Source organism: Lupinus angustifolius, chromosome LG12 (assembly GCF_001865875.1).
Source record: "Lupinus angustifolius cultivar Tanjil chromosome LG12, LupAngTanjil_v1.0, whole genome shotgun sequence".
Lineage (NCBI taxonomy): Eukaryota > Viridiplantae > Streptophyta > Magnoliopsida > Fabales > Fabaceae > Lupinus > Lupinus angustifolius.
Window position 1 is genome coordinate 8827822 of NC_032020.1, and position 72089 is coordinate 8899910.

Genomic DNA, 72089 nt, shown 5'->3' on the forward strand with positions numbered 1-72089 from the left:
AATACTACTCTTAAAATGATATATACTCAATATTTATCTTTTACCACAAAAGAGTTTGTTATTTATCTCACCCTCAGCACTTTTATTGAAATCTTATATCACACCATATTTTTATTGGTATCCATACTGATAACAACAAATCACAATGTCACTTCATTTGTGATATGTATCAATACATCATTGTTACCAAATTAATGTGAATGTTGTGATTTGACATAGGCTTACAACAAACAATGGATATCTCATATTTATATAGGGAATCGTAGTCTCAAACAATATATCACTTCATGTGCTATTATTTGTTATTGATCATGATTACTACATATTGAATGACACATATTATAGTATAACTGATGTATTCCTTTCATATACTTTGCATGGTCATTCATTGTATTTCACAATCTTACTCAATAAAAGGATCCATTGATATATTTCATGTTTTATAGGAGTAAGAAATATCATCTACACAGCTTACATTTTTCTACATGGCTCATCACATGTTCAAGGATAATCATTACCAGAAATGGAAACTGCAATTCTTTTTTGTCTTACACTTCCATGTTTAGAAATTATTTTAAACTCAATATACTACTCCAAGTTGAATTAGAAAGGTTTGCATTTAAGGAGATAATACTTTATTGTTTTCATTTACCATCATTCTGTCTTTTATTGCTAAACTTAATTGAATTAGCTAGTAGTTATGGAAGTGAAGAGTGACTTTCATCATTGAATAATTAAGCTCCATATTGGGAACTAGCCTACATAACTTAATTATATTTATAATTTTTGTTTGTGAAAAATAGTTTTAAATTTTTATACTGAGAAGAATTTGAGGGGAAAGAAGGAAAAGAAAATGCTTGAATCTAAGTCTTCCCCTTCTCTTTTTTCCTTCCAAAACCCAACTCTCATCCTAACCTTAAAAGGCCCATTTACAAGCCACGTGCAATTGCCAATCCAGTGTGCCAAATGAACCCTCAAGTAAATTTGGCATAAATCCAAATGCATACTTAGGAAATGCTACTAGTTTGAAAAACTTGACGTTAATTCTTTTTGTTGTATAACCAATTATATCACTCAAAACTAATCTCTTTTGAAATATGTGATTATCTCTCCAAATAAATGTCACTATCACAAATCAAATTATTGGCTCTTTGGTCTACCTCGAGATCTAGTAGGGCTTTAATCCACTAGACCAATGTTTAGTTGGTAATTCTGCTACTGAATTACATCATACACACAGCAAATAAGTACCAAAGCTAGATGAAAGGGGGCACCAAATGTTTTAAAGTATGGTCTGTCCCATTCTGTGAAGGCTAGGTTACAAGGTTGTAGCTGTTATGAGCATCAAATGTCAAGCTATATAAATTTATGGGACCTTATACATATTGGGAAATTGTAAATGTCATAAGTTATTTACTTATGACACTGCTTACTGGGTAAAGAAGTTCACCAAAATATTTGTTTTTCTTAACTCAATGCTAACTCTTACCATTTGGATAGCCAGATACTGTAATACATAAAACTGAAGATAAGTTCACAGCATAAATATAAAATACTGATGTGTAAACACTAACAAGCAATTGCAAGATACAATGTAAGATTTCATGTTAGATTGCACAGTATCATTGCCTTTCTCTACTGGAGTTATATGTGACGCTTGGTCGGCTTTTTTCCCTTACCACGGCGCTTGCCTTTACCCAACTTAAATTTCTTCTTCAATTTTTTCCCTATTCCACCAACAGGCTTCAAGGAAGCAGCACTTTGGCCGTCATCAGGCATCTCCACATCTGGATAATTTATAAGCAAACAATGGAAATTAATTATGATTGCAACGCAAGGCAAATGTCAACACATAATTGAAGATTACTATGAACTTGGAATTTTTCTTTTAACATGACATTATTCCCAAAGGCTAGAAGCCTCTTGCACTGGTCACCCTTTACAACAATATTATTATGCAACACGGTCTTCAAAATAGCTTAAAGTTGCGGGCTAGCAAGATCACAAATGATAAGCCAGGATAAAGCATTAAAGCAACAGCACCATATGAGTGACAATCCCCCTATTAGCTAAGCTATGTGGCTATGTTAAGAGGTTGGAAGACCATACTCTACATCCACGAATCGAGGCTTATTCGTATATTGTATACTGGAATGAAAGCCATAAATAGTAATAAGACTAATCCCGGGATCACCAATTTCACTCCACTGAATTGAATGCATTTTAAATTTTAAACTTAGAACATGCTTTGACAAAATCCATTGAAATACAAGAACATCTCATCAAAATTCACATTAGCACATAAGACTCCATGCAAACTAAGCAACTGTGGAAAGAAATTAAGTAAACATGATGATATCATACCCATGATTGTGTAGTTAGATGGGGTGGAGGCATCCATAGCAGTTTTCGATGGGACGCGGACTGGCAGCTTAGGTGCGGCAAGGGCAGCTTCTTGGGCGGCCAGCTTAGCAGCATCTTTCTTTTCATATAAAGGTTCAACAATCTCCCTCCGAATTGCCCTCAGCCTCTTCTCCCTCTTTGATCTCAAAGACTTTGCCATTCTATTGGACTCCTGTTCAACTTGCTATTCTCTTGGGTTTCAAGGTATTGCAATTACTTAGGCCCTGCTTGGATTCAAAACCATTAGGAATTCAGAAAATTATAATATTTAATAAACTCTAATGTTTGGAACAAGAACAAGTCTTCAAATTTAATTGAATAGCATTAAATTGTTTGATTTGTTTCAAATGTATCTTAAAAACTTAAAACAGAGGGGTTCATTTTAACTTCTAATTTTACGAAAAGATATTACTTGACCAGAAAGCAATTGAATTCCATGCAGGAAAAAACATCATCAATCAAGCACATAAAAAACAACAGTAGGTAGCACACACAAAATTTCAGTTTTTTATTATCAAATTTCTCAACACTGAATTAATTTCTGCATTTAAACTTTCAAAAAATGCCAGCATATCCTTATTCGAACTAAATACATCGAATAACCTAACATAAGACTTCAGTAGCACAGCTAGCATGTTGGTCAAATTCAAAATAAGACACTTACATTCAGAATAACAATGCTCCATAATTCAAGTCCCCATTTGTACCATAAATTTGAAACATCTCGTTGTCAGAGTAAATTTCAATAGGAATATATGTAAACCAGCAGAAGACATGAATAAGGTATAAACAAACTATTTATGTTTAAAACAAAAAACAAAAATAAATTATGATGAGAACAGAATGCATCAGAGCTAGAACCAACAGAGGAAAACCCATATAACCAAAAGAGAAAAGAATCAAACTTTACACAAACAAACCTTAAACCCGCATAAAAACAACCACCGTGAAGTCGAAAAAATAAATAGCGAAGTAATGGCTGAAACATAGTTGAAAGACGAAGAACATAAGATTAATATGAATCATTACCTGGTTTGTGGTTTGAAGATGTAACAAAAGAAAATCCCTCAAATGATTACAAATATAGCGGCTATGGACTGCTCCGTTCTATGAAGGCGGTGTTAGGCTAGGTTACAAATAAAAATATCAGGAAGGGTTAGTTTGTAAAGATATGATTGAAGTAAAGGGTTTAATAGTCTTTTCGAGTTAATAATTTCTCTGGGCCTAAGCCTAACAGGCATGTGAAATTGGATCAAAGATTCAATGGATTTCTGGTGTTTTAATTTATTAAATGGAAAATAATAATGCAATGCACTATGATATTATTTATATCAACTTATTGCACATTATGTTATCTTTTAAAGTTAGTATCGTTTAAATTTTAATTATACTTTTTATTGATTTATAAAAGAGGAAGAAAAAAGATATATGAATTAATAGTATATAAGAGTTTTTACACTGCATCATCCACTATTAATTTTTAATTATTATTGACTTTTAAATAAAAGTATTATAACTAAATAATGAATAATATGTTAACTGCGTATAAATTTTTACACTATCAATATACAAATATTATACTTTTTAATAAAATATTTGTGCATTCATGGTAAAATAGCTACTTAACTTGGTTTAGATAGGCTGTTTTATATGCCATAAATGGTCGTCCCAAATCTTTATGTGTTCGAGCCTTCAAAGGGCCCCAAATGAGTCATGCTCTATTTAATAGTATTTTTAAGAATTAAAACACGTCAATTTATCATGTGAGCTCAAACAAGCCCAATTTACAAGAGGTGAAGCAAAAGATACTAAGAAAAGTTTAAAATCAATCTTAACAAATTCTTTGACATTAGCAGTATATTAAAACTCCCCTTCTTATATTTTACACACCACAATAGTTTAGATCAATCAAACTCTTAATGTTCCATCATTTCATTCAAAACATTCCTATTCTTAATCCAACCAATATACTCTTAAATTTTATATATTATTAATTTAGATTTATTATACTTTTCACACTTTTATTATAGTAAATACATATTTTAATCCATTATGTTTTTCAAACTTATTAGTGATCTCTTAAAAATTAAATAATTTCCAAAATTTCAAATATAAATTAAATTAGTCCATTTTAACATATTTTATAACATTTTGTATTTATTTATTTTATAAATATTTTGAAAGGTTGAAATAACATGGTGGTTGATATTATTGAAATCTTTAGTTCCACTCATATCTCTAGAGCCACATCCTAGATTTAGTGGAGATGAGTTCACTAGCACCATATTCACTTTGGACTTCCCTGCAACCCAAAAAAGCTACCAACTATTCATCACCAAAATCATCAAATCTTATATCATGTAATTATCATCATCATCATCACAAGACATTATCAACTTCTCACTCACTAGTACTCCTACAAAATGATGAGACCAACCCAATGAGCCAGTTCAAGAGAAGAGATGCATTAGCATTTTCTTTGAGTTTTGGCCTTCTTCATGCTTTCTTCTATCCACAACAAACATTAGCAGCAGTTGAAGCAGTTCCATGTGAGTTAACTGTTGCTCCTTCAGGCCTTGCCTTTTGTGATAAACTTGTAGGTACTGGTTCTCAGGCTGTTAAGGGTCAGCTTATTAAGGTAACCATTTTTATCATACATCCCACTTAGTTTAGTTTAGTTTAGTTAAGTTCAGTTATGTTTTATGGTGCCAAATTTTAGAAAGTGGATGAGTGTTATGCATTAGTTGTGTAGTTCAGACTCAACCAGTCTTGGATTTCGGCATTTGATTTTCACTTTCCCCTTAGGGCCAACTGTTCTTCTATGTAGGTTGTGGGTGCCTGGGTTGCCTGGCTTGAACGGGGCAATTGAGGGTTGTCAGAGCTTGGGCTCTGGGCTAAACCGGGCAGTTGCCGACCTTGGACTGCCTTGGGTAAGTACCTGAAAATGAGACCGGCCTTGGACCAAACAGAGAGAATACATTATGGTTTATTTATAGGTGACTTCACCTATCTATACTGACGTGGAGTGGCTTGCTTTCCTTAGACTGACACTGCTATGAACTTGAATTACCTTTGTCGTGTGGGTGTGTCTTTGCTTTTCGTGTGAAGGAAGGTTCTTTGGCATAGCAGGTGCTGACATGTCCAGTCGATGTTGTCCTTTCCCTTAGCTAGGTTGGGTGTGATTGACAATTGTGAAGGTTGGATCTTGTCTGCCAAGGCATGATCGATAGTCGTGTAGACTAAATCTTATATGCCCGGCCGTTGGCCTCTGATTGGTCCTGTTACTGGGATGGAACAATTGCCCCAGTCTGGTAGTATGGCCATTGTCGGGGGTGCGTCACCAGACATAAAGCTATTCTGGCAGGGCATGGTAGACAGTCGTGGGAATTGGTTTTGTCTGCTCAATAGTTGGCCTTACACTTGGAATAGAACACCAACTAAAGCTAAAAAATTAGAGTTATGATGATAAACTTTTGCTATAAACCTGTATGTAGCACGATGTATTGGTACAGTGTAATACAAACCTTAAAGGTGTCGCCAAAAGTGTTGCCTCTAGATGTATAGAACTGTAAATAACAGTGCTCTATTTGAATATCATGAACACCTCATTTATATTTGCTAATACAAGATACTGTCACTAGGGTGTTGTATTTGAAGTGTAAAACAAGACACATTTTTATAGAGTATTGATTAGTGACTGCACACTCTGTTCAATGTTAAGCATGTTTAAGGTTATGCGGCCATGTTAAGAATGCACCTTAAAAATGTTTATCATTCATGACATAAATTGAATGGACCTAAGAACTAACACCAAACTTCACCTTGATCCTATGCTTGACCTTAACGCCCTTCCAGGCACATTATGTAGGGAGATTGGAGAATGGGAAAGTATTTGACAGCAGCTACAATCGTGGCCAGCCACTTACATTTCGTGTGGGTATCGGAGAGGTATGATATGATAAATGTGTTCTACTTTCATACAATGCCAGCAACAATATATGAACACAAACTGTATTAGTATTTTTTCCTTCAACTTGTGCATTATTATTTAGAAACACAAGTCTGAGATAAGATACATAATGCCAATGAGTCTGAGAACTAGCATCTTGTTGAAGAGTGGCATTATAAGCAGTCTCCTCTCTTTTAAAAAGAATCAGTAAAGAAAACTCTTTCGGAATCATAATTGGTGAAAACCCAAAGACACTACTACTTCTGAATAACTGATAATATAAACCATATAGTAAATTTTCATGCTTACTTAATGAGATCTTCAGTTTATGCCACCTATCATAAGTAACTATATGATAGAGTAACTTCTATGCTGACATGCTCATGATTAAACATTATTCATGAATATGATAGGTCATCAAAGGATGGGATGAAGGAATTTTAGGAGGTGATGGAGTTCCTCCAATGCTTGCAGGTACCTTTTCATTTTTAATAAATTATAAGTTCATAATTTTATAACATGGCAAGCTAAAATTAATTTTACTTTCTAATATAGGAGGAAAACGTACGTTGAAGCTTCCTCCGGAACTTGCATATGGCTCTAGAGGGGCTGGTTGTAAAGGAGGCAAGTACTTTTTTTGATAATGTTGCTAAATAATACTATTTCTTTGACATTATTATGACAAATTAACCCATTTGTGTGGCAAGTAAAGATGAAATTTGTTTTGATTTTGGTTGTTTTGTGCTCGTGTGCAACAATGCAAGTAGGCCTTATCAAGATTGTGTTAGTGTTCTATCTTTAATTGATACTAACAGTGTCACTATAGAGAGAAGGGAGGGTTACTGTTGTGCAGGATCTCTGTATTTTCAATGTATAAAAGTTAAGCATGATGGTTGTGCCACTAATCAAATTTGCTGCAATTGAAAATTGACATGACAAGGCAGAATAGGAAAGAGAATGGACTCTATTTCTCTGCTTTTCTCCTGTTCCCTTGAAATGTAGGGAAATAAACAATAACTTTTCACACTTAGGAAAAGGATAATTTGTTAGGAAGTACTTAAAGTTGTTCTTCCATGAATAACTTTGCTTAATATTACTAGCTAGTAAAAACTAACATATCTCCTTTGAACTTGTATGAACATGTTAAAATAAAAATGTACAGTTTCTGTTTCTAAATTATATAGAGAATTTGGAACCCTTAACCTAAGTTATTAAAAAAGAACATTTTTGTGAAAGTCATGCCAAAATATAGTCATCCTTTGATCATAAAGAAGATAAAGACTGTAGAAAGATTACTAAATAGTGAAACATGTAGCAAATTCTGTAGAGAAGAACCAACCAAGGAAAGCATCTCAAGCTGTCATAGGCTAGGAAGATTTTGTTTATTAATGAATCTAAGTTAATGTTGTTCCCTTAGATGTCTAGGATTTAAATAGAAAAGAACTAATATAATGAATTATGATTTGCCTTATAAATATGGAGTGCTTTTCACACACACAAAAAATACTAATTTCTGCATAAGTTTCTCTTACCATTTTGCTTAGCCAAGCAGAAATTTACACCTAGTTTGCTGCAGGTTCATGTGTCATTCCTCCTGATTCGGTTCTTTTATTCGATGTGGAATTCGTGAGCAAGGCATGATTACAAAGCTTGTGCAGCCAAATCACCTTCCTTTTTCTTTCAGATTGGTGCTTGGTTTTATATTTTCCTAACTTGCTTATGTTGTGTTTTCAGTCATAAATCATTTCTTTACTCTAATTTTGTTCATGGTTGTTATATTACATCCAATTGATGGATAAGCAATTCTAAAGTTAATAAAGTAAAACTTGACTCATAAATTCATGACTGAGTAAATAGCATGATATGTATGTTTACCAAGTTTTGAAATCATAAATAGAGAAATTGTAACCCAAAGTTGAATAGTGATACACAGTTACACACATCAGTACTGAAAAACCACTCCTCCAAAGTTCAAACAAAGACAAGAAATAATAATAAAGAAAATGGAAATAACCAAATAAAGAAAGAAAGAGCATTCAGTAAAAGGAAAGCTGTCAAAGCACTTTGGTCGCTTTTGGCAAAGCAAGAAAACTAGTCCCTTTCATCCCTTTTTTGTTTGACAAACATTTTCAAGAGCCATAGTATTAAAAAGCAGTGAAGTTAAAATTCCTCATAGTAAATTAAAGTAACATATTAAAGCAACAAGACCCCTTAACTTGAACCTATATTTTGGGTTAAATGTTTTCAAGGGATGCAATGTGGTCCAAAATATTCTTTCATATAGTCCAACATTACATTTAACATTGAGAAGGACAATTTATGATGATTAGCACTTTGGAAACTTAGTAGTTTTAACCCAAAATTTGAAATCATTATCAAAGAGTGTACAAATGAAGCTAAGTTTGTCATTTTCTAATAATCATTCAAGTTAAGTTTGTCACATTCTAATTATAAATGATAATGCAAGTACAATAACTATCTAACAAGTGGAAAGAGACACTGAATGGAGATAAGTCCTCAATGGTTTTGCATCAGTATTAAAGGAAAGGGAAAAAGGGTACTGTAGGAGTTACAGAAAAAGTTATGAGGATATTTTAGGATATTGAGGAAGAAGTTTATTGAGTATTGACCCTTCAAACACACTACTTTGGATGCCAAATACTTGTGAACTTTTTCACGCAAAACAATGGTAAATAAGGGAGATTTTTGGCTTCTTTTCTCCCACTCCATATCTCCTTCATTATTGTATGTTGTCCAAATGGTATCATAATTTATGTCCTGAACCACTTGTATTGAACCCAAAATATATTCTTATCTGTTTCTCATTTTAACTGACATGATATGTTTTTTTTGATCCGGGACATTATTTGAGACACCGTTTAGGACAATAAATTTTTGTGGGGGAGCAACCTTTAGTCTTAAACAAAAGGAATATGTTCTATGTACATCAAAATTTTGACACCATTTGATGCCCCTTTGATTTATCTTATGGTATTTTTGAAATATGGGTAGATAAAGAAGATAAGTAAGTGAAAGATAGAGATAAATGTATACTATGTCATTTACTATATTCAAAAAGTTAACATGAAACTCTAAACAAAAGCACTGTCACCAAAACCTTCACCGCAAATTTGAATCATCATGTCTCTTTCCTCATCTTTTTTTATCCAATAGCACATAAGTGAAAAACATAACATGGACATAATGATGACTAGAACTAGAATCTCATATACAGCATATTTTAATGTTTGAATGATTGGTACATGATCATAGCTTCAATTTCACAACAATAATAAGATACTGAGACTGCACTCATATCAAACCGTTTTGAGAGCATAGAAATCCGAATTAATCTTTTGCAAATGGGCAGAAAAAATACAAGAAAAAAGAGAGAAGAAAACCTCATCAAAACCATGAGAAAATTTATCATCCCACCACTTTTTACAGTAGTATTCACATCCCGATAATGATGTCACATGTATAAGAGGGTTAACGATATGAGTCGCAAAACCGATATTCAACCGAAAATTGGGGTGCGACAATACGTATTCATTAAACAAGCAGTCATGAATTTATACATCATTAACTAGGTGCAAAAATAATGTAAAAAGTGGTTTAGAAATAGAGGTTGGAACCATAAAACTCTGCAGGATCTTCTTTCTCATATTGCTGAATTTACCTGTTTGCAATGGGGTTTGGACCACTAGGTACTTCATGTTCACTAGCATTGAAGATCTTGTTTTGCCATTGCAATGGTGGCCTTGGAGCTCGAGCATGTCCTCTCTTTGAACCATGCACTTGTACAGAAACATTATGTGTACTTCCTTCTCTTGCTGAAGCATCTACCATGGTGTTCCTCTTCTGAGTACCCTCTTTTATAGAAGTTAAAGGAGAGAGGTTTTGTTCTATGACAGCAAAAGTGAAGTGAGAAACTAAGAGCAAAGTGAAGAAGAAAAACAAGAAGGCCATGCTAGTGTAGTGAAAGTGTGATGCTGCTTCACGAGCCATGCAAAACAAAGTGCCTTATAAATTTCATCCAACAAGTGTAGCTACTAGCTAGTTTATTAGGTACAGAAATAGTTTTGTATGTGAATATAAATGGTGAAACTTTTTGGAACTAAGATGACAAAAATATGAAGGTAAAGAGAGTAGGGTTTATATAATGAAGGAGTTAAACTATGTGTCCAAGAGAGAAAGAGAAAGTGTATTGAATATATGAAAAGGGAAAGTGGGGATTGATGAAAACTTATGCATGGGTATAGATTCAACTTCAATGGCAATGAAATTCCAAGAATGGCATTGGCATCTAAATCTAAAGTTAGGAAGACACACACACAGGTAAGTGTTGTGAGACACAACAGCAAATAGCATCTAAATCTAAAGTACTTGTCTACCCAACCACTAGTGATCTTGTGTGAGGAATCTACATAAAAATTGTTTGTAAAAGTAACATAAGTAACATTCCTGTTATCCCAACCTTTCAATATTGTATTTTTTTAATCTTTGTTGGCGTATGGGATGGGTCAAGATCCTAGAAAAATACATAAAGAATGGGAAAATAGAGGTAACACTTTTATTCTTAAATGCATAATACAAAACAAAATATATTTTAAAGGGTACACTTCACATACCAATTTATTACACTATTGTCTCCTAATCTTTCAGGAGGAAAGTATTCTCAATAACTAATAACGTGTTCCTAAGATCGAATAACGATTCTTATGAACAATATTTATTGGAATGGACAGTCACAAACTCCGGAAGTTAATTTCTTACCTAAGAACATACTCTTATAATACAAAAAAAAAATATTGTCAAGGGTCAAATTTAGATATAAATAATTAACACTTAAATTAATATCATGAAAAGGAGGCAAAATTGTAACAGTTTGATTTGATAGTTTTAAAGATTTTTTGGGTGAAATTTCAAGTATTGTACAGCTTTGATAACTTTTTTTTTTACAAAATTAACTTTGATTTTAAGTGTTTTTGGATACAAAATAATTTAATTCAAACCCGTAAAAATAGGAATTAGAATAACAAGAGCCAAATAGATATTAAAAGTTGTTGGAAGCAAAATAGAGAAACATATGAGCCAATAAACATTGATAATCAACGGGCGTTGGTTCAAGTGGTACATGTTTGATTCCCCTTAAGCATGAACCCGGGTTCGAGTTTTATGGATGGAAAAAATGTCCGTTGGGAGAGTTAGCCCCACTTACCTGTAGATGTGTCCGGCTCGGACAGGATTGCCTCTAGTGCGAGGATACATGTGGGAAACCAAAAAAAAAATAAACATTAATAAAATTGCTTTTGGTTTCTCTTCATCTTGGCTCCTGAGAACTTCAAGGTTCTAAGATAATACAGACTGGTGCTTGGAAATGTATTTGGCATTTTTTATTTTCACATCCCCTCTTTGATATTATGTTTTTGGAAGTGTACTAAAATAATTTTGGAATACATGTTTCAGAGAAGGTAAAGAAAACAATTTTGATGGAGAAAAAGATAAATTATCTTAGTATAAGAGTTTTTTACTTTATTACATACTATTATAATTATCATTGATTATTAAATATATAGAAGTGAATAAAAATAATATATATCTATATATAATTTATTACATTAAGATTGCATAAATATTAGTTTATTTTTAAAACATGTTTCCCAAAATATGGACTCAGTGAGGTGTGAAAAGATGAAGGAAAAAGAGAGCTATAAAGGCAACACAAGGATATGTGAATAACAACCCATTTTGTTCTTTAATCTATTATATAGTAGAAAGTATCAAAGGCCCGTGGTGTTGTAGGAGCAAGATCCACATGCTTTGAGGCCCACAAAGACCTTCCAATAAATTCAAAGACAAAGGCAAGGGAAAAACGTGATTAAAGGTTACCCTTTGGACCATGGGCTTGTATCTTCTAAAGGGCCCATTAATTTGTTGGAATTGTTTCTACTCAACAAAATATTTTTACTTCTCTTGAGGAGCACGTGAGTTGTGAAGGTAAAGAGGATGACGTGCAGATCATGGAATCAATGGGCCTCCCATCTTTAGCCCATCATTCCGATTTAGTGGACAATGGAAAGCTCATGAAGATTAATAATATATCCTTAATTTGGCCCATGTGGGAAAAAATCGAAAAAAGGAGTTAATGTCTTTTGCTCTCAATCAAAAATGCCCCCTTCAAAGAAAAAACCTGTAAAAATTACAAGTCTTCCAAAATGCTCCAATTTTCTTGCCTCTTTTCGCAAAGTTCATGCAGGAAAAAAGTCGGTATTTCCATACTGAAAAGCGTTGGCAGAAGCGTTTCCAAGAAGGTGGAAGCTAACTTTGAGTGTGCAATTTCTTTTGATCAGACATTGGGAATAAATTTGGATGGGAAGTTGGACTCTTCAATTAACAATTCTATTTCAGATTCTAATATTTGATCAGTTAACTGTCTTCTGTTAAAAAGTTGTGAGGATTCAGCTGGAAAGATTTGGGAAGTGAGTAAGCGCATAGGGGTCTCCTTCGCTGGACCGGGTGATGAAATAATTCCTAAGATTGTTAATCCGGAGGAAATAGATAGATCTAGGTTTGTGGAGACAAACCAAAGGGATGTCAACGGTTATCAATGATTTGTTTGACTTTTAATGTGAGGGGCTAGGGAGTAGGATGAAGAGGATGGGTATCATGAGCTTAATTTTGAAGAATGAAGTTAATTTTATTGGAATTCAATAAACAAATTTGGAAGTGTGCGATGATGCTTTGTGTTGTGGGTTGTGGGGAAACAATAATTTTGATTGGGATTTTATTCCTGCTATTGGCAATTCAAAAGGTATTCTTAGCATTTGGGATAAATTTAAATTCCAAAAAAGTAGCGTGTCAAAAGGCGTTGGGTTCTTGGTTGTTCATGGTACTTGGCTACCATCTCAACATAATTGCTACTTTGTGAATATCTATTCTCCTTGTCAAATGTCTTTGAAGGAGCAGTCATGGAGTTGTTTTGCTTGAAACAAAATGTGGGTGAGGTCTTATGGTGTTTTCTGGGTGTTTTTAATGCGGTTAGAAGTAGTTCTGAAAGAAGTAGGGAAGCAGGGCATAACTGTAGAAGAGAAGCCAATCTCTTTAATTCTTGGATTAGAGATATGGAGCTAATTGATCTTCTCTTAATTGGAAGAAGCTTTACTTGGTTCCATCATGGGAATAGTTCGATGAGCAGGTTGGATAGATTTCTCCTTTCTCCAGAGTGGCTGAATTCTTGGCCTCATTTATCTCAGTGGGCTCTTAATAGAGATATTTCATATCATTGTCCTGTGATTTTAAGATACAAGAAGCTGGAGAAAGGTCTTATCCCTTTTAAATTTAATAACTATTGGTTACAATATCATGCTTTTGTAGTTGTTGTCTCCAATTATTGGTCTAATTCGGTCATGGTTGGGAAGAGGGCTTTCATCATAAAAGAAAAATTGAAGCGGTTAAAGAATGATATGAAGGTGTGGAACAAAGAAAGCTTCGATTACCTTGACTCAAAATTGGCGAATTGGGCTAGAGATGTTCAAGCAATTGATTTAATTGGTGAGTCTACCATCTTGGATTTTAATCTCATTGCAAATAGAAAAGCTCTTCTAGCGGAGTGGTGGAAGACAACAAGTTTGAAGGATAATTTGTTGAGACAAAAATCTAGATGCAAATGGATTAAGGAGGGTGATGCTAATACGAGTTATTTTCATGCTTGTATTTATAACAAAAGGCGGAGAAACAATATTATGGGGTTGTGGATTGATGGAAATTGGTGTGAAGATGACAAGCTCATTAGAAGTGGAGTTTCAAATTATTTCAAATCCTTATTCTCTCATTTGTCTTCGTCAAACCCAACGCTCGATGAGGTTGAGTTCAGGACCCTATCGGAAAATCAGAGATCTATGTTGGATGTTGGTTTTCTAGAGGAAGAAATCAAATTGACAGTTTGGAGTTGTGCAAGAGATAAAAGTCCTGGACCTGACGGTTTTAACTTCGAATTTTTTCAAACTTTTTGGGATATTGTGAAGAATGAAATCATCCTTTATTTCAGGAGTTTTACACTTCAGTGAGGCTTCCAAAGAGGTCTTAACTCATCCTTTATTGCGTTGGTTCCAAAAATCAATAATCCTACAAAGATTCAGGATTTCAGACTAATATCACTTATGGGGTCTCTTTATAAGATTTTGGCTGGGAGACTAAAAGGTGTTATGGGTTCCATTATAAACTCCTCTCAATCAGCTTTTATTCACAATAGAAATATCATGGATGCCACAGTGGTTATTTATGAAACTATCCATTCCGCAAGGAAGGCTAAAGATGGGTGTCTGATGCTTAAGGTTGATTTTGAGAAAGTGTATGACTGTGTGGGTTGGAAGTTTCTTGACTATATGCTTTCCAGACTCGGTTTTTCTGATAAATGGAGGAATTGGATAAATGCTTGTCTTTCATCTACTTCTATGTCTGTCTTGGTTAATGGCACCCCCTCATATCAATTCTCGGTTTCAAAAGGTTTAAGACAAGGTGATCTTATGGCCCCTTTCCTCTTCCTTGTGGTAGCTGAAGGTTTTGTAGGTTTAGTGAGGCAAGCTAAAGCTTCAGGGTTGTTTGATGGCTATAGAATTGTAGGAAAGGGGTGGAGGTGAATGTTCTCCAGTTTGTCGATGACACGATTTTAGTGTACAAGCCTTCCATTGCAAATTTATGGACTATCAAGAGTATTATGAGATGTTTTGAACTAGTATTTAGTTTAAGAATAAATGCTCAGAAAAGCTCATTATTTGCCATTGCAGTTTCGGACGACTTTACCTCAGCGACTGTGACTTTCTTAGCTTGTAAAATCAGATCCACTCCTTTTCTCTATTTGGGGATCCCGGTGGGGGCAAACCCGAGAAGAATGTAAACTTGGCAGAGTATTATGGAGATGGTTTCAAAGAGACTTGCAGCCTGGAAGTGTAAGCACCTATCTTTTGGAGGTAGGTTAGTCCTTCTTAACTCTGTTCTTTATAGCATTCCCACATATCTTCTATCTTTATACAAAGCTCTGAAGAAGGTTATATCAAAATTTGCTAGCTTGCAAAGGAATTTCCTTTGGGAAAACAAGACATAGGGTAAAGGTATTGCTTGGGTGTCCTGGTCGGAGGTTTGTAAACCCAAATCTTTTTGGGGTTTGGGAGTTACAGAGTTATCAAGGTTTAATAATGCTTTGCTTGGAAAGTGGAGGTGGCAAAGGATGATCGAGAAAGATGCTTTTTGGGTTTCAGTGATTAATTCTAAGTATAGGGATGGGGTCTTTGCTTATGCTAATAATTCAGCTTCTACTTGGTGGAAAGACTTGTGTAAAACTGGGTCTCTGCTTGGGAACAATGGTGGTTGGTTCGATGAAAACACTTGGAAGGAAATAGGGGATGGTTCTTAAACTCTCTTTTGCACTGATATTTGGGTGGGTCAACAAAGTTTCAAAGTGTTTTTTCCTAGATTATTTGGTTTAGCCTTAAACAAGAGGTCTAAAGTGGTAGAGTGTGGTATGTGGATTGATGAGGAGTGGATTTGGGAGATAAAGTGGCGTCGACAATTGTTTGATAGAGAAGAGAGCTTGACAAGTAACTTGTATGATTTGATCCGCCATCCTTATTGTAAGCAGGATAGTGTTAACAAGTGGAAATGAGGTCTTCGTGTATCTGGGACCTACAAGTTAAATTCAGCTTATCTCTTTCAACTTCAGCCAACTTCTCTTCCTATAAGTAACATTCTTCTAAAGTCTTGGATTAATTGTGTTTCTTCAAAGATTTGCTGATTTGTTTAGAAACTGCTTAGACATAGAATTCCTACAAGAATAGAGTTGTTCAAAAGGAAAGTTATCCTCAATAATGAAGATTTGAAGTGTGTTTTTTGCAATATCTGTGACGAGTCAATCGACCATCTCTTTTTATCTTGTGAGTTTGCCTCTTCTGTTTGGAAAAGAGTTTATTTGTGGCTGCAAGTTAATAAGTCGAGCCCTACAGTTGTTGAAGCCTTGACTCTGCATGACGCTCTTAGACTTAGTTCTAAAGGTGTCGAGTTCTAGAGGATGATTTGATTTCCTGTGGTATAGTCTATCTGGATCATGAGAAATGGTGCAATATTCTCAAATAAACTAGTGAGTTTTATGCATTTAATGGACTTGATTTAAGTCAGATCTTGGTTATGATTTCAATCAAAAGTTGCTTCAACCTCTCTTGTTTTTGCTAATTGGTGTAATGACCCAATAGCTTGTATTTCTTTGTTTTCTAATTAGTTCTTCTTTGTTCTTCCTTCTTGTATAGGGTTAGCACCTCTTGTGCTTCTTTAATATAAATTTGCTTATAAAAAATAATTCAAACTACAACAAATAGGTTTTAAATCTCATGACATTGCTTACACATGTTAAATTCTTAGCACATAAGTTATTTTGAACAACACAAGTCACCAACATGCTAAAAAACATGTAAACATGGCATCATTACCACACTATAATCATCATTCTAGTTAGAGGGGGTAAAGCTCTTACATTAGTTATTTTTTCATTGGTATAACTCAAACTCAATCTTTTTTTAGGGAGAACCAAACTTCTTGACAATGGGACAAATGAGCATTAATAGATGATATTATTGTTTTTGGATGGAATAAAAAAATATTGCTTCTTGGATAGATGAGTCTTTTCCACCACTTCACTTATCCTAACAAATTTCCATTAAAATCCTACTCTACTATGCAAATGGCGAGTTGTTTGTAGTGATAGTGAAACAGGTTGTGTCAATCCATTTAGCTCGTGTCTACGTATGCGTGTAAATCAAAATAGATATATGTATATTCGTTTGTGAATCTTAAACAAATTATTATACAATATCTGTTTTAAAACCAACTAAATAGGCTAACTGCGTGAATTGGTAATAATAATAAAAAAATTAAATATTATATGAATTTGAACGAATCACATTTTATCATAAACTTTTGAAAATATTAAATCATATTACATGTTTATTTGAACGATAACACTTTTTAATCATTAAACAAACTAAAATTGAATGTCCTCCTCATAGAAAATTGTGGGCTAAGGAGGTTGCCGACATTGTCCATTTTCCATTAGTAGTTGTTTGAGTGGAGTTTTATGATTAGTTGATCACATGAGAAATGTACATATCCTCATATCAAAAGTTGTGACCATAGTTTTGAGGAAGAAAAAAAGAAGAAAGGACATAAGGGAAGGGAAATAAGGATACCCCTGTGGCGATGATGAGTGCTTATTGTGTTTTTTATTTATTTGCATGACTTCAATATGGATGAGGCCTTCTTTTCTTAGTTTTCAGATGATATTATTCAGCACTATTTTAAAGTATTGTAAATATATTACTAGTGAATTTTGCATTAGGAATGGCCAAATTAAAATATTACTAAGTGAATTTAATTAAGACTCTATTTCAAATTCAGTGTTTTGCATCTATCATATCCTGTTCTCTTTTTCCTTATAAAGGATGATGCCTTCTTATGTCCTAAGAATATCTATTATCAATACTAGTGGGATGGAGGGATTTTAATTTTAACCATTTTGGAAGGGATTTTGATTCTAGCTCTTGATGATGGACATTTTTTGATATTATTCTTTGTTAGGTGTTTGACATGTATTCTTAATACATTGTTTACATGAAAACTTAGTATTAGACGAGATTATAATATGTGGTCTTAAAAAAATTAACAACACAAATTTTAAATTATATTCAAATTAAAAAATATATAAATATGAAAACTAGTATCGGACCCCTTTACATGATGTTCTATTAAATCACATTAATAACACTTTACAATGCTCCTTCAATGTTGGGAACTAAAATCAATATTGTACTTATTTTAGAAGATCAGACATTTTAGTTGTCTGTCATAGAAGAAATGTCTTGGGGATTGATATCATAAACCAAAATATTATTTTTGCAATCCATAAACCAAGCCAAAATCCACTCACCCATATCATTGCTTGTGAAATGTTTGAATAACATTATGGAACTTGATTGGTGAACCATACTTGAGAAATACTAATTATATATCTAGATAATTAATCACTTTACAATTAAGATATAGAAGGGTCTTGGAAGGTTCACATGCAATAAGTAGATATATACTCATACAAAGAAGCTAGCTTGGCGTTTTCATATATCCAAGTTTAGATGATAAATATGAACAAAAAGCTAAGGTCATAGATGCTATGAAACAAAACAAAAACAAAAGGATGAAATAATAACAAGTAAAAGAACAAGGTAATTAATTTATGTATTTATTTATGATAGATATACATGCCCGTGACTATAGGATATGTTTCGAAAAATACTTTGTATTTTGGAAATTTTTGTTTGACCAATTTAGTTTTAGAAGGATATAATGATAGCAATTTTTTCCACATAAGACAATTTGGTTCTTGAAGAAGATGTCATTAAGAAAATGTCTCACACTCAAATAACAAAGTTTAAATTCAATAGGCAAAAACATAATATTCCAAGAGATAGCATTAAGAAATCAAAATGATTGACTTATGCATTCAATCCAGATTAAAATTTCTGGTTAACTTTGGAATTGGATTGAGACATGGACATAAACAAAGCAAAAGAGTATTACTCTGTATAAGAAACATTAATTAACAACTTTAAACCATTAATTAGGACAAGAGTAACATTATTGAGTGGGCAAAGCAGAAAAAACCAAAGCTTTTGGAGTAGGCAAAAGGGTTATATGCAACCAATGAATAAGATGAAAGGCCACAAAAAGACATCAATATTTGGTAGCTAAAACCAAAAGGATTGAGAAGAAAACAATACTACATACCAATATATATTTCAATTCTTCTTTTTTTTTTCTCAACTTCTTTTTGATACTACCAAAAGTATATTCCCACTCTATAAATAAAGAACTAATTTTATTTGGGGTGTAAGACTGTTCCCTAAAATAAGTATTCACTAACATGAATCGAACATTTAATATTTTAATTTTTCTAATGATCTAATGAGACCTTACACCACTATATAAATGTTTTGTTGGTAGCATAAACTAAACATTGTTGTTATCAATTTGTAATTTTTTTTTGCATATAACGTTTACATAACGAGTGTTAGTTGGAGCTTAATTTACTTGCTTGCGTGGGAATGATAATGCTATGTGGGGACTCCATTGACTTTGTAAAGCAATTCAAAGGTACAAATAGAAATAGCTTAGATCAAATCAACAACTTACGTATTTTAAAAGGGAATTGAACTACTCACTTTCTCAATAGGGTCTACTCATGTTCAGCTAAGACACTATATGAAGCAAACCAACTACAATTCTACAACTATTCCTCTGTGTCACTGTGTGGCTCACCCAACTACTGTATCCTTCTCCTCTAACCCCATATCTTGTGACTTCAACATATTTTCAATTCAATACCCTTTCTTTTCTAGTCTATTAATTAATTAATCTCTCATATGAGTCTTTTGAAACAACTTTGTTTTTCAAAATGAGAAAGTAAGAGAAGGAACATGTCTCACAATATGATTTAGTAAGAGGATTTGATATCTATACTAATTTCTTCTAGAGAATACATCTATTATCGCACAAGTTATGTTACTATACGTATCATTAATCTGCAATTGATTGAAAAAAAATATTTAAATTAAAAAATTAATAATTAACTCTTCTAACCACTATTCCATTGCATTGCTTACTCTCCTCCCAAATATTTTTTTGGCCCTTTTCTTGTCCCTTATATTCACATGATGCTTCTCTTGATCCCATGTTGACTTTCTTAATATCAGTAATCTCTTCTTCATTTAAGGCTCTCTATCTCTCCTTTTATTTCTGAATGACTGAATCACATTAATGGAAATTGTGGTGCTTAACTGCATGCTTTTGTTCTTAATTACAATCTCTCCTCTCTATTTCATCACCCATTTTGATGCTTTCTAGTTTCTACCAATTCACATCATAATCCAATGCATGCTTTTGCCATGCAACCATCAATATACACACTCCAAGAAAACCATAAAAGCATAGCTCCCCCATGCAAAATATCCCAAACACAACCATAACCAACCCCATCTTCCAACTACAACATCATAATTCATCTTCATCATTAAGAACAACTATTATCACAAAAGCCAAACAATCCTCACTTTGGTCAACTTTGTAAGTGTTTTCAATATCTTGAACCTTCACCAAAATGGTATCAACAATGAGGATTTCAAGCTCAAAACTTGCTATACTTATGCTCCTCTTGTGCTATTTTTCTTCTTTACTACAACAAGTCATTGGTCAAAGAAAAGTATTAGACAATGAAGCAACTTTAAGGGTACTATTGGAAGTTAAAAGCTCTTTTGTGGAAGACCCAGAAAATGTTCTAAGTGATTGGTCAGAGAACAACACAGACTATTGTAGTTGGAGAGGGGTCACATGTGGATTCAACTCAAACTCATTGAATCATAATGACTCTGTTCAAGTAGTGAGTCTTAACCTTTCTGACTCGTCACTCGCTGGGTCAATATCACCCTCACTCGGTCTCTTACAAAACCTGCTCCAACTAGACCTTTCATCCAACACACTTGTGGGTCCCATACCACCAAACCTCTCAAACCTCACTTCATTGGAAACTCTACTCCTCTTCTCTAACCAACTCACTGGTTATGTCCCCACCGAGTTAGGCTCACTCACGAGTCTCCGAGTCATGCGACTCGGTGACAATGAACTCACTGGCAACATTCCAGAATCACTCGGGAACCTTGTTAACCTGGTCAACCTTGGTTTGGCCTCATGCAAACTCACTGGGTCAATTCCACCCCAACTCGGTCAACTCAGTCAGTTGGAGAATCTTATTGTACAAGATAACGAGTTGATGGGTCCGATTCCAGTCGAGTTAGGGAACTGTACCAGCCTCACTGTCTTCACTGCTGCTAACAACAAACTCAACGGCTCAATCCCGAGCCAACTGAGTCAACTCACGAATCTAGAGCTTCTCAACCTTGCAAGTAACAAACTTTCCGGGGAGATACCGAGTCAACTCCGTGGGATGAGTGGACTCGTTTACTTGAACTTTATGCAGAACCAACTTGAAGGTGCTATTCCAAGGTCCTTAGCTCAAATGGGTAGCCTTCAAAATTTGGACTTGTCAATGAACAATCTCAGTGGAGGAATACCTAAGGAGTTAGGGAACATGTTTCAGTTACAATACATGGTTCTGTCTGGTAATAACCTCAGTGGTGTGATACCAAGAACTCTATGTTCCAATGCAACAAATTTGGAGCATATGATGTTGTCAGATAGTGGAATCTATGGTGAGATTCCAGCTGAATTGAATCAATGTCAATCACTGAAGCAACTTGATTTGTCAAACAATTCACTCAATGGGTCAATACCTCTTGAACTTTATGAGCTGTTTGGGTTAACTGATCTATTGCTTAATAACAACACTTTGGTTGGTACAATCTCTCCCTTCATAGGGAACCTTAGTAATTTGGAAACACTTGCTTTGTTTCACAACAATTTGCAGGGTTCTCTGCCTAGGGAGATTGGTATGCTTGGAAAGTTGGAAATTTTGTATCTTTATGATAATCAATTATCTGGGGCTATACCTGTGGAGATTGGTAATTGTTCTAGCTTGGAAATGATTGATTTCTATGGAAACCATTTCAGTGGTGAAATTCCAATCACTATTGGAAGGTTGAAAGAGTTGAATTTCCTTCACCTTAGACAGAATGAGCTTGTTGGTGAAATTCCTGCTACATTGGGCAACTGTCATCAAATGAATATCTTGGATTTGGCAGATAATCAGCTCTCAGGTGGCATCCCTGCAACATTTGGATACTTCAAGGTCTTGCAGCAGCTCATGCTTTACAACAATTCTCTTGAAGGTAACCTCCCTCACCAGCTGATAAATGTAGCAAACTTGACCAGAGTGAATCTTTCGAAGAACAGATTGAATGGTAGTGTATTTGCATTTTGTAGCTCTCGGTCGTTTCTTTCTTTCGATGTCACCGACAATGCTTTCGATGGAGAAATTCCACAGCAACTGGGAAATTCACCTTCCATAGAAAGGCTAAGATTAGGTAACAATAAATTTTCTGGTGAAATTCCAAGGACATTGGGGAAAATCCATGAGCTGACTTTGTTAGACCTCTCAGGAAATTCGCTCACAGGACCAATACCTGCCGACCTTTCTCTGTGCAATAAACTCGCGTACATTGATTTGAACAATAATAGTCTTTCTGGACAAATACCACCATGGCTAGGAAGCTTGCCTCAGTTAGGAGAACTTAAACTCTCCTTCAATAATTTTTCTGGAACTCTTCCATTAGGTCTGTTCAAATGTTCCAAATTGCTAGTTCTCTCCCTAAATGACAATTCTCTCAACGGAAGTCTCCCAGCTGATATTGGTGATCTTGCATCCCTAAATGTCCTCAGACTTGGCAACAATAAGTTATCTGGACCGATCCCATCGGAAATAGGTAAGCTGAGCACGCTTTATGAGCTTCAGATGTCTAGAAATAGCTTAAACGGTGAGATGCCAAATGAGATCGGAAAACTCCAAAATCTTCAAATCATTTTAGACCTTAGTTACAATAATCTCTCAGGTCACATCCCATCTTCTCTTGGGACTCTTTCAAAGTTAGAAGCACTTGATCTTTCTCACAATCAACTCACCGGAGAAGTCCCTCCACAACTTGGTGAAATGGGCAGTTTGGGAAAGCTTGATCTGTCTTACAACAACCTTCAAGGAAAATTGGACAAGCAGTTCTCCCATTGGCCACAAGAGGCATTTGAAGGGAACCAACATCTGTGTGGAAGCTCCATTGGGCATTGTGACGATGTTCATCATAAGGAGCAGACAGGCCTAAGTGAGTCATCGGTAGTGATAATCTCAGCGATTTCAACTTCAGCTGCAATTGCACTGTTGATACTTGCACTGAAAATCTTCTTCAAAACCAAGCAAGAATTTTTCAGGAAAGACAGTGACGTGAACTATATTTACTCTTCCTCATCATCACAAGCACAGAGAAGACCGCTGTTCCAACTAAATGCTGCTGGAAAGAGAGATCTCAGGTGGGAAGATATCATGCATGCCACCAACAACCTATGCGATGACTTCGTGATTGGCTCAGGAGGTTCGGGGACAATCTACAAAGCTGAGTTGGCCACCGGAGAGACAGTAGCCGTGAAGAAGATTTCATCAAAAGATGAATTTCTTTTAAACAAAAGCTTCATCAGAGAAGTTAAGACACTAGGAAGGATTAGGCATAGGCATCTGGTGAAGCTGATAGGTTATTGTAGCAGTAGAAACGAACATGCAGCATGGAATCTGCTGATATACGAGTACATGGAAAATGGGAGTGTATGGGATTGGCTCCATGGGAAACCAGTCAATGCAAGCAAAACGAAGAGCCTTGATTGGATGACAAGGTTCAAAATTGCGGTGGGACTAGCTCAGGGAGTAGAGTATCTCCATCATGATTGTGTACCAAAGATCATTCACAGAGACATCAAATCCAGCAACATATTGTTAGATTCCAAAATGGAGGCACATTTGGGAGATTTTGGACTAGCAAAAGCAGTGGTTGAGAATTATGACTCGAATACCGAGTCTAATTCTTTGTTTGCTGGATCTTATGGCTACATAGCTCCAGGTAATGATCAAACACTGTGCATTTGAATTGGCCTTGATCTTACACTATTTTTATTCTAACTTCTACCACTTGAGAAACTTGGCTAATGATTACCATGGGCTAATTTTGCAGAATATGCATATTCCCTACATGCAACAGAGAAAAGTGATGTCTACAGCATGGGAATAGTGCTTATGGAACTTGTTAGTGGTAAAATGCCAACAGATGAATTTTTCGGAGCGGAGATGGATATGGTGAGATGGGTGGAGATGCACACTGAAACACATGGCTCTGCCTGTGAGGAATTGATAGATCCTGTGCTGAAACCACTTTTACCTGGTGAAGAGTTTGCTGCATTCCAAGTGCTTGAGATAGCCCTGCAGTGCACGAAAACTACACCACAGGAGAGGCCATCTTCAAGGAAAGTATGTGATCTTCTCCTCCATGTATTCAACAACAGAATGGTGGACTTTGAGAAGATGAATTTGGATCATTACAAGTGAATTTATTTCCAAAGGATTGAAGCAAATCCTAACATTATGGCAAGCTTATGTTGATGATCCTTATTTGCTTCATCTTTTTTCTTCATATAATTAAATATTTAGATTTTGTGCATAGAAACGTGGCATAATTGCTGTTAGTTGGATCAACGTGATGGTAGTCAATGCCATGCCACTTCTGATCAACTTTGTGCCACTTCAGAGTAGGGAGTGGGATTGAGTGGTGTTAAGGCTAAGATAAAGGATGAGTGTAAATTGGTAGATAAACTTGCTAAAATTACTTGATGCATCACAATGGAAGAGGCTGCCCACAAATATAAGCAAAATGAAATTGATATATCCTCCTAGACCATAGAAAAGTAGTATGGGTCCATATGAGAATTTGCAAGAGAATATAACATTTCTCAGTATGTTAATATTTTACCCAAGTCTGGTTCAAAAACCTATTTTGTTCTTCAATAAATCACCAAACCCATGGCATTCATTCATACAGACAAAGGAGTAATGATTTATTCTTCAACAAATCACCAAAGTCATGGCAATCATTCAATGAAGAGATAAAGGACTCAGACTCAGTTACTGTGAATATGTGACCTTACGGCTAAGAAAGTTAATCAAATTGAATCTTATTATTAAAAAACCATGGCATTACCATCTTACAGTTTGACTGCTTCCAGTATCTTGTACTCAAAACAGGCTGTTCAGCACAGAAAATCCATAACAGCCTTACAAATACATAGCAACATGAAATCACGAAGAAAAACGGAAACAAGTTTAACACATTTCATGATTATTTAAATAAATGCTGCAATCCTTGAAGACATGCACTAATCGTCATCTGCATCTGCAATGCAGAGAATAAATAAAGTCAGTGACTACGCAAAACACCAAAGTGAATTACTATCCAAAAACACAACATATTCAAAGCATTCAGCAAAAGTAGCAACAAGCAAACCAAAAATGAATAAGTACTTGAATTGCTTATAAAGAACATATTTCAGAAATTAGCATAAAATTCTAAAATACAGGTGAAAATTATATTTCTAGACTTGAACAAGTATAATAATTACTGACAAGTCAAATAAGAGCAAAGAGAGAAAGTGACCACAGAACTCGTCACACAGAAAAATTAGCATATGCTACCTCAGACTTGAAAATTTCTTGCTTGGCTATGGGGTATAAACATCGTTACTAAGCTATTAATGCACATGAGGGGATCAGATTCTTCTGAGCAGAGAACTATGGTTTCATATGGAACTACATGACTTGAAAAACAAATTATTTATGCGCATTTTAGAATTCAATTGGTGGCATTGTCCTCATCAAAATCTATCTACTGTTCTCAAACATCGGAGAAATTGAAGAGTATCTAAATCAGTAATCCCTTGATAACAGAATAACAGACGCTTCACTAGCCTTTGAACTGAGGAAAAGAGATAGTGCACAAAAAATATTTCTCCAACATTAGGCAAAAGATAAATGTATTATCACATTTTGAGTTAAATACAGCATCAATGTATACTTCTGTTTAGTTCACCAACTCAGACCCAACACCAAACACCAAAAAGAATGTGCAGGGGAACAGATTCTCTTCTTCAGCTATGTTCGGAAGTTTTGGAGTGGTTATAATACATTTGACTACAACACTAACAACAGGATTTACAGTAATCCTGTTCGGGGATGGTGATAGGAATTAGTATTTTATTTTGGTAATGTATACAAAAACTCAAGGAACACGGCTCTAGTTACAAGGAAGGTATCAGAAAGTGTCTAAATTCAGAAGCAGGTAGATGAGAAATGAAAGAAAATATCAGACAGGGTAGATATAACTCTGCCCTTAAGCCACCCCAAAACACTCCAAAGTTCTCTCACTTTCTCACACACATCTTCTCATCCATGTATCTGAGCATCCACCTCAACCACACGGACTGATAATATCAACTGCACCTGCAGAAGAACCACCTTCTGCTGCGCCACCAAATGTCACCACCCACAAGATAACAATTATCACCACTGTAAATCCCAAAAGAGTCCAGTGCTGTTTGTAAAGTTTCATGCAGCCCGACATAATATTCTTCAGTGACCTCAGGTTCCACAAATTGATTGAGCCACAGCCAACCACAATTAAATGAAGTAGTACTAAATCCTTTTAAACCATCCTCCTAACAACTTAAGTCACAACAGTACTATTAAATGAAAAAAAACAGGAAAAAGTAATATCTTTCTTTATGTAAATAGTTACAATGATTATTAGGAAGGTTCAAAGGTTTCAAAAGAGTTTGGTATGTGAACAAAACAAAATGGAACGGAATGTTAAAAAATAATGCTTTTTTCTTCCACCCTTGTTAGTGAAACCTAAAAGTCTCCACTCTTAATCTCACATCCTGTTCTATTTACAAAATAAACCAAACATAGAATAGAAACGTATATGTTCTGTTCAACAATCCCATTCTGCCAAATATCACAAACACAAGCTTAGAATTATCCCAAACCCTAAGATTCAATAAGATGGGGAATTCGATTATGGTGTCTAAGAAGGAGTTTTGATTCCACTCCAAAACCATTTCAATCCCCTTTCCGATCAAACCAAACACAGAAATAGCAACAATGTTATCACTACAATTCACAATAACCTGTGATTCTCTCACAACAACACATCAAAATCAAATCATGAAATCAAACCCTAAAACCAACAATTCAATAAAAAATAAAATCGGAAGGAAAATAAACGAAACCTATGTAGCGTCTTTCATTAGCAGCCTTAGCTTTTTCAAGCATCTTGTCAAGGTCTTTTTCAACCTGAGCCTCCCATTTCAGAAGCTGATTCACAAAAATAGCGCCTAATCCCATTCCTACTACATGCTCCCATGGATCTACAACGTGATAAGAAAAAAGAGAGAATGGGAAATGAAATTCCCGAGAAAGAAAACGGAAGGAAAAGAGAGGGAAGGAAAATTACGGCGCATGTATGGGAGTTTGCGGAGGGCGTTGGAATACATCTGAGTACTTAGACCTAGTAAGGCTCCGAGGGCGGTTGCGCTTAGTGGCATTTTGGTTCTTCTGAATCTTCAATCTCACTTTCTTCTTCTTCAACTCTTCTAATGTTTTTGCCCTTTCCTATGATGTTGTGTGACTAGTGCTTTTAATAGAGAGTGATGGTAATTTTGGGCCAACAATATTCTACTTCATGTTTTCTTAAAGCCTAACATATAAAATAAGGATTCTCTATCTCTAATGAGTACATCTTGATCTGAGGTCAATTAGGTTTATCTATTTAATATAAGAATGTTAATTTACATTTTTATAATTTACTTTTCTCATTGGATCGGCGTAGAAAAGTGGGATAGAAACTGAGATAGGTGATCTATGTCCAACCATATATCATCAGCTAAAAATTGTATAGATTGATGAACATAGATCAATTGTTCTAGACGCTATCTTACTCTATATCCTAAGCTAATTAGAGTGTTATTTTTATTACTTTTTGTTTTTAAAAGAATTCTTTTATTTGCGTGTTAATATGTGATTGACTTGAGGCAATGAATGATACACTGTTGGGACAGATGATCCCTATCTTATAGTGATAGTGAACGAAATTTTTACACTGTCATTGCATCATCCAACATTCATATTTTAATAACATTGACTCTAAAATAAAAAGTAACATAAATGAATGGTGATAATACATTGATTGTGTATAAATCTTTATACTGTCGGTGCATAAATATTACACTCTATTTTTATTTATTAAAAAAAGTTGGGAAAGATAGAAGGAGAATATAAAAAATAAGGAAGGATTTATAGTTCAACATTTTATAGATATATTCGATTGGGATCATGGGAGTGTGGTGGAGATCACAACTGTATTGAATCTAGAATCATAGAAGTCTATGCATTATATTGAGACCAAGATATAGATAATGACTAGAGTGGAGCAATATGAGACAAGTTTAAATATATATCTAGGTGTTGAAGATGATGATTATTTTAAGAAGAGAAGTGACGAATCCTTAAGGTGTTTCTATGACATCACGAGAAAGAATGTTAATTGTTAATAGATCCACAAAAAACATATAGGCATTAGCATAGGTGCATTGTGTAACACGAATTGCATTGATATGGATGCATGGTGTAGTATTGATTGCATTGGGCTTGAATGTAGGGTGTATAACACTTGCACTAATTGATATAAATATAAAGTGTAGTACAAGTATTGACTTGGATGCAAGATGTATAATACGTACATTAACTTGAATGTACGATATGGCACGAACATTATTTCACATTGATAAAATATGGTAGTTATAATGACTATTATTGTAATTGTAGACAATGAATATAATCATTGAGGCTTTTTAAGGTATTTTCATGGTTCAACTAGGTTGAGTATTGAAAAGGGTGGTTCTTGATGAACTTAGTGTAAAAGTTTCGTATCAAAAGACCCCTAACAAGAGAAAGTTAGGTGGTGTGTCCCATTAGACAATCATATCAGTTTTGAGATGCTACACATAAGTTTGAAAGAGAGTTTGACTTTTAATAATATTGTCTATGATACTCAAAAAGACTTATGTTGAAGGAGAAACACACTCTTATGTGGAGGAGTTATTAAAGAGAGTTAGACATCAGACATATAAAAAAAAGATAGTCGTTAAGGTAGAGATTATTGCTCAACTTTTATAAGGAACAAAATATTCATCAAGATGTAAATGGATATATTTGATTGAAATATATTATAAGAAGAAAAAAAACCAAATATGTACGTATATTTTAAGTTGCATTAAGTAATTGTAATTGTCATCCCAACATTGTAGTTTGAGAAATTTTGACAATGACATCACAAACACAATCGTGACTATTGATAACATTTTCTCATAATTTTATTTAAAGACAATAGATTATTCCACCAATATACAATCAAAAAATAATAGAACACATGTCTCTCAAAACATGTTGCATCCACGTTAAGTTTTAGAATAGGGAATAAAGTATGTTATGGGGTGAGGAGAAAAATTATCTCTTCACACTCATTCATTAATAGATATTTGTTTTACTTTACTTTTTGTTTTCTTATTTATTTTAAAAATATGTAAAAAGTAGTCATGTGTTATTGTCTAACCAGTAAAGAGAAAAATTATCTTCTCACACCAGAAAATACTTTATCTTCTTTTGGAATATTTGTATGTAGTGGAACTATCCCTTCACTTCTGTTTTAGGGTTTTCAGCGCGTCCACTTCTTAAAACCACATACCTTACATGCATGCTCCCCTTCTATTTCTTATATTATAAAAATCCATCTTTGTCTACACCTTCAACCTCAACAAAGTGAGACATGAATAAGAACAAAATTAAGGAAGACGATGTTATCAGGGGAGGATCTTCTCTAGGACAGGTGGGGGCAGTTGCCCCCTCTCAAATATTTCACAAAAATATTATAGAGATATTGTTTTTGGTATATTTTAAAATTTAACAACAAAACTTAAGGATAAAAGTGTAATATTTATGTATTATTAATGTAAAAATTTATACACATTCACTACATCGTCCATCATTCATTTAGATTAATTTTTTAAAGAGTTAATAAAGATTGAATATGAATGATAGGTGATGAAGTGAAAAAGTATAAAATTCATACATTGTTAGTGCATATATTCTTCTCTCAAAGAATAATACTTCTACATGACTCATTGGACAATAAAAAATTTAATATTCTCTTCAAAACTCTCACCATTTATGAAGTTTCACTCTCTTTAGTATCATATGACATATTTCCCCCTAATATTGCTTTAGATAACTCTCCAACCCAAACCCATTTATTTTTTCACCTTAAAAATGTCATATTTGCTCTTTATAGATCAAATTTCTTCAATTGCTTTTTTGATGGCATATTATCATATGCCTATGAAGTCATGACATGATTACTTATGGTTTGTTTGTTTCTTGCATCAAATTTTATTCATGGAGGTTGTTATTCTTTGTTAGTGAACTATTTTTTTATTTATTAATTTTAGTTGGGTTATTCCATTGCGTAGTTAATTTCGTTATTTCTATCTTTATATATTTTTCTCTTAAAAAATATTTATATTAATCTCAAGCATATATTATTTTGATTCTCTATTTGAAAGGATTGAAAAACTAACTTTATGCTCGATTCTTCTGAATTTAAAATACATATAATGTTTATAAGACTTCTGAATTTAAAACACATATAATGTTTATAAGAGATAATAAACTTATGTGTGCTTATGAATATTTGGAATTTCTTCATAGATTTGTTATGTTATATTTTTATCATGTTTCTTGAGAATTTAAATATGAAAGAATAACTCATTTTTACATTAAAAATTTATATATATTCTAATGATTTCATATGTTATTTATGTATAAATCTTAATGTTGCCCCCTCTAAAATCATGGTCAAGATCCGCCACTGGATGTTGTGATCTGTAAATATATGATGAGTACCAGATTAAGATCCGGTCATGCACCTTGTAAGTGCATGGTTCTGATAAAACACGCTCAGGTTGTTGTATGTGGATGTGGTTTTGGTTTTGATTTGAGGTGTTGGTTCAGTTTTGTACGAGGAAGTTGGTGGTTTGAGCTACACTATTTGTGGTTGGTTGTTTAACAAGTTGGCTGGTTGGTTATGGTGTTGACTTGAAGGTGCAATAGTGAAAGGGTTTGGCTGAGAAGATCAGGGGTAAAATTGTCATTGTCTATTTTTTGTCTTTTAATCTTATAATATTTTTATTAATAAATTAATGGAACAAAAATATCTCTATGTGAGAAGAGAACAAAGGATAAAAAACCCTAATTTTATTTATAATAATATTACATTTTTATCCTTACAAGTAAAAGGGAAAAGAAACAACTATTAGATCTATACTCAACACCAAAAATATCACCAGGCAATAAAAAAACTGATATAACATACCATATATCCTAGGATTAAGAAAAGTAATGGCTACACTAATTTCTACAGATTCAAGGACAAGAAGATGAAAAAAAATACTTATGTTTACTATACAATTCACATATCATTTTAAATTTATTGTATTAAATTCAGTGTAATGACTAAATTATCAAACTTCATACACAAAAACAAAGAATCATAACAAAACCAATAACAAATATGAAGAGGGAAATATAGACACTAAATAAACTCAAACATTTGTAACTAAAACATGACATATAGATCAAAAAATTTAGAGGATTGTAACCTATGTAACGGTTTTCATTTGCAGTCTTAGCCTTCTGAAGCATTATTTCAAGATCTTTTTCAACTTGTTCACTCCATTTCATATATTGGTTAGCAAAAATTGCTCCCAATCCCATTCCAACAACATGTTCCCATGGATCTACAATTAACATAGAAATTGAATTAATCAAGGAATATGAAAATAAAACATTAAAATATTTCATTAGAAATCAACAAAACTTTAGAGATAAGAATATTTACGTCTCATAGGAGGAAGTTTGCGTAGACGATTGGACCATATTTGAATAACAAGACCCCAAACGGCACCTACTCCTGTTGCAGTTATTGGCATTTTTTCTTATTCTCTCCTTGTGTATAATCTTTGGTGGTGGTAGAAGATGGACACTGAAATTTTGATAGGTTCTTCAAAATATATTATCTAGAGTGAAATTATTCATAAAATAAAAAATTATAATGTGTTTATGAAATTGTGATATATTGTTTCAACTTTCAAATTGAATGTAATTAATGCTAGTTATTTTCTTACTTTGGAATTAAACTTTTTACTTAAATCAATGCAACAGATACAGATGTATCGTTTGATACGACGGATATTCTTTATAAAAAATATATAAAAATAATCAAAAGTTTAATATTTGTCCTTTTTTGTTGAAAAGATTTTATATATAATAAGTGTATAGTTGAAAGAATAATATAGATTAACACTAAATGATAAGTTGACAATGTAAAAAAAAATCTTACATAATTCATAAACTATCTTTTATAAAATTAATATAATTAGAGGTAAAGAAATTTGAGAATATATGTTAGTCCTTATTATACCACACATTCTAAAATATTTTCATTATCATTTTTTGAAAGATATTTTATAATCTAGATGTAGTAGTTATTATTTTTTCTCCACTTCTTATTTATTAAAAGGGTTGATTATCTTTATTTTATTATTGTTGAGACTACTAAGTAATAAGCAAAATAAACTGAGATAAAATTGTAATCTTATAATATTTTTAAATAATAAAGAAAAATAATTGTCTTTATTGGCATGTACAATTTAATTGCTAGTGTTTCTAACAAATACAAATAAGCTAAACATTTACATGTTATTCCTCTTATTAGACAACAATGTAAATGTAATTTATAAATGCACTAAATCTGAAAACTCATAAATAAAAATTGGTTGAAAATTATCTATGGTAAAAAAAACAGCTACAATATGCGGAGAGAACAGGCCAACGAGATCACTCAACAAACATCCTCAAAATTATTATAAAATAATAACAATTTTGTTATGTCTATAATAATTAAAACTATTTTAGGAAACAATGATACTTTTATAGTTTGATTCTAATATTTTATTTGTGTTTTTATGTTATTACTCTTGTACTAATCTATACTAATTTATATGCCACATCTTTCTCATAGTTGTTTTATAAATTTAAAGTTTACCATATTTGCGTATGGTATGTATGACTTGGTGTGTTTATAAAATAATTAGGATCATGAGTATTCATATCTAAATTGGTCCGAAACAAAATCTAAATTTGTAGAAAAAATCAATTAAAACCAAATGGGTTTTAGATCGTTTTCGATCCTTTTTTGTACAAGATTGCTTAGTTCCAGACATATTTGAAAATTAATTGTAATACTAGACCAAATATATGTGTTTTATATGTTTAAGAGCAAGTTACTAGTGCATTTGCACGAGACGGTATTTTTTGCCGTATGATTAAGAACACATATTACATGTGCATTTATTATTAAGAATATGTATGTTGCTCGTGCATTCGCATGGTTAAAACCATATATGTTACCAGTGCATTCATATTGTTAAAAATTATTAATTATATATAAAATCATACGGTCACACCATACGGTTTAACTATTTAAATCAGATAAACTTAATATGAGACCTATTCTGGTTTAACATATTGTTCGACTTTCCCAACATTGTTTTTTACACATACATAATATGATATAGTTAGTAGTATCCTATTAATCAAAAAAATCATCAATAAATTTATAATTTCATTATTATTTGATTCTAAAATAAGATTAGTATAAAAATAAACTCTAAAATAACTACAAACAATATATATGTTATGATTCATATTATTATTATTTTAATATTGCTATAGCAACATTATATTTTAATATTGCATAGGTAATCATATTCCTTTTATTTTTAAATAAATCACATACATTATAGGGTTAATTTATTGTATCATCATCTTATTATATTTGATCATTTAACTTAGTTGATTAATTGTATATAATGTCATTTTTATAATTGATCCATAAAATTTGAGTTTTTATATTTATTTATGACATTAAAAATATAATTATTTATTTATCAATATAATTATAATTGTGCATTAAGTTTCTAATGTTAAATAATTGTGTAATATGCTCAATTAATCATGCTAATTCAATAAATCAGAATAAATTATAATAATGAATCCAAATATAAACAAATTGTCGGAAATAATGTAAAACATTAATGAGTAGATATTACTCAATTAATATTCCATAAATTCATTAAATATAATATTGCAAATTTATATTTCATTTTTGTAACTGATCCATTAATTCAAACAACAAATTGAATATAAATTGAATTAAATATTAATATTCTGAAATTTATTATTTACGACAACTTTATATCAATAATAAACATTGCTTAAAATTGGGAAAATATAAATAATTTAATCAAAAATAAGTCAAACAAATTAATTATCACAATCAAATCAAATTGCTTTAATATTTTGATTGTCTTATCCTATTAAAGATTAAATAGAAATTAATCAAATATCGCAAGGAAAAATCAAATCACAAAACTAATTTTGAGAACAATTATTTAATTTTTAGATAACGGAATAAAAGATATTCAGAGACAATCATGCCTAATAATTTTGGCTTCTAAAATGTAACTAAAAATTGATTAATTGTGTGCAATATCATTTTTGTAACTGACTGAAAAATGTGGAACTTTTATGTTTCTTGATGATATTATTATTTAATTATTTCTTTATGAATATAATTATAAATATGCATTAAATTTCAATGTTAAACTAATCATGTAATATGCTCAATTAATCACGCTTGTCATGGTGCTGAATGAATCATGATAAATTACATATAAATATAAATTGATCCATAAATTCAAATTTTGTAATTGATCCATAAATTCAAACAAAATAGAATATGAATGGAATTGAATATAAATATATTTCACAAATTTATTATTTACAATTATGAAAATTTATATTTATAATGAACATTGCTTAAAATTAGCGAATCATAAATAATTTAGTCAAAATATAAATCAAATCAATTAATTATCATAATGAAATGAAAAACACAAAAAAACACAAAAAAAAATCAAATAACACAAATAATCGTGGAGGACAATTATTTAGTTTTTAGATAATAGAGCAAAATACATTCAAAGACATCATGCCTAATAACTTCAGTTTCTAAAGTGTAACTACCAATTAATATTACTCAATTAATACATTCAAAGACATTAATGAGTATTATTACTCAATTAACATTCCACAAATATATTACCTATAATTATGCAAATTTATATTATATTTTTGTAACTCATCCATAAATTCAAACAAAACATAATATAAATGGAATTAAATATTAATATTCCATAAATTTATTACTTATATAGTATAATATAAATAAAATTAAATTGTCTTTGGTGGTTATGATTGATATGATGATCACGTTTACTATAATTAATTAGATAAAATATACATATTCAACAATTAAATATGCCAAATTATTTATATGAGAATATAAAAAATTAAAGATTATTCTTACTAATATAAGGTTGACACATTCAGATAGTGAAAAAAATAATTTCGAATGTAAAAGAACAAACACATAATAACATTAAAGAACTATTATTCTACACTCAGATAATGAATATAACCTCTAATTGTTGTATTATAGGATGTGAGGTTTCTTTTCTGCAAATGTCAAAACAAAGAATATGACCAATTTGTATTTTTTGCTTTAGAAAAATAACCACACAGGAAAAAATATTTTAACAAATATCATGTGAGAAAAAATAACCAAATTCATTTATCGTACAAAGGAGAATAAAATTGAAGATTTTAGTAAGATAGTGACACATAGACATAACATTAACCCGTAGATATGCTTTAAGTGAGAGTCAAACTGCAAATTAAGAGATAAGATGATAAAAGCGAGATAAGATGAGAAGATAAATAAATTCATAACAATAAACAAATAAATACAATATTGTAACTAAATGTGTGTATATATATAAATGGAGATCGGGTACATAACATAGTTATTGAGGGTTTGATCATTGTTAAGGATGAAATCCTTGTAAATCATACACTAGGGAAGATGATTATTGAAAGAACAAATCTACAAAATAATGAAATCAATCGTACCAAATATACAATATAAACAAATCAAATAAAAAATAAGAATACGCATACATAATAAACAAAAAATCAATTAAAATATCTAGAAAATAAGAACATATCTAAAAGTAAACAAATGAATGAAAAAATCAATAAAAATGCACTTTAAACAACATATTTACAAAAGAAGAACAAATCTACAATGATGAAGATTGAGTAACGGGATATAGAAGCCATCATATTAGGTTAATGAATGAAAAAATCAATAAAAATACACTTTAAACAACATATTTATAAAATAAGAACAAATCTACAATGATGAAGATCTAGTATCGGGATACAGAAGTCATCATATTAAGTTTAACGAAATGAAGATTGACGAATGAAATATTGGATTGTAGACATGTGAGAGAAGAAGAGAGAAATATGAAATGAAAGGGGAGAAGAATATGGAGATATGAAATGATAATGGTGGAGAAGTAATTCACATGTGAAAAATGATTCAATCCCCTTTATTGTGAGATGTAATTTATTTATAGAATAAAAAACAAATGAGTCTATTAATCATTAGAATTAAATTGTACAATGAACAAAAATGGAAGGTTGACATGTTTTGGAGGGAACATTTTGATTGAGAGATTGACACATGTCATGAGGGACCTTTAATTTTGATGAGAGGTTAACACATGTCATGAGGGCTTGAGAGATTGACACATGTCATGAGGGAGCTTTTTTTGTTACTTGTTATATAGGTAAATAGATAGATTATATTTTATCATCAATATTTGATATATCATATATATTCTTTTTATAAAGAAGGGATTAGATATGACAACGGGTACCTGAATCTGTGAGTACCCTAAAAAATACCCACAATGAGTCAGATTTGGGTCCTTGTTTTGGACTCGTGGGTAATGAGACCCAAGATATTAAGGTCCATTGTTGGATGGGTCTGAGTCCGACCAATGAGGTATTCGGACCCGCTATTCCTTCCCATATATATATGGGTGGGGATCCACTTACTCTAATAGTAGGTTTAAACAACTTACTACAAATCTTAGCCGTTATTCTAGGGAAATCCAATGGTTTGAATTAGTGAGTAAATCTATATGATCAAATTTCTCTAGAATTGATGACTAAGATATGGAATATGTGGATCATTATATATATTGTCAATCCATAAGTTATATTATTAATTCGTAAATATATTTGATATGTTGTTATATAGTGATGTTACATTATTAAGTAGTGATGTAATGTTATGTTATTAATTGATATATGTAATATAATATTATGTTGATTGAACAATTCTTATTAAATTAATTTTACATTATAATGTTGAAATAGTCAATTTAAAATGTGTTTAAAACTTTAAATTATTTTTTATAATTTTTTCTGTTGTTGATTACCTAAATAACATACAAGATTATAGGAAACAAATGCGTAATTACATAAATTATTGGAAATTATTTCTAATGTTTTTTTAATTTGTGGGTACTCGCGGATCCGCTGGGTACCCAAAGACCTGTGGGTAGCAGACCTGTGGGTAGCAGACCCAACAAGTATAGGCATGGGTCTGGGGCAGATCTGGGTCCAAAAATAAAGCAACAAGGCGATTTGGGTAATGCACTACCTGGACCCGACCAGACATATTGTCATCCCTAGAGGGGATTCACTTACAGTCTAAGAGTACATTTAAAAAAAAACTTATTCCACGACATCAATTATAGGAAAATCCAATAATTTAAATTAATGGGTATATCTAAATAATTAGTTCCCCCTAAAATTAATGTCTAAAATGTGAAGTAAGTGAATCCCCTCTTTTTTTTATATATTATATATTAACTTTTTGTATTCATTCTATTTTGAGGTGATCTCTATAATAAAAACAATTGTCTATATTTTTTTTTGTTAATGTTATGCAAATTATAATTTCAATATATCAAAAACAGTAGTCGAATAAATAACCAAAAATTAAAAGGTGAATCAAATTGAGTTCTAAAAAGATGTTCATTTTCGAGTGAAACTTTTACTACTTTTGTTTTTTTATGTCTCTTAACCAATCAAAACGGCACTAGATACACTTTTACATTGGGTTGATATATGTTATTTCTCATAGTAGTAAATTATTAGAAAACATATAACTTATATATATTGTTATTGTATTACTCACTATTCATATTTAATCATCATTTATTCTTAAAAAAAGTAATTCAAATGAATAATGAATAATATAATGAATGTGTATGATAGATATGTAATTGAAATATAGTTAGTTTGCATATATACAATAAATAGTATAGTGTTATAATTATTAGTTGTGAGATTGGCTATAAATAGAAGTTGGTTACTCACCGTTGTATATGCACAACATATTATGCAATTCACCTCAACATTCAATTCCTTCTTTCTCTTTACTTTCTTCTAACAATTTGGTATCAAGAGCAAGATTCGATCTACGGAAAAGATGATGAACCTCGGTCAAAACTCTACCACTTTCCCTGCTCACCTTCCTATACTCGATGGCAAGAATTGGAATCGCTGGAGCGCCCAAATGAGAGTTATCTTTGGATATCAATAAGTTATGGAGATAGTAGAGAGTGGATTTGCAATGATAAGCAATGAATCCACTAATGAAGAAAAGGCATAATTCAAGGTGAATAAGAATATGGATTGCAAAGCACTGTTTCTGATACAATAGTGTGTAGATAATGCATACTTTGAGAAGATTGCAGGTGCTGCAAATTCTCATGAGGCGCGGAGGATATTGGAGAGGTGTAATGAGGCATCATAGCAACTAAAGAAAGCAAATTTGTAGACGATGAGGCGTCAATACGAGTTGAAGCAGATGGAGAATTCGGAGAAAATTGGAGAATAATTCAATCGTGTGGTTAGCTTGACAAATGCAATGAAAACAATTGGGGAAACGATGACTGATCAAACCATTCTTGAGAAAATTCTCTGCACCTTGACACCTACGTTTGATCACATTGTGGTTGCCATTGAAGAATCAAAGAAGATGGAAGATTTGAAGATTGATCAACTTCAGGGCTCGTTGGAAGCTCATGAATAAAGAATATTGGAAAGATCCAATGAAAAACCTGTAGATTAGGCCTTACAAGCTCAAACATCAAGAAGATGAGGTTTTCATTGGAGAGGTGGTCAAAGAACTCAAAGCAAGAACAAAGATAATGGAAAAGGGCATGTAATCTATAAGCGTGCACCTGATCCATATGAACATGGAATGAGTAAGATCAATCACTCAGAAGCACATATCACAAGGGGAAACTCAAACTGGAGAGGAAGCAAGAAAAGAGTAGACATAAAGAGAGTTAAATGTTTCAACTCTAAAAAAATAGGCCATTTTTCAGCAGAATGTCAAGCACCATGTTAAGGAAATTCAAGAGAAAGGCCTCAGGTTGAAGTTAACCTAGTAACGGAAAGTAGTGAATCTGAAGAGGATACTCTTCTTCTTATGATGACAACCAATACTAAGGCTAACATTGCAGAGACTTGGTATTTGGACTCATGATGCTCAAACCACATGACTGGCCACAAAGAGTGGCTAATCAATCTTGATGAATCAAAGAAGAGCATCATTTGGTTTGTTGATGACAGAACAATTAAGGCTGAAGGTGTTGGTGATGTGGTGATTAAAGGAAAACATGACAAATTTGCTAAGATCACATAAGTGTTATATGTGTCTGGTATAAGGAGTAACCTAATCAGCATGAGACGGATATTGGAAAAGGGGTTCACAATGTAGATGAGCATAGGTCATGTTGAAGTCTTTGATGCTGAAAGCAAGAAAATATTGAAAACACCTCTTGCTGACAAAAGAACTTTTCAATTCAATGTTTCAACACTAGAATCTCAATGCATGGCTGTTGAGGTAAGTCATAACAATTCGTGGCTTTGACATTTAAGATTTGGACACATAAACTTTAGGGATCTAAGTCTGCTACATGCTAAGGAATTAGTCTCAGGATTGCCAAAAATAAGGATCCCTAAGCAATTATATGAGAATTGCCTGATTAGTAAACAACCAAGAATATCTTTCACTACATATAATCATAACAGATCAGTGAATTTACTGCATATAGTCTACTCATATGTGTGTGGTCCATTTGAAACATGTTCTTTAGGTGAAAACAAATATTTTGTGTCCTTTGTTGATGAGTATAGCAAGAAGATTTGGATATACTTAATTAAACACAAGAATGAAGTTTTCACAATGTTCCAAGCCTTCAAGAATCTGGTAGAAAAACAATCAGGAAAGTGTATTATAGTCCATAGAACTGATGGAGGTGGAAAATTCTACTCAACTGAAATGGAAACATTTTGTAGAAACCAAAGGATTGTACATGAAATTACAACACCCTATACTCCTCAACATAATGGCATTACTAAGAGAAGAAATAGGACAATTCTGAATATGGTAAGGAGCATGGTCAAAACTAATAAAACATAGCTCACAACGTTTAGGGATACTGAGAGTCTGCTACAACTGATGCTTATGTTCTAAATAGAAGCCCAACCCAAAAGCTGGAGATGCAAGTCCCTAAGGAGGTCTGGAGTGGAAGGAAACCTTCTGTTAAATACTTCAGGGTTTTTGGATCACTCTGTTATGCACATGTCCCAGATCAAAGGAGGAAGAAACTGGACAATAAAAGTGAAGCTTTGGTCTTTGTTGGTTACACTTCAACTGGAGCCTATAGACTCTATAGTCCAATAACAAAAAATATCACCTATAGTAAAGATGTGATATTTGATGAACTCAAGGAATGACATGACACTAAACCATACATAAATTCACAGAGCATGACAAGACTTGATTTGGAATTGAGAGATTCAGATGGCCAAACAAGTGATCACATCAATCAAGCAAATGAGAACTATACTAGAAATGAAAAAACAATCAATAGAGACAGACCACCTAGACATAGAAGTGTGCCATCTAAACTGAGAGACTATGAGATGATACTAGATGATGCAGTAAATGATGATGGCAATTTGGTACAACATATGGTACTTTTTGCAGACACTGAACAAATTCACTTCTTAGAAGCTATTGATAACTCAATATGAAAAAAAAACAATGATAGAAGAATTGCAGGCCATTGAAAGAAACAACATTTGGGAACTTATGATTCTACTATTAAACATGACAACCATACTTGTAAAATGGGTGTTCAAAGTGAAATTAAAGCTTGATGGTTCAATCTCTAAACACAAAGCTAAGCTTGTTGCCAAAGGCTTTATGCAAAAGTTTGGATTGGATTACTCAGATGTGTATGCTCCAGTTGCAAGAATTGAGACAATAAGAATGATTGTAGCAACTGCAAACAATAAACAATGACATTTGTGGCAATTAGATATGAAATCTACATTTTTAATGGCCTCTATAATAGGAAATATATGTCAAACAACCAGCAAGATTTGAAATCAAAGGCAGAGTGAATGAAGTCTTCAAACTGAAAAATGCACTATATGGTTTGAAGCAAGCTCCTAGAGCTTGGAATAGGAGGATAGATTCATTCATTCTACAACTTGGCTTCAACAAGTGTACAATGGAGCATGAAGTCTATATGAAATCTTTCACAAATAATAGTGTTGTGTTGCTATGTTTATATGTGGATGATTTACTCATAACTAGAAATAATAACACTAAAATTGAGACAGTGAAGCAAAACTTGAAATGACAGACCTTGGCAAACTTGCATTCTTCCTTGGAATGGTATTTATAGAGACTAAATATGAAATTGTGATGCATCATAAGGAGTACATCACTGAGTTGTTGGAAAGATTTCAGATGCAAACTTGCAACACATCAGACACTCTAGTTGAAAGTAATATGAAGTTAGACTATTGTGAACAATAAGCAAGGGTTGATGGAACACAATTCAGGAAATTGGTTGGAAGTCTTAGGTTTGTGTGCAATAGCAGACCTGGGATTAGCCATGGTGTTGGCCTGGTTAGTCGATTTATGAGTGATCCAAGACAAACACATATGACTATAGCTAAATGTGTGCTGAGATATCTAAAGAAAACTATAGAGTATGGATTGTTGTTTCCAATTCAAGAAGAACAAAATGATCTACATCTTGTAGTATATTCTGATTCAGATTGGTGCGAGGACAAAGTTGAAAAGAAGAGCACAATGGGTTACATTTTCTTATTAAAGGGTGCCCCAATTTCTTGGTGTTCAATGAGGCAAAATGTAGTAGCTTTGTCAACATGTGAGGTTGAGTATATATCTACTTGTCACGGAGCTTGCCAAGCAACCTGGGTTTCAGCTTTACTAGAATAGTGGAAGGTGTTTGATAAGGTTTCAGTCACGCTGCTATTAGATAACAAATCTGCAATAGATCTTGCTAAGAATTAGGTGTCGTGTAGGAGGAGCAAACATATAGAGACAAAATTTCATTTCATTCGTGATCAAGTGAATAAAAGGAAGCTAGATATGAGGTATTGTTCAACCGAAGAATACTTGCGGATATCTTTACAAAACCATTGAAGACTGATAAATTCAATAAACTAAAGGGAGAAATTGGTGTTGTAGATTTGAAAGATATTTTGAATTAAGGGGATAATAGAAATGTAATTCAAATATAGTTAGTTTGCATATATACTATAAATAGTATAATGTTATAACTGTTAGTTGTGATATTGGCTATAAATAGAAGTTGGTTACTAACTATTCTATATGCACAACAGATTATGTAATTCACCTCAACATTCAATTCCTTCTTTCTCTTTACTTTCTTCTAACAATGTATACATCTCTACACTCACACTGCAAAATTATTAAACTCTTAAAGTATTTAACTTTTACTTACTACATGTGTATATTTTTTATTTATTGCTTAACATTGGCACAAAACTACTCATGACAAATTATAAATTTGGATCAATAAGGCGTTAGTCTAGTACATAAAGTTCCGCTAGATTCTCAAGATGGTCAAAAGATCAATGATTCAATATCTATGAACGACATCCATGGACTTTGAAAAGGAGAAGTTCCTTACCCAAAAAGTAAGAAAATATATTTGGTAGTATAAAAAAATTGTTAATTTGGAGGTACGTGATCGAGGTTAAATTGACTAGGTTTTGGCTTGGCTCCGCATGTTTTGGGATTATTTGGGTCAAGAAAATGATTGGCTAAAGCTTTGATAGTACACCTGTTTTAAATATGACAAAGCATGATTTTTAACCCTGAGTGAGTTAAACCATTACCAGCTACATTCAAATCATTTCTTCAAGACCATATGCAGCAACTTTTGCAAGTTTAAATTAAAAAAAAAGTTTTAACCCTTTAGAAAGACACACATATATTTATGTGTGTGTAAGTTTTATGGTTGGTGCGTTAAGGGCATGGCCCAAGGCTCATGAAGTTCCAACTTTATTCTAAGATCTAATTTTGTTGGATGCCTAATTTTATCATGCTACTAATTGATGTGATTGTTTTGAAGATTTGATGTAAATACATTTTTAGGGTGATGGTATGTAATATTTTTTACAAATTAGGGACCTCCAATTTTTCCAGCCTCCACCTAGAAAATGTCATGGGGCAATATTCACTATTAATATTTTATAATAATATTTATCATGAGAGACCGTTACACATCTCGAAAGTGTTTAATTTCTTATATAAATGGTGATGAGATATTTCATACCTTAGTACCCAAAAAATAAAGAATACCCGGTAAATATAGATGGTAAAACGGGCTAAACCCACAAATTTTTACGGGCAAAGTATACAAATTTTGCCTTTTTGCCTAGTTTGTTTGTCCGCAATGCCCGTTGACATTTCTATTGGGCAATGTGGGCGGCCCGCGGGCTTGATGTAATAAAAAAAGAAAATTTCAAATAAATTACAATGTAATGTCTTAAAAAGTTGTAATATGATATATTTTGTTCAACTTCATATAAAAAATCAAAATTTTCATTAAAATGGACAGAACATTACATTTTGTCTTAAAAAAAGTACTTTATTTATTTTTTTCTATTTTATTATATTAGCCTTTTCTTTTTATATTTATTTCAATATATGTGGGCTGTTCGCATGCCCGTTAGTCCATTTTAAAATGGACAGGACATTACATTTTGTCTTTTAAAGTAATGCAGAGATATACACGTGTCCGCTTAAAATATTGCAGACATTTACAGGCATGAGCAAAATAGGCTGCCATTTCCCCATCTCTACCGTTACGGGGGAACTATAAAAGAGTGTTGTTTTATCCTTTTGCTTCATATAGTCCAAAGACCATAGACTAAGTCACTAACCCCATTGGTTTTGATTTTCTCTGCTTACATTTATTCCATAATTTTGTGTGCTTTAAATTCTCGAATGTCTCAATGCCACTTCCATTCCACCACAATCTATTTCCTTCCTTAACCTTTCATTAGTATCACAAAATCCGCACGGTACACGATACCAAAAATTATGGGTGAAGAATAACCAACTTTTTCTAAGGGAAGGGAGAATAATCAATATAGGTGAACATTTTTATCTATAAAAAGTGAAAAACTTTAAATGTTCTAAAAACATTTATGCTAACCAACATCCTTAGATTAATTATTAGTTTCTCAAGGCATTTCTTTACTTGATCAGTGGCGAATACATTTCTTAACAAGACCTATAAGGTAATAGTTTTTCTTTGTTTTTTTGCTTAAAGTTTAAAGTAATAGCTTTTTTTAACACTTTTTTAAATAAGAAAAAGATGAGAAGACATGACAATTGACAAGCAACATAGAAAGACAACGACTTTGTATGAGTCAGAACAACAATAGTGCAGAGAAAAAATTATATGCTATTGAAACACCCATATAATAATTATTAATTATAATTTTATAAATTAAAAAAATAAAAAGTATAATTAATTAGTAAGGAATATGAACAAATATTTTGATGTGTCAATAGTTCTACCTTGTTTTTAGTACACATGCAGATAGAGGTGAAAGACAAATGGAAATGATGCTGGCATAAATCTAAGCGTTACTCAAATCCCTTATTATTTACTAAATGCGGGTGACTTTTTGGCTTATTTAAAATTATTTCTCATCATAACCATTAATTTTATGATCATCTAATGATGTAGATCTACTCACTAATTGAAACCATTAGATTTTCCTAGAATTGATGACTAGGATAACGAATAAGTTTAAAAAACTTACTTTTTGAATGAGTGAATCTCTCCTCATTAATATATATATATATATATTTTTTTTGATAACTGACAATGTAAATACTTTTTACACTGTTAACAATTCATTCACTATTTATATGTTAACCAAGATTTACTCTCAAACAAAAATAATATAAATCAATGGTGAATAATATGTTGTGTAAAAAGCTTTAGATAGTTCATAGATTTTAGAGTAAATTACACTGACATTCACTGAGTTTTAGTGAAATTACACAAACCACCCCTCACTTTTTTACATTTACACAAACCTCTCCTAATTTTTATACTTTATTACACTGACCACCCCTGCATAAGAAATAAGTGTAATATTTTAAACAAAAAATTTGATAAATGCAATTAAGTTAAACAAAACATGATATATTATGGAGACAAATCCAAATAATATATGAGTCAATATTTCTTTATTATTTTTGATTCGTTACACTATATTATAAGAGCGATTTAAATAATATTTCTTTAGAATTGTTGATGCATTTTATAACCAAAAATAATAAAGATACATTGATTTGTATATTATTTAGACTTGTCTACACAATATATCATGTTTTGTTTAACTTAATTGCATTTATCACATCTTTTGTTTAAAAGATTACGCTTATTTCTTATGCAGGGGTAGTCAGTGTAATGAAAATATAAAACTAGGAGATGTTTGTGTAGTTGTAGAAAAGTGAGGGGTGATTTGTGTAATTTTACTAAAACTCAGGGGTTGTCAGTGTAATTTACTCTATATTTTAACTATTAGCGAGATAGTTTGAAGTTGACCATGCATATTCTTGTACAACCCAAGAAGCTAGAACCAATAAGACATTGGTCTAGTGGTGTAAGACTATACTAGATTCTTAGGATGACTAAAATGTTAATGATTTAATTTTTATGAGTGATACTTATTGGGAAGGATAATTACACATTCTAAAATTGGTTAATTCCTTACCTAAAACTAATGGGATACTATCGGTAGTAAAAAAAACGAAGAAGCTCGGGAAACCCAAATTCCAAACACCATCTCTTTATATAAGCAATCCACCAAAGTCAGCTAATATACACACCTAAGTGGATTTCTTTTTTTGAGAGTTGATTCAAAGTGAATCAATAAATCTTTAGAAATGAGTTTTCAATATTGCCCACTTTTATAGCAAAAAAAACACTGGGAGCGTAAAATTTATGTATTGTCCATATAAATATTTATGCATATTTGATATATTATCCATTATTTATTTATATTATTTTTTAAAAAGTCAATTATAATTAAATATAAATAATAAATGATACAATAACGATATATAAATTTATAAACTTTTCCTGCATACAATTTTTCTCATCCTACTTTTTTTGTATCGTGTCCATTGCAGTAGGATATGGTAATTATTATGATTTTAAAGAATAAAGAGGTTTGTGGAAAGCTTTTTTTGGGGTGGGATAAGAATATTTTCATTCTGATTCATTTTGTTTTATTAAAATAATTTTTTTGGGCAAACTAGAAGACCGCAAGTATCATATAACTTTAAGATTGAGGTTCAATCTCGTTCTTGCTACAGCATAAAAACAATCATTGTGTAGCATTACTAATAACCAAACGAATAAAAGTGTGAAGAATAAAGAGGAAGAGAAGGAAATAAAAATAAGGATTGGTTAATAAGTTTTAACCAATTATGTATATGTCCCTAAATACATTAAGCACAAATATTTGAATTATCAACTATTGCCCCTGCCTCAAGCACCCTTATGGTATACAAGATACATGTATGTATAAAAAGTCTTAACAACTATCATCATTGTTTATACCAATAATCATCATAGATCTTACTACTTTTCATCTTAGAGAAGACCCTTCTCTTCAACATCGAACGAGACATTGCTATCACTTGTTAGAGAGTTCTATGCTTCACTTGGTTCCAATTCCAACTCAAAACATTATCTTGTTTGTGTGCCTAGGATTTTGATTGTTTCCTTTATGTATAATTCGCTTTGCCACCTTTCCTTCCACGTCCTTGACCCATTTCCACAAACAGACCATTGATCCTGAGGTATTCTAGTGCATTATGTTTCATTTGATTGTAAGATAAAAGTGCAACCGTGATCTCATATAGTTTAATAAAGTAATAGAGTCTTCCCCCTACATCAAGGTTGTCACCAAATATTCGTAGAAACTAGGCTGAGAGCACAACAAAATTATTGTTTTATCTTCATCTTTATTCTTTACATCAAGTTTGTGTAAATATATAATTATTTGATTGAAGATGTTTATATCATTTTCCAAATGAGAACCCTTCTACATCCTCATCCCACAATGTCTCTTCGAACATAACTTGTTCGTCAAAGATTTTGATATAAATTGTTTATCTATTATGTGACATACCTCTATTGTTTGAGCTATATCTATTAGGAGATACATCAAATTGCCTAACAACCACAATCATATGGCTTTCACATTTTTCTTCTCAAACTCATCCTAATGTAATTGATTCATGTAATATAATTTATTATCAACCCTTTTTCATTATAGTCCAATATACAAAGTTTCATCAAACTTTTCCATTACGAATGTGACAAACGAGTTAAAAGTCATCATGTACTATTGTCTCTTATACTAATGTTGTTGTAGGTGAAATAAATGAATATGGAACAAAGATGAAGAAAAGAAGGAAAACATAAAAACTTTTATTAACGAGATTATACCAATCATGTCTATGTTCTCAAAGTGTTAAATATTTACCGATATATTATTAGAGATTATAATTAAAAACTATTGCACCTTGCCTTAAACACACTCAAGGTATACACAAGTCATATATCTATTGATTCTACTTGAATGTGATATATGACATTAAAGCTCATAAATTAGTTGTAGAAATCTTTTAACATCATCCTTGATCCATGATTGTGGTGCATGTCACCATTAAACCATGGATCTTCGCTAGAGCCTAAGTCACAAGGTCTAGATTCATTATATCCTATGAGCAATTTGGAGAACAATCTCTAAACAATTTTGTTACATCGAATAATTGCAAATATTTTAACAAGATTAATTTCTTATCCAAATACGAAAAGTAAAAAGTGATGTTTTATCTTGTGGAAAGATCCTAGCATAAGTCACAAACCCACTTATTTTCTCCACTTTACATTTATTTCCTCCATGATTTTATGTGCAATATAGTCTCGAATGTCCCAGTACCACTCCTTTCCACCACAATCTACTTTCCCTTCAGCATTTCATTAGGACCAAAAGTATTGAACAATAACTCATCACAGTACACAAAAACAAAAATTCCGGGGAACAATCATTCTTTTTTCTTGAAGGGAAGGGGGAATAGTTATTAGAGGCCATGATTTTTATCTATATAAAAAAAAGTGAACAACTTTAAATGTTTAAAATAAATTCATTTAATGATATATTCTTATACTAAATTATCATTCTCACCAAAAAGTGACGTATGTTACTTGTAATCTAATCATTGATAATAAAGAAAAATATATATACAACTATGTAAGATTTTTTACACTGCATCATCTACCATTCATTTTCAATTATCGTTAATTCGTAAATAAAAGTAATACAAATAAATAATAAATATTGTACTAACTTAATCTTTATACTATTATTATTATATAGATATTACATTCTTAATAATAAAATATTATTTTGGGACACATGTTATTTTTTGTTTAAGATAATTGGAAGAAATCATTTTCTTTTTGCAATAGTTTAGTTTGTTTTAGTAATAAAATAAAAGGTTAGGTGAATCAATCCCTTACATTCGCTAGAGTTAAGACAAACCTCATTTATATGAGCATTAACTCACTATTTTATGAGCTTTAAGCTGATTTCCTACTAAATAGATCATCTTTCAAATTGACTTTATAATTTTTTTATTCCTTGACTTAGTCTGTCAAAGCAAAATAATTTTTTTGGGACTTAATTCCTTAACTCAATTTCTCTAAGGCAATTTTTTTTTACTTAACTAGTGCCAAATGATATTTCTTAACCAGACCTAAAAGGTATAGTTTTGTTTCTTAAAGTAATGGTTTTTTTTATAAACCTTTTTATGAGAAAAAGACTAGTAGACATGACAATTGACAATCCAAGTACATAGTCGTCTGAGCAAAAAAAGAAAACAAGAGTGCAGAGGAAGGAAACGAAACGACATCGGTTAATACACCTGGACCGGGAGGTGAAAAGTGTATGTACGAAAAAATATGGTGATTTTTTATGCATGCTAATTGATGATTATACTTAAATAAAAGTTATTCATATCAATAACAGATAATACGTGTGAAAAAAAGTATACATTATTATGTATCATTCATGTTTTATTATGATTAACTCTTTAACAAAAATAATATAAATAAACAATGGATAATGTAGTGATTATGTATGAATCTTTACCATGAGAGTGAATAGATATTATACTCAAACTTAAACTTTGTTATATTAATTAAGTATGTCTACGATGACTAAGCGTTTTTTATACTGTCAGTAAATCATTCATCACTCATACGTTAATCATCATTTACTCTCAAACAAAAGTAATACAAATCAATGATGATATACTTTAATCTAAAAAACTTTATAGTGACTGTGCTTACATTTTAAATTCTTATTATATTATTACTAAAACATTAATCAATTTTGTTAGTTTTGTAAAGAGATGAAAAGTTTACAGTTTTTGTATAAATAGTTCCTACTATTGTTGAGGGATCAATTTATTGCCACTAATTTCTTACAGCTCTTGGATTCCAAAAGTTGCTTTCTTTTTGAATATTGCATGCACAGCACACACTGTGAGCATTCTTCACTCTTAAGTTTATGCAATCCACTTCAAGCTTCTATTTTTATTCTTAATCAAACATTCAAACCAAACCACACTGAGATTCTTGTCTGAAAAGGAAACATAATGATGAATAGTAGTTCCAGCAACACCAAAAAGGCCACTTATAATGATCATGGCTTCCTTGACATTATATTTTCTTGGTCCCTTCAAGACATTTTCAATGAAGATCTTTACAAGTATAAGGTTAGGACTTGATCACTACAACATAATTTTTGTAGCGTGTTTGCGAGTTTGTTTTTAGAGGGAAATGGAAAAAAGGGAGGGAACTGTGAAATACGCTTCTACACAATAGTGTTAACAGGAAAGTTAGCCCCCTTATTACTAGTGCTGCTTTGTATTTTTAAGGTTTTTGGAGTTTCTGCAACCACATTGTTTTTTTTAGGAAAAAATGTATGCACGGTCAGCCTAGGATTTTTATATACTGTGAGTCCATATTTAAAAAAGTAATATAAATGATTGATGAATGATATACTAACTGTATAAATCTTTATACTGACAGTGCCTAAATATTACATTTTTTTGTTGATGCATTTTCCAGCAGTAGTTTGCAAAATATTAGTTTTTGGAGTCTCCAAAACCATGACGATTGCTTTATATTAGACATGTCAAAATGTGACACAATAGAATGGGTTTTGTACTATGTTTTGTCATTCACTCATTCTTATACATAGAGTTGAACTAGAGATGGAAAAAAAGAATGTTAGAACCTTTATTTCAAAATATTCTTATTGTTTTTGCAGGTAAAAAATATTGAACTATCATTCAATTCTGTTGATCACTATTTCGGGTCATATGTGTATCCCTTGTTGGAAGAAACTCGTGCACAGTTATGCTCAAGTATGGAAATCTTATCTAGTGCACCTTTTGCTGAAGTGGTTTCTCTTTGTACGGTAAAATCAGATGAGAAGAATTTCTATGAAGTTAGTACTGACAGCTGGAAAAATAGGTCCTCTGGTAATGGAAAAGAGCTATACAAGATATTGAGTGGAGATGTTTTCATTTTGGCAGATTTTAAACCCGAAACTGCAGCGGATTTGCTAAGGGTAGGAAAAATGTGGTGTTTGGCATCATTAGTCGGGATTGCAGAGGAGCAGATTGTAGAGGATAGAGATATTATATCTACTTTCAAAGTTATTGCCTCTGAATACATTGACCCTGCTGAATTACGGAAGAAATCTGTCTTTTTGGTATTCTTGACAAACATAATTCCCAGCAGAAGAATATGGAAAGCACTGCACATGTCCGAAGATGGTGGAAAATCAAAACTCATAGAGAAAATATTATGTGCTGGAGATTTGGTAAGAAAGTTAATTTATGTCATGGCTTTGTCAGTTTGAACTCATGTTTACTGGTTTAGTAATATATTGTAATAAACTGTATGATTTTGCCATTAAATGTTAATATTGTAAAAGTGTTCCGGCAATATTAGTGCTCACTTCTGATTGTCTCTAATACTCACTTGGATCATTTATTTAGGATTATATTGTCGGAAACAGTATCGCCATTCATGCATAAATAGATTCAGACCAACTTAACTTAATTGTTTATAAAATTGAAAATGACATTTTGTTGTTAATTGTTATGAAGACTATGGCATTTCTAAAAAGAATTCATTCTAAAATTTGACTATTGCAACAACTGATGCATGTAAGGTGGATGTGGCACAGGTTAAGGAAACTTGTGATTACTGTCCTGAGCAGATTGATGCTCTAAGTGATGTCAGAACACTTGAAGGGTTATCATCTGAGTTGAATCAGTCTCAATATAATGCAATTTGTGCATGCCTTTCTTCTGTTCACTGCGATCATAAACCGACTGTTGATCTCATTTGGGGTCCTCCAGGAACTGGAAAAACCAAAACTTTGGGCACATTGCTTTTTGCTCTGCTGAAAATGAACGGTAGGACTCTTGTGTGTGCCCCAACAAATGTTGCTATTAAAGAAGTGGCATCACGTGTCGTGAGCATGGTGAAAGAATCATTTAGAAAATCTGATGATTTGTTCTGTGCATTGGGAGACATGCTCTTATTTGGGAATAATGAGCGGCTCAAAGTTGGTGCAGACATTGTTGACATATATTTGGATGATCGTGTCAAGCAGCTGACATTGTGCTTTGCACCACAAAGTGGTTGGCTATCATGTGTTTTTTCAATGATTGATCTTCTAGAAAATTGTGTTTCAGATTATCATATATTTGTTGAAAATAAGTTGATAAAGGAGCAAGAACACATTGATGATGATGATAATACGAACATGACAAAAGACGAAGACTCTTCAGATTGTAGTGAGGGGATGTGCAGTTCTTTTCTTGACTTTGTGAGAGAAAGGTTTCTTTCTAAAGCATCATCACTCAAAGATTGTGTTTCTATCCTATGTACTCATGTACCTAGAAGTTACATTTTAGAAGATAACTTTGAAAATTTGGTCTGCCTTTTTCACTTGCTTGATTCCTTTCAAGCTTTACTGTTCCAGAGTAATATCGTTTCTGAAGTACTAGAAGAGCTTTTTTCTCCTCCAGAAGAGCAACATAGTTCTTCTGAGTCATTTATGGGTGCTGAGTACTTATTGTACAAGAGCAGAAGTGAATGCTTATCATTATTAAGATCCCTTAAAGATTCACTCGGTGAACTCAATTTGCCACATTTTTTGAACCAAGAATCAATTAGAGAGTTCTGTTTACAAAAATCCTCATTGATATTTTGCACTGCTTCAAGTTCCTTTAAGCTGCATTCTGTTGTCATGGTGCCTCTTAGCATTTTGGTGATTGATGAAGCTGCACAATTAAAGGAATCTGAATCAACCATACCTTTGCTGCTTCCAATGATAAATCATGCCATTCTTGTTGGAGATGAACGCCAGCTACCAGCAATGGTTTTAAGTAATGTACGCATAATCTACTTTATTTTCATGCAGAATTGAAAATGTTTCTTTTATCAAGTTTGGTATCCCTGAATCTTTTATCGTCACTTTCTCAAATTACTTTTCTATGTTTCCCTCTGAAAACTAATATTTTTCTTGTCCTTGCTCTGTGTAAGGTTTCTTATGAAGCTGGTTTTGGGAGAAGCTTATTTGGGAGACTTAGTTCGTTGGATCATCCAAATCACCTTCTTGATATACAGTACAGGATGCATCCAGCTATAAGTTCCTTTCCAAATTCACACTTCTATTTAAACCAAATTCTTGATGCTCCAAATGTAGATAGAAAGTACTATTCCAAGAAATATTTTCTGGGGCCAATGTTTGGTCCCTATTCCTTTATAGAAATAGTTGGTGGCAGAGAGGAGTCAGACGAAGATGGACGAAGCAGGAAAAATATGGTTGAGGTGGCTGTTGTGATGCAAATTCTGAAAAAATGTTTCAAAGGTCTGTATTTTTCCTTCTAAAAAATATGGCTGAGGTGGCAGTTTTATTTGTTAATTCATTTTTTATTTCCCTCCACAAAAATATTAGTCAGGACAGGTAATTTTCATTGATTTTAAAACAATTTAATTGACTTGGCTTAATGCTTGTCGTTCAACCAACAAGGCGTTGGTGTAGTTGTGTAAAGCCACACTAGATCCCCAAGGTCGGGGGTTTGATTCTCGGGGCGACACTTGTTGGGAGGGGCAACCACAAACCCCAAAAGGGATTAGTCTTTACCCAAAAAGGTGAGGTATCCCCTTGGTAGAACAAAGAAAGTGCTTGTCGTTCTGTAGAATTTCTCTTTTTAGTTTTTGAGTATCAGGACTATTAACAATCATGTGTTTAATACTTGATTAACTTTGGAAAACCAATATCTGTGTATTTTTATGCTTTGTGACAAATTGCCCAAAGAGAAGGACAGATAAGTTCTTAATGAAATGAGAAATATATTATATATCATGTATCTATTTTCTAAATGTGATTGATTTGTCACTATATGCTAGTGTATGATATTATAATTTTCTGTTTTTTCCTTCTTGGTATGCAGCTTGGCTTGACTCGAAGGATAGCGTCAGTATAGGTATTGTGTCTCCATATGCTGCGCAAGTTGTTGCAATGAAGGATCAAATTGGACGGAAGTATGACAGTCATAATGGATTTAATGTGAATGTGAGAACAATTGATGGTTTCCAGGGTGGAGAGCTGGACATAATTATATTATCAACTGTGAGAACTAGTGGCATCTCTTCGCTTGGGTTCATATCCAGTCCCCAGAGGACTAATGTTGCTCTTACTAGGGCCAGGTAGAGGATATCATTTTGCATTTGTTTGTGGCGAAAAAAGATTTGTGCATGAATTAAATACGGACTAATGCTGACATGCTTTCATATTCAACAGGCACTGTTTATGGATTTTGGGGAATTCGAAGATTCTCACAAGTCAAGATAATGTATGGAAATATTTGGTTCTTGATGCTATAAAGCGTGATTGTTTCTTTAATGCTGATGATGACAAGGATTTGGCAAAAGCTATCTGGGATGCCAAGAAAGAGCTAGATCAATTCGATGATTTGCTTAAGGGAGATAGTCTCCTTTTCAGAAATTCTAGATGGAAGGTATTTACTTTCACGATTTGGTAGTTTTACTTATTGTTTCCTTTTGTTGTATTCTCAATATGTACATGACACTTAATAGTTCACATTCCACTCTTACGCACTTGTGCAGGTTCTTTTCAGTGATTACTTCCTTAAATCCTTTAAAAATTTGAAGTCAGAGCGGACAAAGAAGTCAGTTATTAACCTCTTATTGAAACTTTCCCTTGGGTGGAGACCTAAAAGAATAAAAGTGGACTTGCTTTATGGAAATTCATCACTGATGTTGAAGCAATTCAAGGTTGAAGGTATATTTGTTCTTTGTTCAAAGGACATAGTTAAAGAATCAAACTATACTCAAGTTTTAAAGATATGGGATGTACTCCCTCCCGAGGATATCCCCAAACTAGTGAAGCGGCTTGATAGTATATTTGGAAGTTACACCGACGATTTTATAAGTCGTTGCAATGAGAAATATTTTGAGGGGTAAGTAATGTTCAAGTTGCATTCTATTGGATCTAAGCTATTATAGCGGACTAATATATTGTATTTTGCTTCTTTTCTAGTAATATTGAGGTTCCAATTATGTGGGAAAAATCAGTAGAGATCATGAAACTTAAGAATCTTGGCCATAATGGAGATGCTGCTGAATCAAGTGTGTGTTCTGATCAAAGAATTTATGTTGAGAATTCAAAGGTTGAGGAGAGTCTGCTGTTGATGAAGTTCTATTCCTTATCACCAGTAGTTGTTAGTCATTTGTTGTCTGATCGTATCGGCAATGAAATTGATCTTCCATTTGAAGTAACAGATGAAGAACGGGAGATTATCCTCTTTCCTAGAAGCACATTTGTATTGGGTCGCTCTGGTACTGGAAAGACAACTGTTTTGACTATGAAGTTATTTCAAAAGGAGAACTTGCATCATATGGCTGTTGAAGAAACATATGGAATGGATAGTGCTGCAGTTCCTTGTTTGAATTTGGATAAAGAATATAATGGGAATTCTACTATGAATGAAAGGCCAGTCTTGCGCCAGTTATTCGTTACAGTGAGTCCTAAACTATGTCAAGCGGTTAAACATCATGTTGTTCGGTTGAAAAGGTATGTATCTTCTTCTCACAATATAGGTTTGCTAAAGTTGTTTTTTGTGCAGTAATCTTTGGTGTCCATCTCGATATTACTTGTTTGCTTCTTTCTATTTCACTTTTAAATAATATGGGTTTATTTTATAAAGGTGGTAGCTTGTTGGTGATATTGTATTCATGTTCAAATATAACTAGAGAGAAACTTGAAGTTGTGTGGATTTGCATTTATTACTTTGCAATTATGATAGTTACACAGAATAATTCATGAAATGCAGTTGTTGAATAGTCTTTTCTTTCTTTATCTTACTATTTTGTTATAAAATTGGTAGCTGTTGTATCAAACATGGGTAGAGTTACTAGTATGCAATTCACACGAGTCCACGGTTTGTTAGTTCTTTCATTATTTTTATCTCATTTACTTTAAGATAACCTTGTACGTTAAATTCGGTATGCGATACATATGGTAAATGAGACAATCCAGTAACAATGAGCTGTTGTTGGCATCATTAGGAGCTTTTGTTGGTTGTACTAACAGTGGGAATAGGTGTATTTATAGAACAATTGCCTCCTTTGAATTTAATATTTTAACTATCATAAGTAATAATAGTATACCTATATTATACTATATGACACCAATAGCTTAAAATGTAGACAATGCACAATACCAGTTATCCTTGTGCTAAAATATAACTTTTCTATCAAAGACTGATATATAAAAGAATGAGTATGGCTCGGGTTGCTACTGTTTTAGACTTATACTACAAATTAATGTAGTCAATGTTTGTTGTAATCAGGAAGATAGAGTATCTTGATTGTAACTAGTAATTCACACTCATCCTTTTACTTTTTGATCGGCAATTGTTAGTATGTTAGTTGTTAGTATATGTTAGTATTTTTGTTGTGGGTGAGACTCCACCCACAACCTCCTGCACTCCATTCTTTATGACCACCCTCTTCACCAACAGACCACCATGACTCCCTCTGTCGCTGGCCTTTTATTTTTAAGTTTTGTTTTAATTACATATATTTTGTGTACCACATTTTCTATGAATAATTTAATATAATAATCTTTAGTTAATTGTTAGTTTATTTGTTGTCATAATTTTTTGTTTTTATAAGTACTGTTTTTTATTTCTATTTTTGTTATTTTTGTCACATATATTTATTGGTTAAAATACTCTTTAGTAATAAATATTTAAATTTTGATGAAATTTACCAATATTAATTTCTCTCAGCCTTTATAAGTTATAAAATGTAGCTTTGCCCAGGTTTTATACACTAGACAAGCAACATATGTTCTAGTTTTGGTAGTTAGTTGCTTGATAAGGGATACAACCTTTCTTTAATAAGTTGCATGATAAAGCAATGTTAAACTTCGTCTATCCAAACTATTTAACTGTAGTCCTCATTAAGTCTAACATCTGCTACAAAGCTAGTCTTCGGCAAGAATTTGATTTTCATGCATTTCGCATGAGTTCACTTAGATTCAGCTTATTCCAAGGTTTTAAGGCACGGTTTGATTTATATCCAATATAATTGGATGTTTCTATGCATGCAGGTCCTTAATTGGTGCAAATGTTTCCACTGAAAGTAGTTCTATTGAGGAAGATAATATTGATAGTGATGCATCAGTCCTACTTAGGAATATTCCAGATTCTTTTGTTGATCTCCCTACCACCTCATTTCCACTTGTCATAACCTTTCAGAAGTTTCTAATGATGCTCGATGGGACATTGGGAAATTCCTTTTTTGAAAGATTTAGTGATATATCTTCTCATAGTCAAAATCTTGGTGTAAGATCCATTGTTTTGGAGACCTTTATAAGGAATAAAGAGGTGACTTACGACAGATTTGATTCACTTTATTGGCCACATTTCAATTCTCAATATACTAAGAAGCTCGATACATCAAGGGTTTTCACTGAAATCATATCACATATAAAGGGCAGTATTCAATCTACAGAACCCGGTGATGGTAAGCTAAGCCGTCAGGGTTATCTATCCTTATCAGAAAATCGAGCTTCAAGTTTAAGTAAACAGCAAAGAATGATGATATATGATATTTATCAATCTTATGAAAAGATGAAGATGGACAAAGGAGAATTTGATTTGGCTGATATTGTTATTGACCTCCATCGTCGACTGAGCGTAAAAAGTTTCAAGGGTGATGAAATGAGCTTTGTGTATATTGATGAGGTGCAGGATCTAACCATGAGTCAAATTGCTTTATTCAAATATGTCTGCCAAAATATAGACGAAGGGTTTGTTTTTTGTGGGGATACAGCACAAACAATAGCAAGGGGAATTGACTTTAGATTTCAGGACATAAAATCTGTGTTTTACAAAAAGTTTGTCCTTGAGTCGAAGAAAAGCTCATATAACCACGGAAAGGAAAAAGCAAAAGTTTCTGAAATTTTCTTACTGAAGAATAACTTTCGTACTCATGCTGGAGTCTTAAGATTATCCCAGAGCACCATTGATCTACTTTATCGGTTTTTTCCTTATTCTATTGACGTCTTGGAGCCCGAGACTAGTTCGATATCTGGTGAAGCTCCAGTTGTTCTTGAGTGTGGAAACAAAGAAAATGCAATTGTAACTATTTTTGGTAATAATGGAAATGTGGGTGGAAAAATTGTTGGCTTTGGAGCTGAGCAAGTAATTTTGGTGCGAGATGATTCTGCCCGTAAGGAAATTTTAGATTATGTCGGCAAAAATGCTCTTGTTTTAACAATTTTGGAGTGCAAGGGGCTTGAATTTCAGGTTCTTATGAAGGCATATTTTCTATTTTATTTCTGTTCTGTATGTTGTGTTGTTTTTTAAGGACTTGCATGTTATTTTCCAGGATGTGTTGCTGTACAACTTTTTTGGTTCTTCACCATTGAAAAATCGATGGAGGGTGATATATGAGTTTATGAAGGAACAAGATATGCTGGACTCTACAGAACTTAAGTCTTATCAAAGTTTCAACGATTCCAAGCACAATATTTTGTGCTCTGAACTGAAGCAGCTATATGTTGCTATAACTCGCACAAGACAGAGATTGTGGATATCTGAAAATACAGATGAGTTTTCTAGACCGATGTTTGAATATTGGAATAAGAAGTGTCTTGTTCAATTCAAAGAATTGGATGATTCTCTTGCTCAGGCAATGAAAGTTGCTAGTAGTCCAGAAGAATGGAAGTCACGGGGCATAAAGGTTATTCATAGTAATGAATAAAACTAATATTTTACGATTTTTTTGATTGAATCATTAGTGTATAGTTTGATATGAAATCTTTAGATAAGTAACTTCTGTCTATAATTGTTTTTTCCAAATGATTTCATATTAGTTTGTATGTTCTTTTGCAGCTATATCATCAAAGTAACTATGGGATGGCAACAATGTGTTTCGAAAGAGCTGGGGATACTTATTGGGAGAGGAGGTCTATGGCTGCTGGTCTTAGGGCACATGCTAACCATTTGCGGGACGTTAATCCCGAGGATGCAAATGCAACACTTAGGGAAGCTGCCGAAATTTTTGAAGGGATTGGATTGGCTGATATTGCTGCCCAGTGTTTTTCTGATTTGGGTGATCATGAAAGAGCTGGTATGAATTTGCATTTGCATTTTGCCCTTTTATTCCATTTGCACTTTGCCCTTTTATTCTATTTGTACTTTGCACTATTTGGCTTTAAGGATTATACCAGCTATTTCTATTGAGAAAATTAATATAGGAAGAACTGGAGACATGTTATTGCTGTACTCAGATTTCAAGGAGAGGATCCTAGGGGTTTTCCTTTTCTGTTGAGCATTAGCTCATTTTCAACTTCCACAATGAATGAATTAATCTCTTCACAGCTTCTCTTTTACTTAACTACCATGCTAAACTGATTAACCACTTCTGTCTATTGGTTTCAACTGGACTACCACAAACCATGCATCTACTTGATCAAACTAACACAAAGTTTGTGTTAATCCTTGTTTATTGGTTTAGTCTGGTAACTTAGGAAAGGTTTGTGTAGAATTGCAGATAATAAATAGGTTATCCAAATCTCGTCTAGACATAGCTTATGTTGTAGTTAATTGCAACTTTCTTCTTGTTGAACTAGACTAAGCTTCTACTTTAGCTACTTAGGTAGCTTCCTTCTAGTTCTAGACAAGTCCTCCGTTGCATCTAGCGAATCATTTTATTTAAACCTTTATGCTTAAAAGTGTCTATTTGACAACTAATTTTACAGGTACCTTTCTAAGCTCAAACATGTTTTTAAGCTTTCTTAGAGCATCCCCAATGGGTTGTTCTTAACTCATTCTTGTGAAAATAAGAACATTCTTACTCTATTCTCCACTGTGTCATTCCTATTTTATGAATTCTGTTCTTAAATAAGAACAGCGAGAGAGAAATAAGAACAAGGAGAGAGAATAAAAAAGGTAGATGTTTGGTTAAGAATAAGGTAAGTCGTGGGATTCAAATAAGACTAAGAATGATGATTGTCATTTTGGGAAAAGGTAGGTGTTGTTCTTATTTCCTGGAGAGTTGTGATAAATTATAAAATAACGTGTGAGCCCAAATAAGAATGAAGATGTTGTTTGCTGATGGACATGCTCTTATATAGTTACATTTTGGTTTCGTTTTGAAGTTGTAACTTTGCTCTACAATATTAAAATAAGGTCATGGCTTTGGGTAAACTAGTAGTGTGTCAAAGCTGCACTGTCTTTTCATGAATGGAATTTAACCCAACTCAGTGTAGCTCAGTTACTGCTCGTAATTTGCCTCGTTCTCTTTGATTCTGAGCACAAATGTTTGGTTTGTCCTAAATCATTGCTGATATCCTGGTTTTTTAAAAACAAATGATATGCTTATGATTTTTACTGTTTCAATATGTGGATGGGGAATATGTATTCTTAGGCTGAGTATGAGGTCTATCTATTATGTTTCTTGTATTTAGGTGTTGGGGAGTTTTCCTTTGTTTAGATTGTTATTTGTTGTAGATGCTATGTACCTCTGGTTTACCATTTTAATGAAATTTTACCTTTTTCCTTATAAAAATGTTAATCTTTGTTTAACCTTACAGGGAAGCTATTTTTGGAGAAATGTGAGAAGCCTGATCTGAAACGAGCCGGGGATTGCTTTAATCTGGCAGGATGTTATGAAGTTGCGGCTCAAGTGTACGCGCGAGGCAATTTCTTCTCAGATTGTTTGACTGTATGTGCAAATGGGGGACTGTATGAAATTGGCTTAGATTACATTCAACACTGGAAACAAAATGAAACTTCTGGCCACCGGACTGTTGGAATTCATGACCTGTTCACAATAGAACAGAACTTTTTGGAAAGTTGTGCTCGTAATTACTTTGATCATAAAGATATCAAATCGATGATGAAATTTGTTAGAGCTTTTCATACAATAGAGTTGAAGCGTGACTTTTTACGCTCAATAAGTTTATTTGAAGAGCTCCTCTTGTTAGAAGAAGAATTGGGCAACTTTATGGAGGCAGCAGACATTGCCAAGATGATGGGTAATATTATACGGGAAGCTGATCTGCTTGGAAAAGCGGATAAATTGATGGAGGCTTATGAACTTATTGTTTTCTATGTAGTTGGAAATTCTCTTTGGTCTGTAGGGAGCAAGGGTTGGCCTTTAAAGCCATTTTCACAGAACGCTGAGTTTTTGAAAAGAGCGTTGTCATATGCAAAAAAAGTGTCAGGCAACTTTTATGAGCTTGCTTGTACTGAAGTTGACATATTATCAAATGAACATAGTAACATTTTCAAGATCATGATTGATTTGAAATTTTCTCGCTTACATGGGAAGATTGGAGGAGAATGTTTATGCTTATGGAAACTTTTGGATGCTCATTTTCAGATGAATTCCTCAAAGTATGTCTGGGAAGACAATTTGCTTAATGATTCTGTTGAAGGGATGATATTGAAGAATCAGCTTTCTGTGGAGACACTTTTTTACTGTTGGTCAAGTTGGAAAGATCACATTGTACATATATTGCAAGATCTTCCAAGTTTAAAATCTGGAGATATTCAACAGCATAGTAGTTATGTGAAGTTTGTGTTAAATTATTTGGGTGTTCAGAAGCAGTTTTCAAATCTAAATGAGAATTACAATTTGCTCATCCCTGATGCTAACTGGGTGATTAAAATGGGTGACAGATCTCTTAGGAAGAACGGAAAGCTATTTTCAGTAGATGTTCATTTTCTAGTTTCTGCTGCTCATAGCTATTGGTGTTCAGAATTGCTTTCGGTTGGCATGGCTGTGTTGCACAACCTTGAGGCACTATATAAGTTTTCAGTCAACAAATTTGTTTCTGAATTTTGCCAGTTCAGGACTTTAATACTTATCTATGAGGTCTCCAAATTTCTTCTTGAATCCAAATGGTTTACCCATAGCCATAGTAACTTGAAGACATTGGAGAAATTTCTCAGACATCCAATTGACAGTTTCTGTCGCTATGTACTTCCCCTAGACAAGAGTAAATCACTGACTAAAGACATGGTTACTCTTAGGGCCACCAAGACTTGTCAGAATTTGCTAGAAGAGGTCATTTATGAAAACATTAATGGAAAAAATACACTGACTTTTGGTCAAATCGGAAAGGTTGCTGTTTTGGTTCTTGGTATGGCCAATCGAAAAAATGAACTGTATGTGGAAATTATGAAAAGATTTGAAAATGGTTCTCCTTGGGATGGGTTCTTTTACAGCTTGCATCGGAATCCAGCACAGGCTATTTCACAGGCCGACGAAGCAGTTATAGATCTGTGTACTTTGTCTCAGTTTCATCAGGCTTTGCAGCTAACTTACAATGTAAATTGGAGATTGGCATTTGATTATATATCTCCAAGTTGTTTTATGGATCTTATTGAACGCATTCTGCTGTTAACATCATGCTGGAAGGGGTTTATTTTTGCCACCAAGTCGTCTTTCATTGAATGGTTCATTTACCAAGATGGTAATTCCCTTCCGGTACCAAATTTGAGTTTAAAGGCTGATGTACAACGGGTTGTTGAAGATGTTCATAAGTTCATTGCTGATGTCCTTCGTGAACTTCTTTATAATCAAACTGACACTCAAAGTTGGATTGCAAAATCAAACATGGGCATGAAGGATTATTTCCCTTTATTTGTTCTGAGATTGGTTGTTTCAATATGCTTGCTTAATCTCATCTCTGGGAAGAGTATACCGTTTCTTCATGATCTGTTGGCAAAAAGGCATATAACCAAATTACTGCCAATGAATTTTTTTAAGGTTCTTTCAAATGGAAAGAAGAACTTGGGCTTGAAAGTCTTTGCCATGGCCTTTAAAGTGATCGGAAATCCTTTGGTAATTGTTAGGTTATCTGACAAGTTGTCTGAGATTGTGTGTCCTGATGCAATTTCTGTGGACTTAGAGATATGCCAGCAAAGAGAGCTCATGTTACAAGCACTGTTTCCAACTAGAGTTCACAATATGGATGGGGAAAGTGCATCTGTTATAGTGGATGCTTCTGGCTCGGAAACTACGAAGTTTCCTTCAACAAATTGTTCTGATTTTCAAAGTGAAAGTTCTGCTCATGTCAGCTTCTGGGATATGTTGGAAAAATTACTGGTGGTTGTTGAAAAACCATGTCTCAGTAGGATTTTGCATTATTGCAAAATATTGAAGGTATGCCCATATACTTTGCTTTGTTTTTATGCTCAGCTTAAAACATGTTTATATTAAGTGTTCCATTACATTTATTAATTTTTATCACTACTGTTTTGAGTATTTTCTTCTCACTTTTTTCACTATTCAGGATTTTGTGGATGATTGTGTTGAACTTTTGATTTCATCAATATGTGGAAGCCTACCACAAAACCCTGTTAATCTTGAAGACAAGAATGAAATGGGTGAGATGATTCATTTGGTTGATGAAATTAAACAACTTTCTTTGGCATTGAGTGTGAGGTAAGTTGTATATGTAACTTTCTGGTCTCAAATTTTCTTATGCCTTTTTTTGGTTGTTCTGTTCAATCAGTTAGATTTGGTGTTCTAACACTTATATCTGTATTACATTGTTCCTTTATTGTTTTTTCTCCAGTGATTCAGTGACTGACAAGCAAGCTAAAGTTATCGATGAATTTTGTAAGAAAATTCTATCTAGGCGAGAAAAGGTGGAGCATGTCTTGAATCAGCTGTTTTTGCTATACAAGAAGAATATCATTGTTGACAATGAGGCATTACTTGATAGCATTTCAACAACAGACAGTGGTGAAAATGTGCCAAATGATTTGGAACAGTCAGAAGAGGACATGTCTAAGAATTCTCAAAGTTTGGAAGAAGAAACACAAGATAACATGTGTAAGAATTCTCAAGATAGAAAGAAGAATTCTCAAGGTACCAAGAATTCTGGACATGGTAAAATCATGGAAAATGCACAGGGGAAGAAAAACAAACCTAAGAAAAACAGAGGAAATAAGAAAAACAGGGGAAAGAAGTGAAAATGTTGATGTAGTATATGATGTTTTCAAACTGTGGTTTGTTCTGTTTGTCTAATTTCTTTGCACGAAACCTTTTAGGGGTAATTTGATGTTGTCCTCTCTTTCTCAGATTTTTGCTTTGAAAATATTGTTGAATGATATTGTTTCCCTCCTATTTTGTTATCTTATGAACTCTTGTTACATAATTGCTTGTGTTGGGTGATAATTAATGGGGGAAATATCAAGGATGAAATGTAGTATATTTCAGTTAATTGTTACAACTTTTATTAATGTTGAACTTACTGGCATAATTTTTTATTTAAGTTCTTATAAGCTACACAAAAAAATCTAATTAAAAAAGCTATTTTGATGGGTCAAAATGAATAAACTTGTAAATTGATGGGTTACTTCAAACTATTAGAGTAGCACTTTTGTCCTTACAAGTCCTCTAGAGACTAGAGCTACCCATGCATTTTTTTTCTTTGCTTTCTGCAAAAATTATAGCATCCTCTCTCTTTTAAGGGTAGAGAATGTCATACACAGATAGACTAGGCAAAAAGTACCATTAATTTATTATTAAAAAATTTAACAGTTAAGAATAATGTTAAAATCATTGAAATTGACAATTTTACCATCATTATCCACTTTCATCAAGATCCGAAGAAATTAACTAAGTCACCTTCCCTCTCAAATATGCCATTCATATCATACAAATTATTCCATTTGTTGCCTAGGCCCCAAAGTTAGAAATTGACATATTTGCATCCATTTAGCCTTCATTAATATTAATTCAACTAATTAATTAGTTGTCAATGAAATGATTGTTTAATAAATTTTATTCTTAGATTTATTTCATAATGCTATGTGAATTTTTATAAATTTTTCAAAGATCGTTCGTTTCTGAAAACTTCCACCATAGTTGGAGTTTTTGGTAAGAGTCTCAATGAAATTTTGAAGTTATCAGTTTTACACACAAAATTATTAATATGTATGTATTTGTTTTTTGGTTATTAGTTCCACTCCTTATTTACGGAAAATGTAAATTCTGAAATGTGTTGTATCCAAACGGAAGAGTCTTAGGATGAGAGTTTGTGACCCAAAGCTAGTATGTATTCAAACCTGAATTCAGCCAAAACAGTTTTTTCTGTTAAATTTAAGTTGGATTTGGAAGGGAACAGGTTTGAGTTAAGTTTCTATTCTTACATTCAAATTAAAAAAGTGAAAATATTTTTTTTTCTCAACATATTGATATGGAAAATACAACACTGCACCACTACCTTTGTTTATAGCTCTCAACTTATTTTATCACCAAGGCACACATTTTGCTTTCTCACGCGTGCAAATAAAAATATTTATTACATTTTTTTTTATTTTTCCATGTTAATGTTAGTATGATATAATATTATATATATTTAATTTGACCATTATGTGATTATTGTACCGTTATAACAATACCCCAACAGATGACAATATTAATAATAGTGCTAAATTGTGAAAGGAAGGTAATTATTAACAGATAAATGAAAAAAACTATAATCTAATACAAAACCAAACCTTATGTTTCTTTGTTTTAATGGGACATAAATATTAACAGAATAGGAGTATATCTGATAGGGCTGTCCTCTCTGGATGTCTGAGCCTGAAACACATTGTATCGAGGCTTTAGTTATCTTGGCTAATCCTAATGGATAATCTATCAAGCATTATGTGATGTGTGGTCATTGATTTACCTCTCTTTGCTATCTGGTCAAGTTAGGAATAAGCCTTTTTTCAAGATGAACATGTCACTATTGCTCGGTGTTTATGTTGTGTAAGCATAATGGTTCATGAAATCTGTAGTGTATGTTTGTGCAATAATTCATCACAGGTATGTTCCACATAATCAGATGAGTAAGGAGAAGATGCAGTACTGCTAAATTAACAAGGTTATGTAGATGATAGTTATTAAGTGATACAGGGCTAGTGGCACAAAATAAAGTTTAATCAACAGTGTTTGGCAAGAAATCAAGCCATTATTTATTACATGGGAACTACCTATACAAAAGCATATCAAAAGTTAACCTCAAACACTAGTTACCATAACATTATTATTAATAGTGGATTGATAAATTCCAGTAAACAATAGTTGCAACTCCAACCATAGCAGAGTTTTGTATAATATTACATCAAGGTTTCATAAAAGTATCGCGGAATTTAGTAGAACTCAAATGTTATCCTTATTCCTCTATAATTTTAATTCAACATATAGATATGTTTTACACCCACCCATCATTTAAGAGCCCTACAAGTAAAAGAATCACTTGAAAAAATAGTCAGCAAAACCTTATGTTTGCATCCATCTACCCTTATTCCAATCCAAATGACTTCAAATTTAATTTTTATTTTTCAGCTCTCATCTGCACCAAACAATTTCACCCTTGATAACGAAGTCCTCAAGTACCCATCAACCTCAAACTTCTTCGGTGACAACTCTCTGTACTTTGCAAACTGCTCTTTGGCCTCGTCGTTCTTATCAAGCAAACTATAAATCGTACCCCTACAGAAATAAGGCCTGAAATCGCTTGGATCCTCCTTGGTCAAGTCTTCATAAATACCCAAAGCTTCATCCACATTCTTCTGTAAGAACTGTATCTGAGCTATTATCAACCTCACATCCCTCACTTCTTTCGTATTGTTGTTCTCCTCTGCAACACTCAAAGCCTCTTCCAGCCTCTTGATCACAGCTTCCCCTGTTAAGAATCATCCGAAGAGCCAAATTGAGAATTAAAAGAAAGTGTGTAAATGAGAAACTAAACTTTACTTAAATGGTCGAGAATGCATATGTAACAAGCCAATTACACAGCTTATATAGTTAACTAGTAAAAAACAAAGGCAGACTAATATAATGCTAAGGTCAACATAGAGTAACAAATTAGTAAGTAAATACATGAAATACAGGACAAGGCCCAAATTGAGTGACCAATTACTAAAGGGCCCAAATTGAGTGACCGATTACTAAAGGGCCCAAACCAAGCCTCGGAAAACTCTTACATTGTAAACACACGGCAAGATCGACACATGCTAACTTCCTTATAAGAATTTTAAAGTGACAAACTCTTTGCATATATAATACGCCAAATTATGTGGCTTTCATAGCTAGCTAGTAATGAATCAGGCAAATTGATGTACCTAACTTCTAACCAACATCACGGTCAACATAGAGTAACCACCAAGTACCTGGACAGGAAATAGGGGTCTGATTCCGTCATTAGCAACCTATTAGTAAAGGGCCCAAAGCATAATTACCAGATTCTCTCCTTAACAATACATACCGCATATCTAATACCACATACAGTGATACAGGTACAACTTCATCTTGAGAAAGTATTATAATAATAATGTAAAATGCTATGAACTGTAACAACGGCAAAATCGACAGATATGTTAACTTCCTTCTAAGACTCTTAGTCAAAGCATCCTATCAAACTCGAGCATAGGATTACACGACCCCCAGAAACCCGCATGCTAACTCAGCAAATTAACCTTAGTAACTTCTTGGTAACACTAGCCACAGCGAAAGAGATTAAGTAACTATTAATCAAATCAAATATGAAATATTCAACAAATTAACCAGCAAACTAATTTAACTAACACTAACCTTCGCCGCTACGATCCATAAGCAACGCATTCTCAAACAACGCCTCAAAGGACAACGGATTCACCGCAAGAATTTCCTCATACACATTACGCGCACTTTCAATATCACCATTCTCACTAAACAACCTAGCCAACAAAAACTTCCACTCATTCACCTCCGGTTGCGCCGCAACCAACCGTTTCAATATTTTCAAAGCCTCCTCATCCTCCCGAACCTCCAGCTTCTGCTGCAGCAAAGACTTGAGCCCTTCCACCGCATCCTCATTCGTTTCCAGAAACTCCGACAACGGTGACACCACATCATCGACAACGGTTTCCTCAACTACCTGAACCTCTTCGGTAACAGTAACCGGAGGCTCAGCTCTGGCAGGGAGCGGAGAGAATTTAACGGCGACGGCGGCGGTAAAGATAGCAGCTCCGGCGAAGGATTTGAGAGTGTGGAGAATAGGATTAGTGGTGGGAGCATCAACATTGTTTGAAGATTGCGCCCTGACGGTGGTGAGTGGAGGTCGGAAGCGGAGAGAGGATGGAGATGTTTTGGATTTGGAGGAGAAAGAGAAGAGAGAAGAAGAAGAGAGAGTGGATAAGGTAGAAGACATGGTGAAATTAGGGTTTATAGGTGAAGAGAACAATGTTGATTTATTTTGAAGAAGAAGAAGAAAGAAGAGAAGGGTTAAGTTTTTGAATGGGGTTGGTGGGTGTGGGCTCAACAATTTGTACCATTTTTTCAACTACAACTGATTATTATAATTTATAAACGTGGTTTGCATGTTTTAGACAAGGACAAAATATTTCATAGATAACTTATCTTTCTCTTTATTCCAGTAAAAATATATATGTTTATTATTTTGTTTACTTTTATAAATATTTTTACAAAAATTAATTAAATAGAAGCATTTCATAATTTTGGTGGCGGAAGAAAATAACTTATCTCCTTATATTTTATTCTCGAAAAGAAACATATCTTACATATTGTAGTTAAAATTTTATAATTATCCTACTATTATTACAAAGATAATTAAAAGAGTTTAATGTATACTTTATATTTATATATATATATATATATATATATATATATATATGTGAAATACTTTTTAATATTGCAAGCGTACAATTGACTATTGATTTAATCATAATTCCTAATAAATAAAAGTATAGTCTAAAATTCATGTACTAACTTCTAAAGTTTTTTATAAATTAATATATTATTGTTTATTTGTATTATTAAGAAAAAGTTAATGGTACTTAATATGTGATTGATTGTCACGTACACATACATTAATTCTTTTAAAAACTAAGGGTGATAAAAGAATGAATTTTGATACTAATGAATAGATAAAAAGTCATTTATTAATCAATATAAATCAATTTGAACCATATTTTTTAAGTTATAAACTTAATGAATGAATTTTAATTCATCCAATCCATCTATAACTTAATTTTTATGGATTTGGCGGGTGGATACATAATTCATTTGATTTTTTATTTGGACTAAAAATATTATTGAAAAAATCATTATTTTAAATACTACCATCTCAATAGAACATTTTTTAAAATCATTTCAAAAATACTTTTAAAAATGATTTTTTTATAAAAAAGTAATTTTTTTAAAAATGATTTTTATTAAAAAATAATTTTTGAACTTTTAAAAAAAATATATTCCTTTGCAATATTATAAAAGCATGCGACTTTTAAGGTTTTAAGTGTAAAGTTTTTAATAAATATTTATAAAGTGTAATATATATGTGCTTTCAATGTAAATATTTATACATCATCGATTATTCATTTAGACTTTTTGAAGAGTCAATTATAATTAACTATGATGGATGATGCAGTGACAATATATAGAACTCATACATTGTTACTGCATATATTTTTTCCTTATATATATATATGTTATCTACTTAAGAATAAACTTTTAATATTAACTACATTCATATGTCTCATAATTGATATTAATTTAATAAAATATTAAAAGTGGGAGTAAGAATTATGATTGGATTTGCTTGAATTTAATTTTCTTGAATATTAAATGAAATTGAAAAGCAAAGAAAGTCATTTTAATTTTGTTGTTTTTTATGGATATATTCATTGAATATAATGGATGGATTCAAATAAATCCATTACTAAAATTATTCATTAGATTTCATCCATTTAAATTCACTAGCTCTAATAAATAGATTTGGATCTGATTGTGGACAGTTTTGTAACCTCTAATAAAAATAATACACATGAATGATAAATGATATAATAGTTATATAATTGTCAATATACATTAAACTCCAAACTTTACTGGTAAATGTATTTAATTAGAATATAATTTTAAAACATAGAGTGGGTATATTTTTAAAGAATGTAATAAATATATTTTGTTACTAACAAAATTTATATATTGTCAGTTCATCTATCATTGATTTTCATTGATATTAACTTAAATATTAATAATGATTAAATATGAATTGTAAATGATATAATAATAGTATAAAAATCTTACATTATTAGTGAATATATCTTTTATACAATTTTTTTTTTGTAAATAGTTTGACTGAGAAAATTCTCACATTCATAACTTGGATGAAACATTATATTAATGGAATTGGAGTAGAATACGGTAGAATAGTATTGTATATGGAAATAATAAGTAATGTATCACCCATTAATAATGTTTATAAAGAGGAAGAGAAAAGACCCAATGAATAAGGGGGTGTCCCTTAGTTGGTGCTTACGGATGGTAATGAAAATTAAATACATGACTACATCTCCAAATTCAACTTGAATTAGATAAGAAAAACTCATTGTAATTGAGTTTACGTTAAAGTTTTATCCCTTAATTTAATTTTCAAGTTTTGTACAGCTTATATCATACCTCGAACTCACTTGAAGTCGATTGATATATATATAGCGGAACATGAATTGTGGAATTAGTTGATGCCAATGTTTTAATATCTTAAGTTTGTGAGCTTGTGCAATGGTATAACCCAATATTTTATCTTCATGTGGATTTCAATTTCACAATAAAACAATAATAGTATAACCCAATTATTATTAATAGTGGCAAGAAAAAGGTAAATGTATATATGCGTAAAATGATTTTGAGTTTCTTATTGGATTTAGGTTACCCAAAACCCAAAGGGGTCGAAAATGATGTCATTATTTTCAACCTTATTAAGTTCGGGATTGGATTCTGAATTGGATAAGTAGAAACTTAGAATCAATCTATCGTATTGTCATTCTTATTGGTTCCTCTAATGTTATTACATTGAAGTTACTTGCTTTGTGTGATTTTTCTTTTCCAATTAGAGATGATAAAATGAATCGCTTGTCATATTTTTCTCGTGCCCGCAAAAAATTAAACAGATACGGGCATGTCTAAATTATCTTAATGGATAAAATAACATGTTTACCCAATTTAAAACAGACTAATAGGCATGTGGCCTCATTGATGAATAATTTAAAAAAAGATAATATAAAAATAAAAAAATAAAAAAAGTAGTCGAAGAGAACACCGTTTTAAAAAAACTTCGATATTTTATATGAAATTGAATAAATCATATTGGATCAAAATATTTGAGATATTAAATCGCATTACATCATAACTTATTTGATTCTTTATTATTTTTTTCGTATATTTTGCCCACATGTCGCCTGCATTGCCCACTAGAAATGCTCACAAGTTTGGCGAACAAACATGTCAAACAAAAGAGACAAATGAATAAAATTTGCATACCTGTAAAAAATTACGGACTATATGGACGAACTCATATGTATTGCTCATTTTGTCTTCTATATTTCCAACATATCATTTTCTTCCGTTTGCTTTTAATCTTGTTGAAATCAATAGTTAATGTTGATAATCTTATTTTTATTGCTCCACCATATTGCTACGTGTTAAGTAATTTAATTAATATGTAAAGGTATTAGTGAATCTTTTGTTTCAAAAATGTTTTCTATTTCTTATTTTTATTTTCAAAAAAATAATTTTCAATTTCCAAAACATTTTATTATTATTATTTCCATTTTCAAAATCCTTTACTATATATACTTAATAGACGAGAATGATTACTTTTAAAAATAATCTAATTCTAAATTTTAATCACTAGAGAAATTAAGTCAACAATTTCAATAATACATTGAACATCTTTAGGGCTCAACTAAAATATGTTTGATACTTGCATTTTCTTTTCTGGCATATTTTAAGTCAATAATAAATTGAACACATATATCAAACACTAAATAGATTTAACGAGATAATTAGTATGATGAGATATTTTATTCTCTTACATTAAAATAATCACCCTTACGATGCAGTGAAA

The 72089-nt window shown here is 32.4% G+C and overlaps 8 protein-coding genes across 9 annotated transcripts in view; 3 read left to right on the forward strand and 5 right to left on the reverse strand.

The window, feature by feature from the left end:
* On the reverse strand, nucleotides 1446–3551 carry LOC109361529. The gene is made up of 3 exons (XM_019607007.1): nucleotides 3433–3551; nucleotides 2365–2627; nucleotides 1446–1787 (listed from the first exon to the last, which is right to left on the reverse strand). Exons 2-3 carry the CDS (start codon nucleotides 2561–2563, stop codon nucleotides 1645–1647), a joined length of 342 nt encoding a protein of 113 aa, XP_019462552.1. The 5' UTR covers nucleotides 2564–2627; nucleotides 3433–3551; the 3' UTR covers nucleotides 1446–1644.
* On the forward strand, nucleotides 4622–8143 carry LOC109361512 (peptidyl-prolyl cis-trans isomerase FKBP13, chloroplastic). Its single transcript, XM_019606982.1, has 5 exons — nucleotides 4622–5041; nucleotides 6259–6351; nucleotides 6766–6826; nucleotides 6908–6976; nucleotides 7929–8143. The coding sequence occupies exons 1-5, from the start codon at nucleotides 4670–4672 to the stop codon at nucleotides 7991–7993; spliced, it is 660 nt and encodes a 219-aa protein (XP_019462527.1). The 5' UTR covers nucleotides 4622–4669; the 3' UTR covers nucleotides 7994–8143.
* LOC109361861 (CLAVATA3/ESR (CLE)-related protein 42) lies at nucleotides 10028–10360 on the reverse strand. Its single transcript, XM_019607393.1, has one exon. It carries the CDS (start codon nucleotides 10358–10360, stop codon nucleotides 10028–10030), a length of 333 nt encoding a protein of 110 aa, XP_019462938.1.
* Nucleotides 20056–24557, forward strand: LOC109362896 (LRR receptor-like serine/threonine-protein kinase GSO1). Its single transcript, XM_019608970.1, has 2 exons — nucleotides 20056–24003; nucleotides 24115–24557. The coding sequence occupies exons 1-2, from the start codon at nucleotides 20550–20552 to the stop codon at nucleotides 24483–24485; spliced, it is 3825 nt and encodes a 1274-aa protein (XP_019464515.1). The 5' UTR covers nucleotides 20056–20549; the 3' UTR covers nucleotides 24486–24557.
* Nucleotides 25085–27604, reverse strand: LOC109361485. The gene is made up of 3 exons (XM_019606951.1): nucleotides 27442–27604; nucleotides 27218–27355; nucleotides 25085–25326 (listed from the first exon to the last, which is right to left on the reverse strand). Exons 1-3 carry the CDS (start codon nucleotides 27530–27532, stop codon nucleotides 25310–25312), a joined length of 246 nt encoding a protein of 81 aa, XP_019462496.1. The 5' UTR covers nucleotides 27533–27604; the 3' UTR covers nucleotides 25085–25309.
* Nucleotides 31562–32051, reverse strand: LOC109361862. Its single transcript, XM_019607394.1, has 3 exons — nucleotides 31939–32051; nucleotides 31664–31837; nucleotides 31562–31566 (listed from the first exon to the last, which is right to left on the reverse strand). The coding sequence occupies exons 1-3, from the start codon at nucleotides 32027–32029 to the stop codon at nucleotides 31562–31564; spliced, it is 270 nt and encodes an 89-aa protein (XP_019462939.1). The 5' UTR covers nucleotides 32030–32051.
* Nucleotides 50050–72089, forward strand: part of LOC109362405 — a 28128-nt gene continuing 6088 nt past the window's right edge. Inside the window, exons 1-14 of one of the 2 annotated variants that reach the window (XR_002109403.1) lie at nucleotides 50050–50325; nucleotides 50883–51440; nucleotides 51810–53024; nucleotides 53177–53504; nucleotides 54091–54346; nucleotides 54441–54657; nucleotides 54767–55119; nucleotides 55200–55733; nucleotides 57276–58476; nucleotides 58559–58912; nucleotides 59065–59302; nucleotides 60768–63346; nucleotides 63477–63628; nucleotides 63762–64251. Coding sequence is in view for 1 of the 2 variants with exons in the window: in XM_019608172.1 (XP_019463717.1) it covers nucleotides 50206–50325; nucleotides 50883–51440; nucleotides 51810–53024; nucleotides 53177–53504; nucleotides 54091–54346; nucleotides 54441–54657; nucleotides 54767–55119; nucleotides 55200–55733; nucleotides 57276–58476; nucleotides 58559–58912; nucleotides 59065–59302; nucleotides 60768–63346; nucleotides 63477–63628; nucleotides 63762–64161 (8505 nt within the window). In the remaining variant the exon portion in view is untranslated. Of the gene's footprint in view, nucleotides 50326–50882; nucleotides 51441–51809; nucleotides 53025–53176; nucleotides 53505–54090; nucleotides 54347–54440; nucleotides 54658–54766; nucleotides 55120–55199; nucleotides 55734–57275; nucleotides 58477–58558; nucleotides 58913–59064; nucleotides 59303–60767; nucleotides 63347–63476; nucleotides 63629–63761; nucleotides 64411–72089 lie in introns of those variants that run through there. The other variant, XM_019608172.1, reaches the window with a different exon arrangement.
* On the reverse strand, nucleotides 66215–68456 carry LOC109362406 (protein SLOW GREEN 1, chloroplastic-like). The gene is made up of 2 exons (XM_019608173.1): nucleotides 67778–68456; nucleotides 66215–66869 (listed from the first exon to the last, which is right to left on the reverse strand). Exons 1-2 carry the CDS (start codon nucleotides 68373–68375, stop codon nucleotides 66526–66528), a joined length of 942 nt encoding a protein of 313 aa, XP_019463718.1. The 5' UTR covers nucleotides 68376–68456; the 3' UTR covers nucleotides 66215–66525.

Bases quoted from the DNA above. Each gene is read 5' to 3' on its own strand.
- LOC109361861 (XM_019607393.1), bottom strand. From the start codon at position 10,360: ATGGCTCGTGAAGCAGCATCACACTTTCACTACACTAGCATGGCCTTC.
- LOC109362406 (XM_019608173.1), bottom strand. From the start codon at position 68,375: ATGTCTTCTACCTTATCCACTCTCTCTTCTTCTTCTCTCTTCTCTTTC. The intron at 66,870-67,777 runs GTTAGTGTTAGT...GATTCTTAACAG, and splicing joins TATGGATCGTAGCGGCGAAG to GGGAAGCTGTGATCAAGAGG.
- LOC109361862 (XM_019607394.1), bottom strand. From the start codon at position 32,029: ATGCCAATAACTGCAACAGGAGTAGGTGCCGTTTGGGGTCTTGTTATT. The intron at 31,838-31,938 runs GTAAATATTCTT...TGTTAATTGTAG, and splicing joins CAAACTTCCTCCTATGAGAC to ATCCATGGGAACATGTTGTT.
- LOC109361512 (XM_019606982.1), top strand. From the start codon at position 4,670: ATGAGTTCACTAGCACCATATTCACTTTGGACTTCCCTGCAACCCAAA. The intron at 6,352-6,765 runs GTATGATATGAT...TGAATATGATAG, and splicing joins TTCGTGTGGGTATCGGAGAG to GTCATCAAAGGATGGGATGA. The intron at 6,977-7,928 runs GCAAGTACTTTT...AGTTTGCTGCAG, and splicing joins AGGGGCTGGTTGTAAAGGAG to GTTCATGTGTCATTCCTCCT.
- LOC109361485 (XM_019606951.1), bottom strand. From the start codon at position 27,532: ATGCCACTAAGCGCAACCGCCCTCGGAGCCTTACTAGGTCTAAGTACT. The intron at 27,356-27,441 runs GTAATTTTCCTT...ATCACGTTGTAG, and splicing joins CAAACTCCCATACATGCGCC to ATCCATGGGAGCATGTAGTA.
- LOC109362896 (XM_019608970.1), top strand. From the start codon at position 20,550: ATGGTATCAACAATGAGGATTTCAAGCTCAAAACTTGCTATACTTATG. The intron at 24,004-24,114 runs GTAATGATCAAA...CTAATTTTGCAG, and splicing joins TTATGGCTACATAGCTCCAG to AATATGCATATTCCCTACAT.
- LOC109361529 (XM_019607007.1), bottom strand. From the start codon at position 2,563: ATGGCAAAGTCTTTGAGATCAAAGAGGGAGAAGAGGCTGAGGGCAATT. The intron at 1,788-2,364 runs GTATGATATCAT...TAAATTATCCAG, and splicing joins ATCTAACTACACAATCATGG to ATGTGGAGATGCCTGATGAC.